Source organism: Lytechinus variegatus, chromosome 4, assembly GCF_018143015.1.
Source record: "Lytechinus variegatus isolate NC3 chromosome 4, Lvar_3.0, whole genome shotgun sequence".
In the NCBI taxonomy this organism is placed as follows: Eukaryota; Metazoa; Echinodermata; class Echinoidea; order Temnopleuroida; family Toxopneustidae; genus Lytechinus; species Lytechinus variegatus.
The window spans coordinates 44,492,990-44,560,978 of NC_054743.1; the positions used below are offsets into that span (position 1 = coordinate 44,492,990).

A 67,989-nucleotide genomic window follows, 5' to 3' on the forward strand; every position below is an offset into this window, starting at 1 on the left:
AACTCCAATGTGACATTGTGAATAACATAATATTTATAACCATCTTTCTGGTCAAAACTCCTACCTTGTGTCTATCAAAATAGGTTCCAATAATATACTCCTAAAAAAAATTAGAAATCTGGCTTTGATCGATAATCCCTCCTCGGTTTTTTTTAGTAAATATTAATGTTTGATTGATACAAATGAATAGAACATTTTAATTATCGTTAAAATGATACTCTATATGATATGATTATGGTTCTTAAGGAGGTGCAGTGCCTTGAAATATGGGACAAGGACAAAATTCAAAAGCTGCAAAATGACATAATATTAAAAGTCGCTGTTCATTTTTTCTTGGTGATAAGTGAGTTTCTCAGTGATTTGTTATGTTTTCATGCACCATAACATCAACATTAACATGGAATCAAACACACCTTTGCAAAAGCAAATACATAACAAACAAACAAATAAACATGCATGGGTATTTTAAAGCACGACTCAACCATGTTAATTCTGCTCGTTTTGCAGCTTTTTAATTCGAACCTCATCCAACACTTTTGAATCCTGCTCTTTTCGTAATGGCATGGTCATAACAAGCATGGTATCATTTTAAAGAGAATTACATGATATTTTGAATGATACCAAAATATGCATTGTATAAAATTGGGAGTTGGGAGAAATTAATAGCCAAACCCAGATTTCCAAACTTTTTTGAGGGGGTTCAGTTCTTTACATGAATTATTTTTGAAAACCCTATATTTTTTTGTTAACACTACTAACCTGTTATAGTAGAAATGTTATACACACTGTTAAAATGTCCGAATTCAACAATGGAGATATGTTCGCACTGTGGACACCTCGACAGTGTGACAGCTCACAGCGTGTTTACGCGGTCGACTATGAATATGTGATTCACACTGCCGACATGCGCAAATTTAACAATGTGAAGGTGATTTCATAATGTGTTCCACACTGTGGCACACACTGTAGGACACTGTGTTCTCTCGAGTGTGTACGGAGTGAAGGTGTGTTGGAGTGCTCACATTTATAAATGTGAAGGTGGTTTTAATTTGTGTTCCACATTGTGAACATACTGTGGCAAACACTATGGGACATTGTGTTCTGTCCAGTAGGGATGTGTGTATGGAGTGAAGGTGTGTTGGAATGCTCAATTGAACAGTGTGAAGGGGATTTCACATTGTGTTCCACACTGTGAGCACATTTGTGAACACACGGTTCGACAGTGTGTTCGGTCCAATAGGGATATGTGTATGGAGTGAAGGTGTGTTAACATGCTCAAATTTAACAATGTAAAGGGGATCTCACATTGTGTTCCACACTGTGAACACACTGTGGACACACTGTTGGACACTGTGTTCTCTCGAGTATGTATGTGTGTATGGAGTGAAGGTGTGTTGGAATGCTCAAATTTAACAATGTGAAGGGTATTTCACATTGTTGTTCCACACTGTGAGTATACTGTGGACACACTGTTGGACAGCGTGTTCTGTTCAATAGGAATACGTGTATGGAGTGAAAGTGTTTTGACATGCTCAAATTTAACAATGTGAAGGGGATTTCACTTTGTGTTCCACACTGTGAACACAATGTGGGGCAATGTGTTTTTTCCAGTAGGATGTGTGTATGGAGTGAAGGTGTGTTGACATATGCTAAAATTTAGCAATGTGAAGGGGATTTCACATTGTGTTCCACACTGTGTGTTCCACACTGTGAACACACTGTGTTTTTTCCAGTAGGGATGTGTGTATGGAGTGAAAGTGTGTTGGAATGCTCAAATTTAACAATGTGAAGGTGATTTCACATTGTATTCCGCACTGTGAAAATACTGTGGCACACATTATGGGACACTGTATTCTCTTCAATAGGGATATGTGTATGTAGTGAAAGTGTGTTGGAATGCTCAAATTTAACAATGTGAAGGTGATTTTACATTGTGTTCCACACTGTGAACACACTGTGGACACACTGTTGGACAGCGTGTTCTAAAATACGTGTATGTAGTGAAAGTGTGTTGACATGCTCAAATTTAAGAATGTGAAGGGGATTCCACATTGTGTACCACACTGTGAACACATTGGACACACTGTTGGACACTGTGTTCTCTTCAATAGGGATATGTGTATGGAGTGAAGGTGTGTTGGAATGCTCAAATTTAACAATGTGAAGGTTAATGTACAATGTGTTCCACACTGTGAACATACTGTGGCATACAATGTGAGACACTGTTTTTTCCAATAGGGATGTGTGTATGGAGTGAATGTGTGTTGACATATGCTCAAATTTATCTATGTGTAGGGGATTTCACATTGTGTACCACACTGTGAACATATTGGACACACTGTTGGACACTGTGTTCTCTTCAATAGGGATATGTGTATGGAGTGAAGGTGTGTTGGAATGCTCAAATTTAACAACGTGAAGGTGAAGTCACATTGTGTTCCACACTGTGAACATACTGTGGCATACAATGTGAGACACTGTGTTTTTTCCAATAGGGATGTGTGTATGGAGTGAATGTGTGTTGACATATGCTCAAATTTATCTATGTGTAGGGGATTTCACATTGTGTACCACACTGTGAACATATTGGACACACTGTTGGACACTGTGTTCTCTTCAATAGGGATATGTGTATGGAGTGAAGGTGTGTTGGAATGCTCAAATTTAACAACGTGAAGGTGAAGTCACATTGTGTTCCACACTGTGAACACACTGTGGCACACACCGTGGGGAACTGTGTTCTGTCCAGTAGGGATGTGTGTATGGAGTGAAGGTGTGTTGACATGCTCAAATTTAAGAATGTGAAGGGGATTCCACATTGCGTTCCACCCTGTGAACACACTGTTGGGCAGCGTGTTCTCTTCAATAGGGATATGTGTATGTACTGAAAAAGTGTTGAAATGCTCAAATTGAACAGTGTGAAGGTGATTTCACATTGTGTTCCACACTGTAAACACACTGTGTTTTTTCCAGTAGGGATATGTGTATGTAGTGAAAGTGTGTTGAAATGCTCAAATATGAAGGTTGATTTACAATGTGTTCCACACTGTGAACATACTGTGGCATACATTGTGAGACACTGTGTTTTTTCCAGTCGGGATGTGTGTATGGCGTGAGGGTGTGCTCATGCTTGAGTGCCTGACCGATACCATGGCTGATTGGTCTATGGCGACTTACCTACCTTATATGGAAGTTCGGAGATTATCTTCATTGCTCTTGCATCAAAGAAATTTATTTTTACAGCATACGTATACGGAATTATAGAGAAATCATATAAATTTTATACAAATTAATGAATACATAAGTGATTCGGTTATCAAATAAATAATCAAACGAATTCATTAATAAGTAGAAAAAGTCTAAAGCAATTTATTTAAAAGTTGAATTAACAAACAAAAATGATTCAAAATTGATACTGTAACTACGTTTTTGTTCATTTGCTTTGTTATATCTGTATATTTGTACTTCATGAACTTTTGTAAATTGACCATTGACGCTTTCAGCATGTGCTGCTGGCCAATTTTTATGTGCATATATACCAATAAATGAATAAATAATTGGTTATATAATCAATATGTTTTTATTGTTCGTTGTAAATGTAAAATAATAAGGCGCGAGATGATTATTTTGTTCGTGGTACATCTTCTCTATTAATGCACACTTCTTGTCTAAGAGGGGGCTATACTTCTCAAAATGGGTTCATTCGAATCATATTTCTGTGGTCGAATCATATTTCTGTGTGATTATGATACGAGTAGAATGAATTTGAAAGGAATACCATTATTTTACAAAGATATGTTGAAGGCATGGCACGAATTGGATAAGTGTAGACATTTTGGAGGGAAAAGTAATCCCATTATTTTTAATAACAAGCGTATATGCCTCAATAATAAGACCTTTTTGATATTGAATTATTTCAGAAAGGTATAGTTAAGGTCTCGGATATAATAGTTGGAGGTCAATTAAGACCAGTCATATTGGTATAATCTAAAATTTTCAGCTGAAAACTTGCTCAAAATTCAAAAGATATTTTCAGTAATAACAGAAGAGTGGATACAAGGTGATTTTATGGAAATGGATACAGACAACTTTGAAATTCAATTGATGATATGTGGGCATGTTCAGAAACTATGTGATATAAAATCTAGACGGATATATGACCACTTCATTGAAAATTTTCAAATTGATTATGTATTTCATGTTACAGATGGGCAATCCGAATATAATTTGGGAATGGGGGAACTGAAAGAAGTATTTCTGAGACTGAAATGTGCAATGCTATGCAATAAACGCAGAGAATTTCAATACAAACAATTAAAAGGGGCTGTGTACATGAAAAGGGAACTTTTTACATTTGGTTTTGAGACAGATAATTTGTGCTCCTTTTGTAAAAAAAAGAAGTTGAGACTTACCAACATTTATTTTTTCATTGTCCTGAAGTTAAGCAATTATAGGAAGAGATGAGTAAAATATTTCAACTGAATGAACTTGGCGCTGACAATTGGAAAACAATTTTCATGGGGATATCTAGAAATACTACAAGGGTAGCTTTAATAAACTGTATTATATTCTTAATCAAGTATATTATTTTTAGTTCAAGAAAACAAGGAATATTGCCAACCGTACAGAAAGTGACACATTTGGTTAAAGAGTTTAGAGACATGGAATATCAAATAGCGTTTAAAAAAGGGAAGCTGGGGATGCACTTAAGGAAATGGGAACAAATCAATGCACACCTTTCTTAATACCATGGATGTATTGGTTGTTTCATGTTATTTCTGTTTTGTGTTGTTTATTTGTTCAAATACAGATAGTTGTACCAGAGCCGGATGCATCGTGTGTGGGTGTACGTGTGTAGATGGATGTGTGAGTTCTATGACTGGGAAGAGGGGGGGGGGAGCTGTGGGTGATGGTGAGTTGAAGTGAGCTTGTGTGAGTGTTTGGGGAGAGAGATGAGGGGGAGGGGGTATGGGGGTTTAGGTGAGTGTGTATAGGAATGTTTTATGATAATAATCTTCCTCTTATTAACCTTTGAAATAATATTTCATCCCTTTTAAAATTTATTTATTTTACAATTATTATGTGCAAAAGAGATTATTTCTATTCTATTCAGGGAAAAAAGTCATCCTTTACAAAGTTTTTTTTTCTTTGTTATTTTGTCGTTTGATATGGGTTTTTTCCTCTGCTTTCACATTGTTATAGAAGAGAAATTTGGCAGTTTAATTTCATTTGTAATCATTAAAAAAATTGTAATCTCATTGATATATTCATTTGTTTGATTGTATACATGCAAAGAATCTTTATTATATGAATTGAGATTGTAAACTTATTGATTTTAAAGAGGAAGAAAATTAAAATATTATTCAAAACAAAAAAAATCGAATGTGAAGGTGGATTTTTAGAACCTATGCTTCTATACATGTATATGTCAAGAAAACTGTTTTTGTCCATCTGATTCTTTTTAATTGGTTTTCAATGAAAATTGATCATCATAATCACCCTTCGCCAGGGATGTACTGATTTTATTTATGATTATGGTCATGGGATTACCAACCCAAAAAGAACACTAAAGCTCAAGATTTACGTCTTTTGTATCTTACCTGATTTACTGATAAGTAAATTATACAAAGCCCATTTGCAAAACATAACATCAACACATTTACGGAATGTGTCGCGATGACATTGTGGAATAAGTTTTATATAAGATATTTCATATTTCATATTTTCACAATCTATATATTCATATTTTTGAATGCGTATTTGCTGAATAATATCTGGTCTGATTTGTTTGTGATTCGATTTTTTTGTATAATAAACAAGACTAAAATGAATATTTTATGATCGTGATAATTTTCATTTCATTATTGAGTTAAGTATTACCATGCAAAACGTTATTTGGTTATCATACAATAGTGTAGCAGTCTGGTGAACGTACATATGATAAATGTGAATGTTGATATTCGGCTTTGCCGAAGAGGTTGTTGAAAGATTTGTCTAACCCTGCGAGCTTTAGGTGTGTATGATATTCATCATCATGCTGAACAAGATATTGAGAAGGAGATTTAGAGTAATGCGTCGGAAGGAAATTGACGTTTAGAATGGAATTAAATTGAATGCAATATAGAGTTATAATAATAAATAATAATAATGGGTATTTTGAGGCGCTAAAAACAAAAAGTACCATAGCGCGTACAAAAGTAGGAAACAATTTAGTATTTGCAATGATTACTACAATATTACTACAATGAGTATGTAAATATAGAATTATAGAAAAATATAGAATTATGAGTATGTAATTGATTAATGAAATTTATTTTATTCAGGTCTCTATAAATGAAATTATAGTAGCTGATAAAACGGTAAAATGAATGTCATTCACAGTAAATATTTTTCATATATTGAAACAAAACAAAAGGAATGTAACACACTGGAATAGAAAAGTCCACTTGTCTGCGGCCTCATTGATAAAAGGCTCTATAGGCATGATAGACGTGAGTTACAATTTATATTGATATTTCTGTTGTGGAATAAGCACATTGAGAAATCTAAAAAAAAAATGCATTGGTCACTGAATCTACGTTAATGAATAACAATTCTATTCATCAAGTGCGGTTATCGGACCAAATACTTGTTTTGCATTTATTCTTTGGCCTCTTCTTGTGAGCCTCTCACCCGATAACGTCGTCGAACTTGGCCTTTGACCGCGGGGGCAAAGTTCTGACATACCACCGATAAAGATGTATATAGCATATTGAGCATGGGCAGGAGCCGAGCATTGGCGTTAAGAAGACTTGTTATTATCGTCTTAATATTCTCTGCCAAACTAAGATTGTACAATTCTGTTGAGTTGGTGTTACAAAATTAAAACCCGATAATTCTTATTTTGCTCTAGATTTCGGGAAGAAGTATAGGTAAGTAGAATTACTTATTAAACTCAAATGCCTTTAGGAAATATGAACTTCTTCCCATGTCTATGTTTAGTGCTAGCAGGTGCATTTTCCTATACATTAAAATGCGATATGAGAAAGTATCGTAAATCCACCATCCATTATACCTACTTGGGTCGATTTTTCAGTTTTGAATGTGTTACTTGACTTTAGTAAAAAGGAAATCCTTGAGAAAAGAATGAAATTCCTGAAAATTCAAATATTATATTATATACAATGAAAATATACCATGGTTGATTTCTTTTCGGGGGGGGGGTGCGCGCTAGTGGCTACCATGATGGGTGAATAGAATGTCATCGTCATCATTATACAATGTAATGGACGCCTATTTTATTTAAATCAACCTCTAAAATGAAACCGACGCAAAAGTAGGCCTATAACTCAGACCAGTTTGCTGTAACCGACATTTCATTTCCATTTGGATCAATAGGTTGACATTCTGATTACACAATAATTGTTAATTGCATAATATGTTGCACCCCTTCATAATTATTATCCAATATCTATCTTATTTATGTATTTCATTTCATTTTTATTTTCACTTGCAGAACTGGGAAAAATGAGAAGCATAACAACGAACGGCGACTACTACAAGCAAATCTTTCAACTCTTCTGTCGAAAATGCAGAAAAACAGAAGTGGATAGAGCCTGGGCAGAACAAGTCTTTCCCAGACTCGTCATTGATAAAATGCAATCGAAAATTCTGAATAAATCTGCCAATACATTTATCTCACTCGGTATAGGTAGCGGAACGGGTGAGTTAATGTATCGGTGTGTTTTGAACACCTAGACTCGTCATTGATAAAATACAATCGAAAATTCTGAATAAATCTGGCAATACATTTTTCTCACTCGGTATAGGTAGCGGAACGGGTGAGTTAATGTATCGGTGTGTTTTGAACACCTAGACTCGTCATTGATAAAATACAATCGAAAATTCTGAATAAATCTGGCAATACATTTTTCTCACTCGGTATAGGTAGCGGAACGGGTGAGTTAATGTATGGTGTATTTTGAACATCTAATCTGTCGAGCCAAGAGCATTAAGAGAGACTCACCCCCCCCCCCATGGTGTTCGTTTTATGCGAACCACCACGTATTTTTCACACGACGCAAAATCTACAAAATTGTATAATTTAGTAAATTTACCTAAAAAATTAAATTCATAAGGAACTGATTATGCTATGATTATGCTTAAATTCAATCAAACTCACGTACCAAAAGTGTCAAGTGCTCTTTTTATGGAGTCTGATCAACCAAAAAAGGGGGGGGGCAAAATATTCTTTTTAGGCATTAATGCATTTCACTATTTTGTTTAAATGTTTCTGATGTATTTCTTACTTTTAGATATTCTACTACCCCTTTAAGAATATTATTTTGTTGTTGCTATTCTATTATATGATTGTTTCTTATATCTCGTCAATATTGTGATTGATTTGAGATTGATTTTATTCACAGATAAAAAAAACCAAATATATATTAAAGACTTTTCGACATTCAAAATTTTTAGAAAAGGAAAATTCTTCCATCATATTTGATCACAATTATCATATAATGATATCAATTCAATCATTACAAGTAACAACAACAATAACAATTCTGTTTGTAGGTGAATTTGAAAGTTCGCTGCTCCGGCAAATCTCGATGCGTTACAAATGCATCCATCATACCGTTGTTGAACCAGCGAAATCTTTCATCCAGCGTTACCAATCTCTTCTTTTAACGGAAGATGGGATCAAAGGTATGGTTCCGAAGTTTTAACTATTTACTACTGCTATCAATACTTTTTTCTACTACTACTGCCTTTACCTGGCTATAACAAACCACTATTACCACAGCAACAACAACTACCATGACTTCTACTACTAGTACTACTAGTACCAGTACTACTACTACATGTACTACTACTACTACTACTACAGTATACTACTACTACTACTATACAACCACCACCAATATACTACTACTACTACTAATAATAATAATAATAATAATACTATATATAGTAGCAATAGTAGAAATACCACTTCTACTTCTTCTTTTCCGTTTTCGTCTTATTTTCCTCATATTCCTCCTCCTCCCCTTTTATTCTTCCCTATTTATTTCCCTCCACAACTTCTTCATCGATATAAATTGCCAAAAAAGATTCGTCGAGTATAATTCTTATATTGTACTATAAAACTCGCCATATGCTTCGGTGTCACAGTTTCACGATGTTACAATTACTTACATTATTGCTTGCTATTTTATTCTATTGTTTACAAGTTTACTTTAATTCCAATATTGGAGGGAAGGGGACAAGAGGAGTGAAAAGAGAAAAAAAATTGAGGTAAAGGGCGAACTATATATACCTTACAATCTTTTCATAATTGTTCAAAATTTCTGGTCAGCAAGGGGGGGGGGGGGTTGATACCCCATTCCCCCCCCCCCCTCTGCAGGGTGCCGCCACTCTCTTTATAAATTCCTCTTATTCTCCCCAGATATTCAATTTGACTGGAAGGAGCAGACGATGCAGACGTTTCAGAAAGATCATGAAGAACAGAAAGGGGGCAAACAGCCGAATAATTTTCATTTCATCATCGCGGTGCATTCATTGTATTACGCCAGTGACATGGAAGACACCATACGATTCTTTCATGGCTTGCTCGATGACGGAGGCGTGTTGATGATAGCCGTCACAACTGGTAAACTATATAAACAATCAAGAAATTGGATTGTTGTTGCATATCATTTAGTTGCAGATAATTGTCGAATATGACATGCATTCATCAATATATACTGACCCCGCCAATAATATTGAAAAGAAGATCTAGAAAATAACCCGAAAATGATATGAGGTGAAAACAACATGAAGGATCCAGTTTCATGATTTCTTTTTTTTAAATCCCAATTTTCCTTAACAAACTTGCGATCAGCCATTCAAATTGAGCTTAAACTGTTATTGCAAATTCGATATTATAAAAAGCCTTTTTTTAATATACCCGGCCAGATAGATAATAAAGAGAATAAAATAAAAAGTATAAATGCCAAACAAAATAGAAATAGGGACAGGCAAATTGACACTTCGCTAGGTCCAAAGTCATACAATACAGGGCTTATAAAAATATTGTCAAGACCAAATCGAATAAGTCGATCATAATTATCATTACTAAAAAAAAAATACTACATACAGGCGTATATTGTATCAAACTTCATTGCCATTGTGCCTATTCTTCGTATTTTGGCGGCTTACATAATGTTTATAGCATTATCGTTTTAATCTTTCCCTCCGCTATATTGATTTTTACGTTTATAGATTTATATTTACTTTCTTTCAGACCAATCCAGCAACACGAAATTCATCAAAAATTTCCCGGTCATTATCGAACACAATCCTCACATCACAGTTGTGAACAGCTCCGACGTTGAACGATCGTTAAAGACCCTTGGTCTCCCGTACGACGTCCATGCGCAGTCATCATCGGCCGACATCAGCTCCGTCTTCGACGAGTCATCTGCCGAGGGCAATCACATACTCGACTTCCTGACGCATACGATCGACTTCCGGAGCACTGCACCTGCGCAGCTCTGTGATGACGTCATCTCTTATTTGAAATCACCGGAATGTTGCCACCTTGCAGATGACGGGACTGTTCAATTTATGAACCCATGGAAAACATTTGTTATCCAGAACGCTAAATGATAACACAAAAATAACATGCCCTACTCATGATTTATCATAAACAAAAATTACTGATTTTTTTAAGCCACCGGGTTTCTTGCTTTCTGCCTAAATATAGGCCTAAATGACCTATTGTGACCTTACCTGTAAAGAACGTCAAATGTTAGACATGATATCCCGACCTTTGACTCAAGTGGCAAACAGCTTCGATGATTTCTTTGATTGTAAACTTTGCGACATTTGGTCATTAATCAGATGATATTGTACAAAAGTTGTTTATTTCTTGCTTTATTTCATTTCTTACGTCTGTTTAGTTCGCCGGTCTATGCAGGGGGTGGAATGTCATGCCCCCCCCGCCGAGCCCATAGCTACCCTATGAGGGCGGATAAAAATTTGCTGGCCCCCTGAATTGTGAAAATAATAACTGTATATCTGAGCTTTGCGGCCAACTCGCTGCCCATTTTCTTCAACATCAGCTTCTGATAAAATTGTCGACTAGAAAGTGATTGTGATGACTTCACATCCAATGACGTGGGTTAGTCATATTATGTAATACTTTTGAACATATACGCTGGATTACATAACATTTTCCATTTTCCGGGCGTACATGAATGAGAAGGTTTCGGGGACTTTGCCAAAGTATGTTGATGTATGTATATTTGTTAACACGCCTCCCACCCCCCATGGAAATTTGTTACCGTAATCGCGTCTGTACGGAAGCGTTGTGGTTTAGTGGTTCTGAGTCTCGCCTTGTAAATAAAGGGTTGTATGTTCGAGTCCAACCGGGAGGCATAGCGTCCTTAATATTCATCACCTAAATGGACGGTACCATGTAGAATGGTGTGTGTGTGTGTGTGTGGGGGGGGCTGACCATGCAAAAAATCACAATCACATGGTAATTTTTACGTTTTTTTGTACACGGGTTCAGAAAAAAGTTGGGGGGGGCTGAAGCCCCCAGCCCCCCCACGGCCCCTGTACATTATGTGCAAGCAAGTGAGAATTCGATGACACCGCCGTAATTGTTAAGCTCTTAATAATTGGAGACGTCGCTCCGTTCAAACCGAATCCTATTCCTATTTGTTTGTCCATCTATCGTTGTATCTATATGACTACACACACAAACGACCTCCCACCCTCACACATACACACACTCCCACACATATATAAACGGATAATGATAACGAATAATTAAAAAAAAAACTTTGAAAACAACTATGTCACATGGTGTGATCACAGTGTGTTCACATGGTAGACTATGTGAAAATATTATTCACACTCATATTAAATTTCAACAGTGTGGAGATATTTTCACACTTTGGACACCTCAACGGTCTGACTGTTCACGGCGTGTTCACACGTTGGATTATATGTGAATATGTGATTCACAGCACTGTCGACATATTCCAATTCAACAGTGTGAAGGTGATTTGACATTGTGTTCCGCACTGTGAACACACTGTGGGACACTGTGTTCTGTCCAGTAGGGATATGTGTATGGAGAGCAGGTGTGTTGAAATGCTCAAATTTAACAATGTGAAGGTGATTTTACATTGTGTTCCGCACTGTGAAAATACTGTGGACACACTGTTGGACAGCCTGTTCTGTTTAGTAGGGATGTGTGTGGAGTGAAGGTGTGTTGACATGCTCAAATTTAAATTTGTATGTGAAGGGGATTCCGGGAAGGGATTTCACATTGTGTTCCACACTGTGAACATACTGTGGCCCACACTGTTGGACAGCATGTTCTGTTCAGTAGAGATATGTGTATGGAGTAAAAGTGTGTTGACATGCTCAAATTGAACAATCTGAAGGTGATTTCACATTGTGTTCCACACTGTGAACACACTCTGGCACACAAAGTGTTTTTTTTTTCAGTAGAACATAGGGATACCTATCAATCGATCCACTGTTATTTCATGATTCATTTATGTCATGCGAATGTTCATGTTCTTGCCAGGTGCATTGACCTCTAGCTTAATTAACAGGAAACGATCCTTTTCAAGTCGGACTCCTTCCATATTGAACTACATGTGGTACATCGAGCATGAATAGCATGCGTGTATGGCACTGATCAGTCAATAATTCAAAAATTTCAAAACGAAGGAATCAGAAAAAAGTATTTTATTATCATTATTTTTTAGCAAAATTCAGATCTATCTAAACTGAGCGGTTAAGAGGATTTTTAACAGTAATCTACAGTGCGTATCAAAAAAAAGTTTACACTTTGAAAAAATCCTGTAAAATTATACATTTGTAATATCCTGAAGATTTTTCCACATTTTAACGTTGGTACAGATCCATTCAAGCAAATGACGATATAACTATCGAAAAATATTTCCGCTTGAGTGAGCACCACTTACTTTTGAAAAGTTAGTAAAAAATGATTTGCGCAAAACGTTGAAATAGCTATGCGAATAAAAGTAAACCTTTATCATGAAGAACACGTCACTTAGCAAGTAAAATTGATTTGAAGATATCTTTGACCTCTTTCAACTTGTTTCCTTGCCCAATACACTTCGAAGAGTGCATTGCACCCGCCCTACTCCCCCTCACACCAAGGCCATCAAGATGATATTTGATTTACACCGAGCTGTGATTTACATAAAATGAATTAGGCTTGATTTTCATTCTGTTAATCATGTTGAGCTTGGGAAAAGAGTGGAGAAACAAGTATTAAAGGAAATAATAAATGTCAACCCACTTTAAATAATAAAAACTTAGTGAAAAAGTACTGGAGATGTCTGATGTAAACTTTTGTTCAGATTCAGTTATGTCCTCAGATCCAGCTGGCACAAAAAGGGTAAAAGTTGTCCTTACAAGTGTTGAAATTTCAATTTGGGTGGCAAATTTGTTTAAAAATGCTTGAATGTATCTGTTTTATCTTAATTGACTAAAAGTGCAAGGGAAATGCAGGAAAAATGTATCGCAGGGTAAGTTTGATTTCGCCCTTTCCCCTTGACACTGCGTGAAAACGAGCATTTCTGCGCAAACAGATTTCTGCGAGCTTTACAAAAATGGACATTGCTCACTCAAGAGTAACATTCTGTCAAAAGTTTTACTTTCATTGGATAGATGAGACCCAAACCCAACATTATATGTGGAAAAATTACCCACATGTTGTATATTTTTTAATTCCCAGAGCTTTTTCAAAGTGTAAACTTTTTTTTGATACGCACTGTATAGAAGAGATTCTGGTGTGCTTATAGTGTTGATTGTTATAGGGTACGTACTCATTAAAATGTGAATAGTTATGCCCGCGAACGATAATCATTTATTTACTTGTTTTCAGATTATTAAAAAAAAAAATAACAATCAAACGAATATCATTATTGTTTTATTATTGAAGGAGAAATGCAACCTAACGTTGAGAATGCATATATGTTCGTGAAGATTCAGTGAAAGTATAGCAGGATACGATGACGTTACATTCCCCTATTTTTATGAGATAATAAAAATATATTTCCAATTTCTTTTCATTAGAAAATGATTTTCCTGTGTAAACAATTTTATCGTCAGATCCCATGGGATAGAATCTTTATTACATGGTATGATGCCATATGGGCAGCTGGGAGTGACGTCACAGGATACCTTATGTATATTGCATTATGCTACACCTTCTTTATGTTAAATTTCAATTCGTCATTTCTCTTTGTATATAGATGTATATCTTTATGATAATTGGAAATCTATGTATTGACGTATTACAAATTTTAACGACATACAGTTATGAATGTTCTTGTTTATGTTATCATTTTATATATTTTTAAAACAAAATATTCATGCCATATGAATGAAGTTTGTTAATGAATTCAATTCGTACAAAAGATTATGCTTCCCTCATTTATCTGAATTGATCAAATATAAGTTGACTCTTGAGTAGACTTTCTCTAATTAATAGGCCTGATTTTTCCTCTTACTTTTGGAGCGTCATGGTCTAGTTGTTATGACTCTCGTCTTTCAATTAGAGGGTCGTGGGTTCGAATCCCAGGCATGGTGTGTGTGTGTGTGTGTGTAAGAAATTAACCCACTGCACTCAGCCCTGGAACCGGAAGGATTTATTCCTTAGATTTTAATTAGCAGCTGGAGCTACAGCCGGTGTAATATACAATAAAGTGCGTCATTCATTAGGCAACTAATCGGCGCCTCATAAATGCTATATTACCATCATTACTTTAACAGTTGAATCAACATTGTGTACAACAAAAAGTATGAATGGACAAAAAAGTCTATGACGACAAAAATTATGTACAAGTTGAGGCTAAAGACATGCAAGACAAAAGAATCAAGTATTAACAATCACATCAGTATGGTCATCATTGCCTATATATTGTACTTTCAGTTGTGGATTTTTTTTCAATAATGTTTACATCCCGGTTTACATATGTACATAAAATATTATATTACATCTATTTTCCCCATGAAAAACTGCGAACAGATTTTAAGAGCACCCTCTCGTCATCTCGCCGTCTTTACGTTATCGGATAAACTTTTTATTGAAACAGATATATATTAACGTAATAAATTCTACGTTTATGTGGCCTAATGTCTGCCTCATTGAGGAGAAAGATCGCCCCCAATATTCCGCTCATTTTTACAAATCACTTTCTTTGAAACTCTCATCCTCGATGGTAGTTCCAGAAAGGTGGGTACATATAGCGTCTTTAATGGAGGCGGTGGCTAGAGGAGACAACTGCCCCATTTGCAATGAGAAGTGTTGTTATTCTTAGTTTGTCAGAAAAGTATTATTATATTTAGTTGTGTTATATTCATGTACATCGTCAATATTCCAATCGCCATGGTTGGAGTAAATTAATAAATAAATACAAATGGTCAGATATTTCCATACCTCTTTCTTTTAAAGGAATTCATGGATACTTCGTATGCATGATTAACATCTGTTAACCTCAATAATCAATCTGTTTCGTCACACTTTGTTATCCTGGAGAAGCTTCATGGAGGTCATTAATCAGTGATTTCACTGCATGACAAATTCAATCTAAGCCAACAAGTTGCTCTGATCTCAGAAGCTTAGCCAAATGTCCTATGCTCATCAACTGGTGAAACAAACCCTTCATGAATGTAGCTAGCTTTCTTGCGTCAGTTTCTGAGAAAGCTTTTGACGTATCAGTTTCGACGTACACAGGGAATGTAAAAAAAAAGACCGACTAAAACAACGTTATTTTAATTATCAACATTTATACGGCATATCCATTGGTTCCATGGGCACTGATCCTCGGCGGGGGGGGGGGGGTCCCTCGAATTTCGGAGTTTTTACAGCAGGCATTGGGTGAGATTCATCTCATCCCCACCCCTGTCCCTCTAGAGCAATGCCATAAAATCGGCCTACATGGTTCCGTACACGCTTTCACTGATCAGTAAAGCCACACTGCAAGTGTTTCATATATATGCACCATCTCAAAGTCGGCTATGAATTGACGTTACGACATAATTCTTGTTCATCATAAGTTGGTATTTCGAGCATTTCGACGTATCCCTCGGTCCTGAGGAATCCCGTGGCGGCCTCCTGTCTGTTTTTATGGGACATTATGGCGGCTCCAACCCCGAGTGACGCAATAAGCGCGACCAGAGCAACTCCAAGGGCAGCTACCGCCAATGTCGTCGAGCTCCTAAAATGCCAGTGATTATCCTGGGCTGATTTCCTGTATGGATCACCCACAGAGGGCCCATAGTGATCCGGTATGATCCGTTTGATTGGGTTAAGACGGTTAGCCGCGTCAGCCGGAGTTCCGGCCGCGTTATTTGCGGCTGACGCTGCGTCGCTTGACTGTTGACTCTCTTCGCTTTCTGCACTGGTCGACGTGGAACTGCCAACTGACGCCCCGTTCTGTGATTGTGCACTCTGACCAGCTGTGCCTGGGTCGGCGGCGTTTTGGTTTAACGGAATTTTGAATTCTTTCACCACCATGCGTAAAGGCCGGTGTGCTGCCAGGGTTGTCCCCATTGACCCTAGATAAAGATGAAAATTTGAATTATGTTATTAAAAAAAAGAACAAGAATACCTAGCAAATGAGAAGTTTGCACCCAATCGGCAAATGAGAAGTTTGCACTCAATCGGATAATGAGAGTATCTGTGACGGCAAGTTTAGAATACTGCAAGGATGGGGGGGGGGGGGTGGAGGAGGAGAAGGGTACATAATCGTCAAGAGATTTCCTTATTTGATGCAGTAGAAATTTTGTTAATCTGTGAGATTGGTGAAATTGAAATAAAGGGAGGCATCAGAGTATAATGCCCCCCATCTGTGCTCTATATTTGTAAATTTTTAATGAAAAAATAAACATACATTATAAAAGAAAATTAATAAATATCCGTATAAACTTCGTTCTATAACTGGTTTATTGTTATGGTTCTTTATGTGTCTATAGTTTTAACCAGCAATTTAAGCAACGAAAAAAAAATTATTGTAGAAATTTCTCAAACTTGTTTGTTTAGAATCTTAACATATTAGTTCATAAACAACTCAATTTTGTACAAATGTATTTTTTTTACTGTGAATGGGGATAGACTAGAAGGCTTATTAGACCTAATGATAATGGTGACATCATAATTCTTCCTACTTCTTTCCCCCTTCTATCCCTAAGGAAAATCATGGGGTGGAGTTGAATGGAGCTGCAATAGTAGACTATTATACAGTGCGTATCAAAAAAAATTTACTCCTATAAAATTATACATTTGCAATATCCTGAAGATTTTTCCACATTCTAACATTGGTAAAGATCCATATAAGCAAATGACGATATAACTGTCGAAAAATATTTCCGCTTGAGTGAGCACCACTTACTTTTGAAAAGTTAGTGAAAAATTATTTGCGAAGAACTTTGAAATAGTTATGCGAAAAAAAGTAGACCTTAATCATGAAGAACACATGGAATTTAGTTAGTAAAATTGATTTGAAGATATCTTTTACCTTTTTTAACTTGCTTCCTTGCCAAAAAACTTCGAAGAGTGCATTGCGCCCCACCCCATTCCCCCACACAATGAGGCGGCCATCGTGACAAAATTTGCTTTACACTGAGCTGTGATTTTCATGAAATGGCCTAGGCTTGATTTTTTTTTGTTAATCCATATCAAGCTTTGAAAAAGTGTGGTGAAACAAGTATTAAATGAAAAATGAAATTTAAACCCACTTTAAGATAAGAAAAATTTGTGAAAATGCTGGAGATGTCTGATATCAATTTTTGTTCAGATTTAGGTATGTCCTCGGATCCAGCTGGCACAAAAAATGTAAAGATTGTGCTAACTAAGTGTTGAAATTTCAATTTGGGTGGCAAAATTGTTTCAAAATGCTTGAATGTATTCGTTTTATTTCAATTGAATAAAATTGCAAGGGAAATGTATGAGAAATGTTTCGCAGGGTAAGTTTGATTTCGCCCTTTCCCCCTTGACACGGCGTTAAAACGAGCATTTCTGCGAAAACAGATTTCTGCGAGTTTTACAAAAATGGGCAGTGCTCACTCAAGGGTAGCATTCTGTAATAACATTCACTTTCATTGGATAGATGAGACCCTAACCCAAGAATAAATGTAAAAAAAATACCCACATGTTGTATATTTTTTAATTCCTGTGGCATTTTCAAAGTGTAAACTTTTTTTTATACGCACTGCAGTGCGACCCCGTTGATGGTCAACTAATAGTGACGGAGCTGCCCCCCCCCCCCCCCCTATCGAATGCATGAAACAACTTGAATAGATCATAGAATTCGATTGCTTTATAAGACTGAAAGAAAAGGAGAGAAAGGAGAGAAATAAAATCAAAACTTACCGATGACGCAAACAAGCAAGAATAAATGCCGCGATGATGCATAAATCTCCATCATATTCTACATGTATATTGGTAAGTCAAAGGTGATTTGGGATCATTTAAGAAGTGTGACTAATTAATGGTCAATGCACAATAATCGTGGGAAAATCCGTTAATCCAACTGGAGCTCGGCGGGACGGAAAAACTATCTACAGAATCATGGTACAATATACTTGCTCGGAGTTTCAGTGAGCAATTTAACAGTATTAGAATTAAGGTGGGAACGAATGGATAATTACCATATCACGAACTTTTGGACATTTTCCGAGTGACAAAAAGTAAAAGAAAACAAAACTTTCAACCTGCTTTGACCATGGTGACCTTTCAGAATACAAATGTCATTGGACGGCTAAATCACTGCCATCTTTGACGCATCCCCTCATTTACCATTATTTCCTCTTATAATTAAGTTGTACATTTCAAAGTTGGCAAGGTATTACGTATTGTGCATTGATGATCAGTTAGCCAAGTTGTACACTTGTTGAGTACAATGGACATGCGTGTCTGTCTGTCCTTCGAGCACTTGTGACATGAGCAATAGGTCTTTAAAGCGGATTGTTAAAAGACAAGTCAACCCAAACAAAAACTTGATATGAATAAAAAGAGTAAAATTCAACGAGCATAGCACTGAAAATTTCATCAAAATCGGATGTAAAATAAGAAAGTTATGGCATTTTAAAGTTTCGCTTCATTACACAAAACAGTTATGCACATCTCGGTCGGTATGCAAATGAGGAACTGATGACATCACTCACTCACTATTTCTTTTGTATTTTATTATTTGAAATATTTTCATTTTCTCATCATTGTCATGTGAAATGAAGTTTCATTCCTCCCTGAACACGTGGAATTCCATATTTTAACATTTTGTGCTTCAGGCAAGGAGGTCCTAATCGTCAAATTTGTAAAATTTGAAATATTGTATATTTCAAACAATAAAAAACAAAAGAAATAGTGAGTGACATCATCGACTCTCTCATTTGGATGTAACTGGCTCGTTCATATATTTTTTTTTGTTAAAAATAAGCGAAACTTTGAAATGTCATAACTTTCTTATTTTACATCCGATTTTGATGAAATTTTCAGCATTGTGCTTGTCTGATTTTTTTATATTTATTCAAATCAACATTTTTCTGAGGTGGACTTGACCTTTAAATATGAGTGTTATTAGAATGAAATGTCTAAACGATCATTATTTTCAAGAGCTTCGAAAGTGATAATCTTGAAAAGATCAGAGCTCGGTGTTATCTACATGTGAATCGTGGATTTTTTTTATATCTAATCAAAAAGTACATTGGCACTTCAAACCATTTTTTTTTTTTGGGGGGGGGGTAGAGTAATGAGGACGTAAGGAACTGGCAGTTGTGTATTAAAAATGAATAATACATTGAACAGTTTTAAAACAGGATCATTCACAAATTCCATTTACAAATCGGTCTCGATCGCTTCAACTCTCACTCTGTCTACACCTTTCTCAACCATTTTTTATCTGATACGCCATAAAAAGTACAAACTTAGGAAAAACATAAAAAGAGAAAACCCTTACAAACTGAAGGGACGCTATTGTTAAATTTGCAATAAGTAGACATACACAGGCAACAAGTTTGAAATCGATTGAGGAAGTGATTAATCAAAGAAACAAACCTGAGGGGTAACTCTAAGCCCCCCCCCCCTACCAAAATAGTGTCGCCCCTTGATGACGTGCGACCCCAAGAGTCTTGTTGAGTATTTATGAAATGAAGGGAAAATATAGAGAGATCGATGAGAAACTATTTCTGGACCACCCCCTCCCCATAAACAATCACCATGTTCACAAAGCTCCTATAACATTGTGGGGGTGATTGAAAGCTATTCTAATAACTTTATGGTCAAAAGAAGTTTTGAGAAAGCAGTGTCTTGTTTCTGTGTTAACTATTAAAGTTCAGCCAGTTCATTTTCCTTTTCATTTACGCTTGTGTTTATGTTGTGGTATAACTAAATGATCAATAATTTTCAGATGTCGGATGCACATGTTACCACTTAAAAGAGACATGAAGGTGTCAATTACGTAGGCCGGTGCCTTTCGAGTACATTTTTTTATGAAAATAATATTGCACTTTATGGACTTTTTTCTACTTTTTTTAATCAGGCTTACATGGCAAGTCGGGAAGCTGTTTGCACGTGACGTCACAAAATTACAATTTGTTAAAATCCACATCTCTCTTTTTCGCCGATCCTTCCTTGTTAATTTCTTTATTTTAAAAGATTCCCGAATTAATAACAATATCAATGATAATAATAATTATAATAATAATGATAAGAACTATCATACAATAAGAGCAATAATTACAATAATAACAATCGTAGTAATGCAAATTATCACAAAGATAAATAATATATTAAGCGCGCAATTTTTGGCCTTTAAATATTTTTTTGGCAGTATTTGTGATTTAAAACATTTGTTGGCTCCCACAGCTTACATATTCGACTATTTATCTCGGATTATTGACAGCTTATACCATGGTCACATTTGCTCTACGGCGGCCGTACGGCGAGTCGAAAACAGCCGTTTCAACATTTTTGTACCAACTACATATAGGTGGTTTGAATTGAAATTAATAAAACGGCTGTTGTCGACTCGCCGTACGGCCGCCGTAGATCAAATGTGACCAAGGTATTATTAATATAGGTGGATATAGACTTTATCTTGCTGGAAGAAAATATAGCAGCATCGATTTATTTTATATTCAACGACATATAATATACAAAACTGGTGATATATACAATTCATTTTTTTACAAGAGTTTTTTTGGGGTGGTGTCATACCAAAGCGATTGAAAAGTCTTCAATAAGTTTAACTGATATAATATTATCAATACATTTAATACGAAAATGAAAGTACTTAGTGAATAGAATATTAGCGCTCCTGATATCAAAGTTGGAAGCACAACAATCTAGACGATAAGAATCATCTCAGTAAAATTAAGGGGTTAGTTTTTTCTTTTCCGCATGAGAAAGTTGCTATCATTTTCAGATACACATTCTCTTTTGCTTTGTGGTTTTCTCATTTATTTTTCCTGAATTGAATTAACGTTTTACCCATCATAATGTAATTATAATAGGCCCATCTATTTTCATAAGCATAGTACCGAAAGTAATAAAATAAAATGAAAGTTCGATTAGAGTTTAATTCAATTTGTTATAATTTTTATTTTATTTTTTTATTTATTCATTTTCCAACACATGGGCTGGATAGCCCTCTTCAGCCTAGCGGCTGTTCTTCTGAGGGGTCCAGATATTAAAAACATACAAAGTAGATAGATTACAAATGAAAAATACTTTACATACGTGAAAAATACATTGTAGCAAACAATAAAATACAAAAACACATAACAAAAATCATCAAATTATTACCATAAAAAAGGGGGATAATAAAAACAGAAAAAAGGAAAATACTGCGGTTTCAATAAATTGCACATAATCGTTAGTTTTTTTTAAATAACTTCTTCCTTTGTTAAACCACATCCAGATTTCACTTCCATATTGTTTTGTGCAGGCTTTACAAAGATCATACACTCATTGTGAAAACGTCTGTTATACTTTCAGTGCGTAATGAAATAATTTGTTAATATTTCCTCGAAATTCAAAGCGAGTTCAATTCCTTTCTATTTGCATTGAGATCATAAAGATTTCATGGGTGAAAGTTCAACTTCTTTAATGATATTTCAACAACCTAGCGCCAGTCACGTAAATTTGAATGTGTGTAAGGGATGCGTTTGGGTTTTTTGGTGACATCATAATAGCTGAGACCCACCCATTTATTTCTCTTTCATTCTTTCTGTCTCTGGTTCTCTTAGTGGCACAAAGAGGCAAAATTAAGGGGTGTGAAGGAGGGGGGGGGGGTGAGGGGAGATGGGTTTTAAACTGTGCACTCTCTCTACTATAAGCGAGCGAGTGGAGCGCTTTTGGCAAGTAATTTGACTCAAAGTTAGACTTTTTAGAAAATTATTTGTTCATGTTTTATTTACAAAATCGATAAAAACAGAGGGGGGGGGGGTAATCCGATTCAGTTAAAAACCGCTTTACAAAGGAGCCCTCCACGAAAAAAAACCCCAATGAATAACAGTACATAAACATGGTGAATGCATAAATAACACAACATAATAAAAAATGAAAACATAAACCATAATTTAAGTGCGGCTGCACATGGTATACTACACCTCCCTTCTAAACTGGGCCAGGTTATATGCAGTTAGAGCATGTTTGTGAAAGGTTTGCAAAGTTTTTGAAATTATTTAGGGACGTAGAGTTTTTTAAGGACTATGATAATTTATTCAATATAACATTTGCAGTGAATGAGAAAGATTTTTTTAAATTTAGATTTAGGGTATGGTATTTGTAGACTTAACTCATAGAGGTGGATAACTTTTGACTACATTTCCATATAATTTATAGTATATCAGAATTTTTGATCTTATACGATTTTCACCCCCCCCCCCAAAAAAAAAAGAAGGAAAGAAAGTGTGTTTTTTTTACGGAGGGGTGTCATAGATCATATATAATTGTGGTTGTATGTAGAAATTTCATATAGAGGGGGCATACAAATTATGAGAAAGTGGGGGGGGGGGGGAGGCGACAAAGTAAGTGAACAGGTTGATTTTTTCATTTCATATATAAAGATCAAAATTAAGGATTTGGTACACGCTTTTATGAGGGAATTTCCCTTTAACAAGTTTTGGTGGGGGTTAACGACGACCGGCACAGAGGAGAGAGAGAAAAAACTCGTGTCTTTATTTGCAAAAAAAAATAGGACACACTATACATGCTATAGCAATTTATTTTGTCTGAAACAACCACATGCGAAGCAAGCAAGATTTACTCTGCATTGGGCTATTATATCTGTTTCTGTTTTATGAAACAACAATTGCATAAAATTAGTAATCTCTCTAAATGTGATTGCGAGAAAAATTGGCACGCCCGTAAGCCATGAAAGCCATAAATATTGGGTAAAAATGCTCCATGAGGGCAATTATGTATCCAACCAACATTGGGCATTTCGTTGGGGCATTTTTATTTATCCAATGTGATGACAATTTTGCTCATTTTAAAATAATTGCTTCCTATTTTTTAACCTTACTGGAAAATATGCTTCCCGCATTAGGTAAAATACTGCCCCAAATTGGTTGGATTCAGAATTAGCCTCGTCATGCTCGTGCTGGTAAAAATTTTGCCCAATATTTTTTACAGTGGACGTATATTTCCCAACAACTATTTCAATGTTCCTATTGTGATATATACAATGTTCATGCGTTTTCTGTGGAGTATATTTTTTACGCAGATAACCTATTTGTTATTGTACTTGACATTGAGAATAATTGTACAGTTTGTGTATAGTATGGATTTAAAGTTTTAATCTGAATCTGAGTACAGGGGCCCGTTGCAGAAAGAGTTACAATCAAACGCAACTCTAAAAATCATGCGTAACTTGATTTTCAACCAATCAACAGCGCGCATTTTGGAATTGCAATTGCTTTGTTTTACTTGCGTTTAAACGCAACACTTTCTGCAACGGACCCCTGATCGGAGTCATTTCTGTGCATCCCTCCCTGGCCTAGCCCCCTCACCCCCCCCCCCACACACACATGTCTACAATCTATCTTACCATTCATTAATTTTACCCAAAAGGATATAGGCCTACGTGTGCCAAAATCGCTTTTGATCAATTCGAACGGATTAACATGTTTAAGGGAAATTCCCTCGACTGTCAAGAGTTTCGAATTAAGTAACCATGGCCTGATCATGGTCCCACAGGATTTGAAACAACATACGTTAAAAAAATGAAGCATTTCACTGCGCTTTTATAGGTTCAGTAACCATAACAATAACGAAACCAATTCCGAACAGATCACGTATATTGTCATTGGAAAAAGCGCAAATCGGATTGCATCCTTTTCCGCATGTTGTGGCGGTGTCTCGAGACTTAAACTTCTAAAATGCAAGAAGGAAATGAAATGGAAAGTCACGTGACAGGTATATGATACGGAAAATACATTCCATTAAAGGAAGGCGATGTGTTTAATGTCAAAACAATAAACTTGAAAGTCAATATGATTATAAGCAGGATTACAAGCAGGCGCGGACCCAGCATTGTCCAATGCGGGGGGGGGGGGGGATCTCAACAACAATTTTCTTCCATCGGCTGATCGAAAAGATGAGCTGAAATTAGATATTAATTAATTCAATAGATTACTTTATTTAATTATTTATTTATTTATTTCATTTATTGAGTAGGGTCGAAAAGATTTTGACAAACAACATTTGCTATCTCTTTAGATCGAAACGAAAATTGCGAGCTGCAAAATACTTATGTATCTCATTAAACAGACAATATATGCACGGGGTGTGGAAGCGGAATTTTTATTTGTCATTAAAAAAATTGCCATTTCTTTTTCGCCCTTTGAATACAATATTTTTCTAATCAATAGGAGCATAACCGATAATCAAACTAACGTTAACATGTCAATACTGAAAACAAAATGAATTTTATTTTCGATATTGACATCTTCAATAAAAAATCAAGAAAAGAAGTATTGAAACTGGAAACTGGAAAAAGTATTTGAAACAATCGCGGATAGGTCGCAACCAGTGGATGTGATTTCAAAAAAAAGGAAATTGCATAAGCCGAGAGTTCGTTACCATCACGGGCGGAAATCTGTCCCCTGAGGTAGGGGGACCAGGGGCTGGAAAATTTGAAAAGCCAAGAAAAAAAGTAATCATCATTTAGTCCTAAAAACATGTATCATTTCAATTGTGAATGATGTATTTTTCTCCATCATAAAATAGTAGGGGGGCATTTGATATTGTGTCACCCTTACTATTTTTGGTAGGGGGACGCGCCCCCCCCCTTGGATTTCTGCCCATGGCTACCATATTTGTGATCTTAACCATCTTTGCATGGCATACGATTTTCAATAAATTCAACCATTATTTTGATACATAACCTAATTACGAACATGGGAACTGAAACTATGAAGAGCCCAATTACACACCGCTTAGTAGACCGGGGCCCGTTGCAGAAAGAGTTGCAATCAATCGCAACTCTAAAAATCATGCGTGACTTGATTTTCAACCAATCAACAGCGCGCATTTGGGACTTGCGATTAATTTTTTGGCTTGCGTTTGAACGCAACTCTTTCTGCAACGGGCCCCCAGACTTTTCAAATCAGTGGCGTTATGAGTAAAATAATCTTGAGAGGGTCAGACATGGCGCAGGGGGCAAATTATTCTTAACACTACGAACGAGCGAAGCGAGAAATGTCTTAACATCTTGAATACAAAATCAAAATTGTGTGAGTTTTTTGCATATTATAAAAATTACATACGTCACCACTTTCATTTCATTTTCTTTCTTTTTGTCCTTATACTTGTGGGGGTTGGGGTCCATTCCAACATCTGTTTGTTCCGAATGGTTGTCTTTGACATTACAAGCAACCGATTGAAATAAAATATACGTTCATGCTAAGCTTTATGTAACCGGGTCCGGAATACTATTAAACCTGATAATGATACTCGAACTGAAATTCCCCCTTTTCTACTTAAAGGCCTATGTAATTAAAGCGATCGAAACATCCTTTGTAAATACCAAGCGTTTCCGCGATATGAAACTTGATCTTAATAGTTCCATTTTACGTCAAAGTATTAATTGATTATCTTTTTTCTATAATGTCTTTCACATCCACGCAGTAGGCATTATACCTGCTTTGCGTTTTTATAATCGTGGTTTTGAAGGAAGCAAAGAGCACTAGCACAACTTATTTCCATATCATACGGATTTTATTTCCACAACTACATTCAAACTTGATTGGAAAAGTGGTCTAGACGAAGTGAAGTGAAAACATATGAGGAGTTCCTCTTCCATCTAAAGTGGATTATAGATCTATGCCAACATGACTACCCCAATGTCAACATTGTATGGAGATACATTTTTAACGACCGGGATGGTTACCGCGATGAATGCAACCGCCGAAACCGTCCTCCACAAGTCAAACTCACTCGCAGTTATCCTCGAGTCTTCCACGCTCGCTCTCATCATGGCGATCGCAATCGTAGCCAATCTGGTCGCCATGGTTACCATCTTCCGTGTCCCGATGCTGAGGAAGAATCCGCATAATATCTTGATCGTCAATCTGACGCTGGACGATCTCGGGGTCGCGTTAACGAGCATGGTGTTTTCAATGATATCTGTATTCGACGACGGCCGTCTCTTGAAGACATATCCTGTCCTGTGCGATGTAAGTGATGATAACGATAGTGATGATGACGATGATGATGACGAAAATGATGATATAGGAATGATGTCGATGATCAGGGTCAAGAATGCATAGTATGATTTGAAGCGGATATTTTTGCTTGTCATTCTTTTTTTAAGTGAAAAGGCACTCCGTGAGTATTTTTGTTGTTGCAAAAGCAGCCTCCCCGATATGGGCAATCTTGGATCTGCCCCAGTACTCCCCCCTTCCCACTCCTTACTGCCATGCCGCCATCGTGATCATGATCATAATGGTGATGGCAATGATAAAGGCGATGATGAGATGGTGACTATTGTATGTGATAATGGTTTCAAAATTTTTTTGGAATGAAAAGAAAAAAAAACATGGTATTGACGATATATGATCCAGATGGTGGTGCTGGTGATTATACAAGTACTAGTAATCGAGAATGTGATGTTGATGATGCGATATGGTGCAACATTTTACAAGTTGTCGGAAATAAAGGAGCAACGATTTTAAGTTAGTGCTTGTGGTGGTGATGAGGATGAATTAAATAATGAACTATCTTTGGAGATGACAATTGACAGTGCGGTGATGATGGATGGTTGCTTGGGGTGATGATGAGGATGGTCAAATGGTAAAATGTGAAATGGCGATAATGAATGGTGGTGGTGATAACAGTGACGTTGATGGAAATAAGTATTAAATGGTGAGCTAGGTCTTGGGGAGGGGGTGACGATGAGAACCGAGATGGCTTGATCGCGATGGTGATGATAATGATGCGAAAGGATTAAGTGGTGCAGGGACTGCGGAACGGTTGGTTGGGGGCCGGGGGTGACCATGCCCAAAAAAAATCACAATCAGGTGGTAATTTTCACGTTTTTCAACACGGTTTTGGAAAAATGGGGGAGCGGCTGAAGCCCACCCAGCGATGAAACTAAAAATACATTAGATGAGGAAGTAGTAAATTAAGAATAAAAACATAAGAAACAAGTTGTAAAAGATCATTAAGAATAAATTGATATAAAATTGCAGGTGTTGCTTTCCTCATTCATTAAAAAGTTAACATTGCAAGTAGGCATGTTTATGGTATTGCTTTCAAATGATTAATGGATTGATTGATAGGGCACGTCTTTATTCAGGAGTATGGGGCTATTGCGGAATCGATTTGTTTTACATTTGTATTGCTGATATCTAGAAATTGGCGGAAATTGATGGTTAAGTTTTTTTAGAGGAGGTAGCCAGGTACCAAAGTTTTAAATAAAGGTTAAATATGATGTAGCATTTGACAAGGCCTCGTAACTTGGCTCTATTTATCGTCAAGCAGTGGCTGTGACGAGACTTGCGGCCGACGAAAAGAAAGAGATAGCGATACGCGAGCGAGCGACTTAATCCTCGCACTCACTCGGGTTTTTGCGAATATTTTGTTTTCCCAGTCGGTAGGTATGTGATATAAATATCGCAACACAGGGCCTTGTTTAAAGGCTATAGATGATGATGAGGAATAACCGCTACGCCGATGGCATGTTGTGATCAAAGTGTTGATATGGACGAAAAGACGATGAACCACAGATATAAAGGTGAAGATGACAATAACGAATGCATAGGTCATGATGGTAATGACGGTGACAATGAAGAAAATAGTGAGGATGACGATGGTTGTGGTGGTGGTGATGATGATAAAATAGTGGGGTGGAGACCCGGGGGGGGGGGCACTTCCATTCACGAGTGGATACCATGCGCGACCATGGGGTCTCAAAAAGCACCCTAAACACGTAATTTCCATATTCTGAAAATGCACGCCTTAACAAGTATTGGCGTGTGAAACCCTACCCTTAACAAGTATTGGAAACAAAACGATACTCTTGGCAAATATTCCCTGAAATGAACCCCTAAACAAGTACAGGGATGTTTTATTGTTACGGGTCCATCGGTCGTCGGCTTTACCTTATTTGGTTAAGTACGACCCCACCTTCTACACCTCGCGCAAATCGGACTCTAAACACGAAGTGTTGGGGCAAAAAGGACATCCTTTATAAAACATTTTAATTTTGTTTTATCATCCCCGCAAATTCGACCCTAAACACGTAATTTTCCTCGCGAAATAGATACCCTTTTCCCACTATTTTTGTGTTTTTGACACCCTTATCACGTTACGTACATAACGTGCCATATCGTGAAAAAGACATCCTTTTTACGTGTTTTTTGGTCGCGCATGGTATCCACTCGTCAATGTAAGTGCCCCCCCCCCGGGGTGGAGATGGTGGTAAGGGGTAGCGAAACGGTTTTGAAGGGGGAGGGGATGAGAAGTGGGGGGCTGACCCATGCAAGAAATATCGGACACCCCCCCCCCCTCTGGCTCTGCAGCATTTGGTGGTGGTGATGATGGTGACGACGATGTTGAATATTCAATAATGGGGGGGGGGGGGTGGTGATGATTATGGGGATGTTGATGCTGACGATAACAATGGTGGTAAATTGCAAATTCGTCCACTCACCACATGGTCTACCTTCATTTAGTCTAATGCCATTCCGTCTTCAACATTCCGTCTAACAACCATTTGGCCTAATAACCATTTGGTCCAATTATCACTTCGTCTAATCACCAGTTTGTCTATTACCATTCGTCTAATAACCAGTTGGTCTGATATTTTTTTTATTTTCATTCATTTTACCCAATTAGCACTTGGTCTAATCAGATCAAATGGTATATGGACTAAATGGCTATATTGGACCAACTGGTTATTAGACAAAATGGTGAGTGGACGAAATCACAACAAGACCATGTGGATACTGGACGAACTGATAGTAGACCGAATGATAGTAGATGAGTTGGCAATTGGACGAATTGGCACTAGACCAAATGAAAATAAACCGCAATAATATGCATGACAGAAAAAGTCATGATGGTGAAGACAATGGTGGTGATGATGATGCTGACGATATCAATCATAAGGTGGTCATGATAGTGATACGATGATTATAAGGTGGGGATGAAAGAAATACAACAGCAAGAGAGCTAGATCATAATGGACAGAAGTTTTCATAAAAGATTTGGGAAACTACAATGAAACAGATTTTATCATTTGAAAGATTAATATTAGCAGTTTGGAAATCAATTCTTTCATATCAATGCAGGAATTGTGAAATACAAACTTGGTTAATGACAAGATAATGTACTTTGAAATTAATCTTCATACTTTTTACTTACAATTTCTTGTATGTAAACTTCCTTATTTTTCTGATTCATTCACTTTTTGTTGAAACTCATGATTACTTCACACACGAAAGATATTTTACTTTGTCATTGTTTTTCCAGTTTAATGGATATTGCACAGTGTTATTCTCCGCTTCCAGTTTTGCCACCATCACCTGCATCGCTATCGACCGCTACCTATCTGTAGTCTGGTCTACGCGCTTCCCGCCAAGCCATCGACGCTCCTGCATTATGGTTGTCGGGATCTGGATTTTCTCTGCATCATACGCAGCTCTGCCATTGGTTCATTTCCTTTCATCTTTCTCCTATCTGGACGGCACGCACCACTGCTCGCCCATCTGGGAGAATTGTTTCTTCTACGTCGTTGGTTTCATGGTCAATTATGTCGTCACAATACCCATAATGTTTCTTTGTTACGTGTTTGTCTTCCGGGTCATTTGGAAGAAACAGGTGAAGTTAAGTGAATACCAGGCAGCAGCCAAGAACCTCACATATAGCCAAGTAAGTTCCAAAAAAGCATCATAAATTTTGACTATTAATCTCCTCCATAAATATTATTTTCCAAAGAACTCTAAAACATGTAATAAAAGTATAAAATGCAACTTCGAATATTAGCCAAAAATGCACATCTGGAATTCTTGTTTGGTTTAAAAAAAATAAATAAAACTAGCAACATGCATTAACAGACCAATGCTAGACTCAAAATATATGAATTGAAATTCCAAATCTTAAAATATTCACATTTGAAGCCTTTCAAGTTCAACTTTGATTGTATCCACTGGAAAATCTAATCTTGGAAAAGGGAATCACGTACTTTTTGGAAGAGACGATTCAATTTTGATGTTTCCTGAAATCTTAACAACACAGAACACAGAAGGTACTTGTGATATGATATAGTTGCTTGCATTTTTTGTTCTTAATTTTTATTCTCTACAGCAATCATTTGATGACACAATTGGTGAATCTGGATCTAAAACGGGCCAGTCTGTTTCCTTTGCACTTGTTCCTCCATCTTCCGGGATGTCCACTTCTTCAGACGAGATCAAGGAAAGGAATGGAGTGGCAAGAATGTCCAAGTCTCTATCAATGCCACAGCTGGATGTTTTGGGGTCTGAAGAATGTTCTTCAGTTGATTTGAAAACATATGACAGATGTACAGGAGATTGCCATCTTAGAGGATACCATAACTGTGAGAGATGCAGATCACTTCTTATCGAACAAATTCGTGGCTGCACTGCAAACCAAGAGAATGGACGTGAAAGACCTGTCCAACGATCAGCAAGCACAGTCGGACCCTCACGGAGAAAGTCCAAGCGAGGTCAATCTCGCGGGCGGAGTTGTTCAACTGACAGACAGCTTTCTACATCCAGGTCATTTGGCAGAACTGACGTTGAGGTCAGAAAACCGAGAAAGGTTTCAAGAAGTCTTGACCGGTCCGGGTCTTTCTTTTCTCTGTCAAGTCTCCGTCGCAAGTCATTTGGGCTGAAACGCAATACAACGGGAAAAGCGACCAAAGAGCAGCGGAAGATGTACAGAAAACGTATGAAGAAACTCACAGCAGACAAACAAGTTGCTCTTACAGGTTTGCATTGTTTTTATTTGACACACCATGAGAAGACAAGTTTGTGCCATGAATGATTATAGATTGAAGAATCATGTGCAGCTGTATGTATTCTTGAAAATGATAAAGATCCAAAAAGTCTTGAACCAATTAATCTGAAGGCTAACATGATGGTACTTTATGGGCAATGACCTGTTTTAACCTACTTGGTACTAGGTTATCTGAGAACTAACACCAATTTCTTGTAGACCAAGTGAATATAAACTCAAAGATGCCATCAACTCAGACACACTGGACAAGTGTCCAGGATATGACCAGAAACTTTTCTCTAGGATCATTTAACAAGATTAGTTCATTCTAAATCCTTTTTTCTTACAGGGTCATTTCTGATTCTATCCAGCCTCATCTGTTGGTTACCTTATGCCATCACACGGTCTTGTTTCTTCCCTGTCGACACCAAACACTGGGTCGAGGTCACCGCCATGTGGATCTCCTTCGTCAATGCTTTCCTTGATCCAGTCATCTACGCTTTCATGAACAGGCGAGTCAAGGCCAAGATAAGGGAGGACTTCAGGGCTATTCGACGGTGCATCAGGTCCTGCGGTCGCAATGATTTAGAGGAAGACGACTCGTAGATATTGCTGATGGCATCATCATCATCAAAAGCAGCTGAAGCCTACATGCCAATCTTCAGACAATCCAAAGTATATTTACCACTGACATTTATGACTTGGAATAAAAAGGTAAAATCATTCAATACTTCATGACCATTAAATGTAGCTAGTAAAACCAAAAAGCCCACAGACCTGGGGCCCTGTTTCATAGAGTTAAAACAATTGCAACTTTGCCATTATGGCGATTACCATGTACACTCTGATCTTGGTTGGTAGTAAAGCTTATTCTCTGCATAGTTGTTTCAAAGGTACATTATTTCAAGACCAGCAATTTATAACACTCAGTTAATGAGAGACCAAACACTTTTGGACACCGTTCTCACTACCTTCCTAAAACTAGTTCAGAAGCAATCTTCACAGAATGCCTACGCTGTGGTTTCGAATTTCGCGCGATAAGTGTCACCCCACTGACAGCGTTCTCATAGCAAAAAGATCACTTTACATGAAGTGATTTTAAAAACCACTTCCGGGTGATCGAATGGGAACGCTAGCAAAGCAATCTTACAAACTGGTTTCCTCAACCGGTTTCCAGTAAACTAGTTTTAGAAAGTGTAGTGAGAACAGGGTCTTGGTCAGTCATTCTACTACATAAGTATGTGCATTATCGTCACACATTTCACTGACATATCGCTTCTCAGTCACAAACCTCTTTTCCACTCACCATCAAGTCTGAATTTGGTCTGAACAAATCTGAAACACATACGAATTGCACTCTGTAGACGAGCACTAAACCTGCATCTTGCCAATGCTCACTCTCACACTCTGTGCAATATACAAATAGCAAATAGGCATGAGTGCGATGGTGCGAGATTTCGCATGAGGTGAAAGAAAGATGCTCTATTCAACTCGGCTAACGCCTCGTTGAATAGAGCTTCTTTCTTTCACCGCATGCGAAATCTCGCACCATCGCACGAATAAGAATATTCGCTATTTGTGTTGTACAACGCCTCGGAATCTAGCGAAAATATGAAAAAAAAAGAGTTTTTCCCTCCAGTAATCTATGAAAAGGGAGCAAAAATATTGAAAGCGAAAAGCAAAATCCCACAAGCGCACATGATCTTGGACAGCATTGCGCATTTAGCCAGCGGGCTGTACGCGCATTGTCACCTTATTCAATGAAATCGCATTGTGACGTCACCTCCTAAAGCCGTGCAATGGTACATTTTGGATGGTACGTCTTGTGTGCAACGGTACGAATGTGTGACATTCAGCCTCCCATTTGATCGCGTACAACAAGCTAAGTAGGCGTTGTACAATGTGCCTTAACGATCACAAGTAGACAACTATGCACTATTCTTGTTATCACAGATTCTATATTTTTCCATTCACCAATACACGTACATATCATATTACAGAATTAGTCATTTTTCCTAATTCACCATCATGCAAATGTATACATGAATGAAATCCACACAGAGAAATGAAAGTTACAGCACACAGGCACTTCTCCACCTTGTGTGAAATGTTCAACCTCTTATATTCTCGATTAGAATAATATTCAAAAACTGGTTAGAACACAGAGAATAAACAATTTTTTTCACTTTTATAAATAGTTTGTTTTACATGACACTTCCTGCACATTTTGAGCATACGCCTGAAGAGAAGAAAAAAAAAGTTTCAGCATGACATAAAATAGAATACATTACAAAGAAAATGATGGACCATGCAAACATTTTTTTTTTAGGTACTGGCTATGGCCATCTATCTACATCATTGTATGCAGCAATATAGAGGTATATTTCATATTACATCAGCTTTTTTCAAAGATAAAGTCTGGTACTGGAAAAAAAACACAGAAAATAAAATGTTCACAGAATTGAACAAATCTTCCACAGAAATACAATAAATAAATTAATGATACATGCATCTGCCAAACTTTTTTTCCCCAGAAAAATGTATAATTACAGAGTAATAACTAAAATTATTGGAAAATGCCTGTTTATAGTGTGGTCCCACATGCTGTATCCTGTGTTAGCTACACCGGGAAAAGCAAATGGTAACAAAATGAATAATTACAAGCAAGCCTGAATTAGTTCAATTGAACATTGTTCTCAATAAGCATTCTGGCATATGACAAATACTTCAGTACTGCTTCCAATCATTTCCTAACAAAATTAGATTTCTATAACAGAACTCAAACTTACGTTTTAAGAGAGGTAAACTTCTGTTACCGGTATATGCACACCTTGTACTTAGACCCTGTAGCTCAAAATTGTATACTCTAGTATACTTTTAAACAATGATGATAGCGATTTTTTAATTTTCACATTTTATTGCTTTAGCAGGTTAATCCAAACAATGCAAGAGGTAAATGTGATTATGAATCCTAATAACATGCAACATTTTCATAATGCTAAATACAATGTTTCTAAGGGCTGCATACTATTACCCCGGCTTTAGCACGGCTACCCTGATCGGCGCATCAAGTATTCAAAGAATTCCTTCTTACCGGGTACCCATGTACAACACCTGGGTGAAGAGTGACAAATGTAGATAAACGCCACGCCAAAAAGATGCAAGTGCCATGGTGGGATAAGAAATCCTGACCTTTTGTTTTGAAGTCTAGATACTTATCCACTGAGCCACAACACCTCTATTTATGTGTACACCCTGTATAGGGACCCTACAGTTTAAAGGTCAAGTCCACCTCAGAAAAATGTTGATTTGAATCAATAGAGAAAAATCAGACAAGCACAATGCTGAAAATTTCATCAAAATCGGATGTAAAATAAGAAAGTTATGACATTTCAAAGTTTCTCTTATTTTCAACAAAATAGTTATACGAACGAGCCAGTTACATCCAAATGAGAGAGTCGATGATGTCATTCACTCACTATTTCTTTTGTTTTTTATTGTTTGAATTATACAATATTTCAATTTTTATGAATTTGACGATTAGGACCTGCTTGCCTGAAGCACAAAATGTTAAAATAATGGAATTCCACCTGTTCAGGGAGGAATGAAACTTCATTTCACATGACAATGGCGAGAAAATAAAAATATTTCATATAATAAAATACAAAAGAAATAGTGAGTGAGTGATGTCATCAACTCTCTCATTTGGATGTAACTGGCTCGTTCATATAACTGTTTTGCTGAAAATAAGCGAAACTTTAAAATGCTATAACTTTCTTATTTTACATCCGATTTTGATGAAATTTTCTGTGTTATGCTTGTTGAATTTTTCTCTTTTTATTCAAATCAAGTTTTAGTTGGGGTGGACTTGTCCTTTAAAGTAATGTATTTTTCAAGTTTGTGTTGAAGAGGTTGTTTGAACAAGGCAAAGAACACTTGTCAAGTTTTCTGTAGTATCTCTCTTTTGGTGCATTTGATATTTTGCCAGAGATGTCAACACATACATGTAAATATAAAATTTATAATTAATCATGGCAGAAACACTTACAGAATGTAATTCTTTTTTAAACAGCCTGATACAGGTCATTTTATCTTTTTATATACTTAGTTCACCTGTGTTGTTGATGTAACAACGTGCCAAAATCTATATGTTTATCATTCTCATCAATAATGAAATTTTCTCTGTGAATATCACAAAAAAATCTAATTTATATGTTGTAAAAACAGTGAGCAGGTCTTACTATAGCTAATTTATTGCAAATAGAATTAGAACATCTTGTATGAAATGAACATATTGTATCTCCTTTAATGAAATGTATATATGCACTGTACATGGACAGAGCAAGATATTAACTCAAAGATATCAATTGTCATGCTTTTGTGCTGCAGCTTAAAGCTCCCACTCAGCTTTACAACTGCATGGTAACAGGTCCATGTAAGTTAAATGGCTGACTTGCCCAATCGGTTTATATATGTCACCTTTGTGGAAATTTTGCAGAAATGTCAAACTTGCAATTGGGAAGCACCATAGATAGTGGATACTGAATACTCCCCAGAGTGGAGAATGTGCAGATCCTGTTGGCAAAGTCCAAATCTAATCTGTTAAATACTGCTTTCCGAAATTAATACACTATGATTACTGTAATATTGCTTGAAATAAAAAGAAATAGATGGATATCAACGGATAACTTGTGTCCACTTTGTTCTTTGAGTCTATCTTTAATCTTTATCATTGTGTCCATCAATGAGCATACACTACACATTCACTTATCCACACATCCAATTTAACCTATAGAAAAAGAATTGATTTTTCCTAGATCTACAAAGATATTTATCTCCTATCCCTCCACAAATTGGCAACATTTCAAAAATAAATACAGACTTTTCAAGTTCACAAAAATTGAAATGGATATGAAATAGTGTCAAATAAATGATGATAGCAAAGTTTCAGTAAAAAAACATTGCCAATTTACATTTTTAATACTAATCTTTTTTGTGTGTGGGTTTACTTGTTTATGCTGCAAGGCTGGTTTAGAAATTGAAATAACTGGCTTAAACAGCTTTTATTATTAAAGGAACCAGACAACATTCAGCACTGGAAATGTATTTTTCTTATTAGATTTGATTTGTGATGGTATTATGGATTTAGAGAAACTGTAAAATGTATATTTTTTCTTTATAGGTGCAAATGAGGAAGTTTGTATCAATATCTCTTCATTGTTGTTTTTTCTGTCATGAAGCTCTGTTCTTATAATAGAAGTTGGAACCTCGGGTGAAGTGCGATCTTATTTCTATTTAGGAATAAGGAGAGAGTAATTTCAGATGGATGTTTTGTTGTTTTTGGTACCGAGTCAATGAACTAGATTGCGTGTCAGAGCAGTGCCCACTTGAAATCGGTGCCAAGAAAAAATCAGAGAATAGTATGAAATTCACAGGAAAAATATTAAGATAATAATTTGTTAACATGGTTTGTTACTAAGGTGCCCAAATATGGAACTCTATTGAAATGAAAATTCCCCCTTGTATCACTTTATATTCCTTTAAAACACATCTTAAAAACATACTCATTCCCCCCATTCCTGGTTATTGTTGTTAACAATGCCTGCATCATTCCCCACTCAATCAGTCCCTTAGCCCGACTTGAGTTTAGGTTATCTTTTAAGTTATTTTTCTTATTGTTCAATTTTTTCTAAGTTTTTCTTTTAGTCCCCCTATTGGTTTTTAATTATATTTTGGTTTCATTATCATATAGTATTTTGTTTCTTTTACCAATATTGTATGTTTTTACGATTTAAGTCATGATTTTGTGAATTTGTCATTACCTTGTTTGACTGTACGTTTCATTTTTGTGTGTATGGATCCCTATGAAAAACGGCATTTGCTGATAGGGTGTTCCATCCCACAAGTGGTAAATAAATAAAAATAAAATAAAACATTACCACGCGATATGAAAAAAAGATAAAACATAAGATAAGATAAAAGTAACATTAACATGATGAATTAAATAAACTTAAAATCAAAGACTTCTGAAATATAATCAGAACCGGTATATTAAGTTTTACTTGAAGGCACTGACCCAAACATTTAAATACAACCATAAAGCATCTAGAAATATATATTATCATAACATTTTATAATCAAACAGATTAATCCTCAAGTACCATCAATATCACCATTAATAACAAGAATATAATAATAACCAAAATTATATGTTCCTTCCCCTACAAAATTGCCTCAATCAATAATAAACATGATTATAAGATTCAAAATAAAGAAAAAATTCTGTACGAGATCAACTGAATCAATTTTGGAAGAGGTCTAAAGAATGACCTTACGCTTTCTTGTCTCTGATGTAATGGCCGAAGGTCAGGTCATAGTTCTTGAACTCAGAGTACTGGCGATCTTGGCGGGTGTAGCGGTCAAGGAAAGTCTCCTTCAAGGCTCCATGGCTTGACCGGCATGCTGCTTGCTGTGGGGTCAGAGAGGGAGAGGGAGAGGAGGGGGGGGGGCAAAGTATAAAGAAATGTGATTTGAATATATAGATGAGGAAAAGGAGAGACAGGAAGAGAGGCAGAGAGGAGTATGGGAGGGGGAGAGATGCACAGAGGAAAACAGAACAAAACAACACAAATGGCAGAGAAAAGAGACAAAAATAAAGAGCGAAAGGCATACAAACAGAGATAGAAAAATGAGTGATGAGAGGGGAGAAATAGAGAGAGATGGGGTGGATAGAAGAAACAAAGCAGAGATGGATGGATGGATATAGCAAGTAGGATATAGAGAGAGAAAGATGGAGAGAGAAAGGAAGAGACAGAGAGTGACAGGAAGGAAGCAAACAAAAAAGCAAAGAATTAAGAGAGGGAGAGAGAAAGTGATGAGCATGTTAAATGATCAGAGAGCGATTCTAAAATCTAATTCTTCAAAATAATCATCCTAATATTTCATGTAATACAATATGAGACCTACACAATTCAATGACCCCTGGTATTGTTTATATTTTCAAAGAATTTGATTTGACTTTTCATCTGACTTCCCATTTGACATAAAAAGTCTTTAACATTAAAAAAGATAAATACACTTTCAGATGGCTATAGAAAGTACTTAATAGTGGAATTTATATTTATTGATACAAATCGATATGCAAAATCGCCACTTAGAAGCCGACACCATTAATCCTTCCTGTCATATTTTGTTCTCTCCAAGGTAGATAAAAAAAAGCCAAGAAGTGAAACTATAAAGAAACCACAGGGTAGTAATAAGGTCATTTATACTTTAATATTAAATGTATTATCTAGTAGTGGGCAGTGGTGTAATTGGTGAACAATTTAGAATGGGCAATATGGTGTATGTGTGGAGAAAAATGACCTTTAAAAATTAAATTCAGATGTTTTGACTTCCCATTTGACAAAGGACGTTTTACAACATTAAACAGATAAATACCCTTTCAGACGGCTATAGAAAGTACTTAATAGGAATGATTAGTGGAATTAATATCTTGTTGATAAAAATCACAACACAAAATCGCCACTTAGAAGCTGACACCAAGCTGACTGGGCAATATGGTGTATGTGAGGATAATAATTACCTTTCAAAAATGAAATTCAGAAGTTTTGATAAGTTTTTATGATATTCAACAAATAGTATTCACCCTTTTTTCATTTCATTTCCTTTACCCCTTATATTCCCCCTTGTTTATTTTTCTTGATCATGGTATTTTTGTCTTTTTTTTTCAGGGGGGGGGGGTGCTCTGATTCCTTTATTATGTAAGCCAGTGGTAGTGAGAGAGGAGTTCCTTTGGATATTAATTGTAACTTATTTGTCAGCTTGAATGAAAATGGCTACATAATATATTGATGGTTTATTTTCCATCAAAAATTGTTTCAGAAACCTGCTGATTATTATTTCATTAAAATTCATCCATAAATGAGAAAAAAGCAATGAGCTGCCTGACCCTAAGATTTCCTTACTTTTATCTACTATACTCATATAAAAAAAAAAAATAAATAAATAAAGATAACTAAAATTGGCTGATGGCATCATCTATATCGTAAGTGGACACTCGTGCCTGGCCAATAATAAAACTGAAAAGTTCATTATGGAACAACAATGATTAAAATACAAAGTCTGCAAAAGACAGAACTAAAACAATCTCACGTTGCCAGCAGAAATCATTCACACTGCCAAGAGAATGACATAAAGACCATGAATAAAATGAAAAGAAGAAAATACATATCACTTATTACAATGAAGACTTATTTGATTACTAAACCTTCAATCAGGGCAAAAGAATGAAGTGGAAATTTCTTTCTTTCTTTATTCAGTGATATAGTGACAAATAAATTTCATTTCACTGACTATCTGGCAAAAATCAGTGCTTACTGCAACATCATTCACATTAATACCCAGGTAATAATTACCTCATTAGTGAAGAGCGTCATAACAAATTTCCCAGGCCTGAAGGTAGTGAGAATACGCTCAACGAGGCTACTATACTCCTCCTGCAAAAAGAAAAATAAATAAATAAAAACAATGTATCCTAATTGTCTTAAAAGTGGCATCAAATAATAATAATAACAACAATAATAATAACAATAATAAAAATAATAATAATGTGCAACATTTATATGCACTAAATACAAATGTTTCTAAGCGCTGCATAGTATTGTCTCAGCTTTAGCACGGCTACCCTAATTGGATGCTCGAGCATTCAAGGAATTCCTTCCTCACGGGTACCCATTTTCTACACCTGGGTGGAGAGTGGCGAATGGAGTGCTGTGATTTGATCCTGAACTTTGTGGTTCAAAGTCCAGAGACTTATCCACTGTGTCCCAATACCTCTACATTAATTACATTTAACAACTGACAAGTCAATGAAGGAAGTAAGCATATTTTTAAACTTGCATGGCTTGGGTTCTACACAAGGATAATCATGCTATTGAAGTGCCATGATTTATTGCCTAATCTGTCAAAGTTTTCACGATGAGAAAACAATCAAGCAGTTAATCATATGGAAAAACACTTAGGATCGTTTAGGGACCCCTGGCTATAAAGACATAGTGGTATATATACGGTAAACCATGGTTTAGTTAAATCTGGCTTAATTTATAACACTTTGTTATGGAGTTCTAGGTGTCAACCCATTCATCAATTAAAAGTCATTCTTATCCTGCTGCAAAAAACTGTAAAAAATAAATAAACTGAGTCATGAACAGGAAAATACATGTACAAAATATCTTATTAAATTTTAATGGAATCTTTGGTATAATATATTAGACAAAAATATGGAACAAATATGAAGTCTAGCATTACATAGAGGTGTGGTTTGAAATTCTAGTTTAGACGACGTTTTAACCTAGGTTTAATTACAGGAATACCATCCATAAAGTTTGGATTCTCGTGAACAGTTTTAGCCTTATAACTTGTACTACAGGTAGCTATCAAAACAATCCAACTGCTCATACATGTTATCACTGTTCTTCTTATCTCCACTGGGTAGTTTTTACATACTGGGGCCAGTTTCATAAACCTTGTTATAACAGCAACTTTGCAATGACAGTTAAAAGCTACTGAAATGCTTCTATCAGGGTCCAGTATCACAGAGGTTAGCGATAGATTGTACGCTTGATTTTCACTACTAATTGTACATTGTAGTCAATGTAAACAATCATAGAAAAATGTTATACAATCACTGCTAAGCTTTGTGTTATGGTCCCATGGTTGGCTGATAGTAAATTTGTTATGGAAAAGGTGTCAGGTGGGTGTTTCATGAAGCTGTTAGTAAGTTACGAGCGACTTTACGAAGGACTGGTGATCAATTCTTAGGAACTCAATCACCACCTCTGAAATTTCAATGCACATGATTAACTGCAAGATATGATCACCAGTCATTCGTAAAGTCGCTTGTTACTTACAATCAGCTCAGGTTTCACTGTTTAATAGGAGAGAAAATGATTTACCATGGAAGCATTGGTCTCAAAGCTGACATAGGAGAATTCCTTTTCTGGTGTAACATGGATAGTGACATAGCCATCCTGAGAAAGACAAAATAAAAAATATATAAATATAAGTGACGAGCCTAACAACTGCATGGATTACATTGATAATCCCAAAAGATTAAATATACAAATTTAAATAAATTTCTCAATATTACATAAAAAGTAGGGACAGTGATTTTCTATCTGCCCAGTAAATTGAATCGAAAGGACCATTTTGTTTCTTTCTTACTTTTCACATGAAATTTCAGAAACAAATAAAGACCAATGTCTCTATTAAAAGATGCTTGCTTTGGGGTAAAATATGATGCAAAAAGAATTTTTTGTGAGTACATATTAACAGAAAATTGCATCAAAGTACAAACAAAATGAGGAATTAAAATTTACATTTAAAGTGTAGATTTAATTAACTGTGTCTCTATATATTATGGATACATGACATCCTTCTTGCTTTATCTAGAGTATTACAAAAATAGGAAACAGGAGCATTTCATGAAAAGTTTAGTCAGTGAATTTCCCTGACAGATGTTATAAGCTACCGTACTTCAGATCGTTGCATCTGATTGGCTGAACTAGTCAATGAAAATCACTGATTTAATTCTTCATGAAAAGCTTCCCTGACATCTCCACAAGATAATACTCATCTATTCAAATTATGATTTCCAAAGGGAAGTCCAGGAAAGCAAGGGGTTAAAATCACGAAAAGCATATTTTGTTCTGAGCAAATTGGTAAAAATTCATTTTTCCACTTGAATATTTGTTTAACTTCCTGCAGGCCCCACATTACAGGGTTTATGACCTCAATCAAGAGGATCTTGTAAAATTAATAAAGCTGGGAAATGTGCTCAGATTGACTATTATATTCTTTGTGTGAATTTCCATTTTTTAAGAAAACAAAGTCTCTCTTGAATCAAATTAAATTTACTTTTTGATATTGTACATGTATAGTCCGCTGCCCTGAATTTTATCAGCCAAAATATCAGAAATCCATTTAATTACTTCTTAAAATCAAAACTTTGAATTTATTGAATGTAGATTTGAACTAAAGTGAAACCAAAAACAGGAACTCACCAAACACACTGAATAAAAATATCATATGAACATTCGGCCATTCTATCAAAACTCTATCAAGACTACAATATTCAATAGGTTAACCCATTGCCCACTGGAAATGGACTGTCTTTGTACAAAGCCAACAGGAATCACAGAATTCAGAACTAAACAGGTTAACCCATTGCCTACTGGAACCAGGTTCCTGATCGGAATCAGAGCCTTCAGAGGGGTGTTTCACAAAGCCAATGCACATGTAACTCAACGTGTAATCTGATTGATGTGTATGTGGTAATGTGCATCCCATGCACATTATCAGGTGGGTGTTTCATAAAGCTGTCTGTAGGAGCAACTGTAAGAATGACTGGTGAACCTTTCTTACGCTCAAAATAGTCACCAATTAACATTTATTGGTCAATATCATTAACCACAAGAAACGATCACCAATCATTCTTGAAGTCACTCTTAACTTGTGATCAGCTTTATGATATGGCCCCCTGGCAATTGCTTGCGGTGATACGTTACAGACCACACACAACTGCAACTTTAGGGTCACACTGAAATCTTTGTAAAGCACCCCTTCCCCCGGAGTCAAATGGATGAAAACAACAAGACAATATGATTAACAAACAGTAAAGATCAGAGACCCGTCATAAGAGTTGCCATTGATTGATCCAATCGATCACAACTATGAACGGCCAGCAACATCAACATCTAAAATGTATTCTTATTCAAAATATTCAAGATATGATGTATATTAATACATTCATCATTCTCTTGTAAATTCAGTGTGATTCTCTGTGTTTACCAAGGAGATTGTGCAGATTTCCTGCAGAAAAAATTATGGTATGGATGGATTTTATAGAGTTGAGATTGATTGGATTGATCACAACTCTTTGTAAGACGGAAGCCAAATGTGCTAGAGAGGTGACACTGATTTTGTATCCTGCACAAAGAAACTAACTTCCTTTCATTGGTAATTCTGTCAATCTTTGTTTTTGAGGAATCAACAAAGCACTAGGGTTTGCCAGATGATACTCACATTTTGTAGCAGTCCATTCATTGAGTAGCCGCATGGATCAAACACAAAGCCGTCAATCATACAATCTGGTAAAAGATCAGCTATTCCACTGTCCTGTGTTATAAAACAAAAATGGGCAAAAATTATATGTCATGAGTATGGTATAGGCTGAACTCTTTAGCCCGTATTCTGAAGTCAGGTTTAAGTCAGACCACGGTCTAACTCTGTGCTTAAATTATGGGGAGCCAAAAATTCTGTTTATATTGTATATTTCTTTTGGTTACTGTTTTACTTCCTTTTGGTTTTAAAAAGAAGAAAAATACTTCAATTATCATTCCGAGCAATTACGAACAATTTGGGTGTCACATGAGTTAGTAAATTGAATGTGTAATTGTTAGTGATTTGTGCCCCCAATTGGCTCTCTATAGTTAAACTATAACTCTAAACCAGGGTTTAATTTAAACCCGAGTTCAGAATAAGGGCCTTTGTGTTGTATTTCCCCCTCAAATTCTGGGATGTAATGACAGCAAACATGTAGCTTTAGCCATGTACCCTATTTTACAATACGATACAACGATTGGGACACGCTGCATCAAAATTCCTATTATGGTAGCTTTACCATTCTATTGAAACTTCTAGAATATTGTGATTGACTGTTGAGCATTGTAACCATGGATATCTACCATAATAATTAATGCAACAGGAGCCTAGAAAAAGATAGTCTATTTCATTCTGCCTTTCATGTATTAAGTTAATTCAATAAACCATAAAATAACACAAGGCAAAAGCGATTTTGTGTCTCGCCCAGGTATGAAAATAACAAGAAATATCGTGATTCGTGAGGGCATGCAACAGAATTGTATCAAAACTTCATTGTAATATAACTAAGATGGAATAACACTTGCCTTAAGAGCCTTGCACGTAAATTTTAATGTTGACCTGAAAATTATTCTTTGACCTTATCATGTGACCTCCGACTGCAGCATAACATGCAGGTCCCCCAAGTCAATCTACCATCCAAGTTTGGTTGAAAAGCACCTTACGGTTGCGGAGTAAGGTAAGGTTGACCTGAAAATGACCTTTGACCTTATCGTGTGACCTCCGACTACAGCATAACATGCAGGTCCCCCAAGTCCATCTACCATCCAAGTTTGGTTGAAAAGCACCTTACGGTTGCGGAGTTAGGTAAGGTTGACCTGAAAATGACCTTTGACCTTATCATGTGACCTCCGACTGCAGCATAACATGCAGGTCCCCCAAGTCCATCTACCATCCAAGTTTGGTTGAAAAGCACCATACGGTTGCTGAGTTAGGTAAGGTTGACCTGAAAATGACCTTTGACCTTATTGTGTGACCTCCAACTGCAGCATAACATGCAGGTCCCCCAAGTCCATCCACCATCCAAGTTTGGTTGAAAAGTGACTTACGGTTGCAGAGTTAGGTGTCATAAGAGAGTCTTCAATGTAAACTTTAACGTTGACCTGAAAATGACCTTTGACCTTACCATGTGACCTCCGACTACAGCCTAACATGCAGGTCCCCAAGTCCATCTACCACCCAAGTTTGGTTGAAAAGCGACCTACGGTTGCGGAGTTAGGTGTCTTCAGAGAGTCTTGCATGTAAACTTTAACGTTGACCTGAAAATGACCTTTGACCTTACCATGTGACCTCTAACTGCAGCATAACATGCAGGTCCCCCAAGTCCATCTACCATCCAAGTTTAATTGAAAAGCGACTTACGGTTGTGGAGTTATGTGTCATTAGATTTGTGATGGACGGACGGACGACAGACATTTGGATCCCTAAGTCTCGCCTTCACCTCTGGTGGGCGAGACAAAAACTGTACAAAGAAATCTGTTAAATCAATCTCTTAGGTCCACAGATATCTGCCTAAGGAGAAATTCACCTCTATTTGAAGCACCAGCACCACTTTAGATGAATATTTTATGAACCAAATATTAATATGACAAGGTGTGAGAAAGAAGTACACAACTTTAGGGGAAATTAGACCATCTTGGCATTAGACTAAATGTCATATTTTGAGAATGAGACCAAATGAGGGTTGCATCAAATGGCGATTGGACCAAGTTGATCGTGGACAAAGTAGGTATGGCAATGATGATGTAAAAGATGATCTGAGAATTAGACCATCTGCTAGTAGACCAAGTGAATTCAGATCTCATAAAAAGCTTGCTCATTTGAATAGATTCAATCTTACCTTAGTGACTGCTTCTGACTTGCGTCCCTTGGTGTTCTGGAAGTGGGCCATGATTTCATCATCTAGCTCGGTCATGAGGATGTAATGTAATGGTCAAGGATATTGACCACTGACCCTTTTCTATCAGAACAATACATGTACAGTCAATCCTATTGTTACATAGAATCCCAAAGAGAGTGTTTAGAGCAAAATTTAGAAGTTTTGGAGCTTCATTTAAAGATCAAAAGCCAAATTCTGATTTTATGCATAAATTAGCATAGTTAAAGATAAATGCCAGTAGTTGCAGTAAACACCGATTTCATGAGAAAGTCTGTAAAACCAGGCTTAATTGTCAGTATATCATCGAGGATCCAGATCTGGTACAGTTACATAAACTGAACTTTGTGAAATCTTGAAATCTACGCTGAAAAATGTTCACACTGAAGATCACCAACACAGATAGGCACATGTGGGACAGTGTATTATTATTGCTGGAATAAAGACCCGACGGAAGTGACCGAATCCGCTCTTATTTTGCTTATTTCTCAGCGATTACACAATTTCTTCCAGAATCCATTGGCACATATTTTTTATTCATACAAACAGACACTTGGGTGGTTATTATATTAGATTCTGTAAAAAGTCATTTTGAGATCGTTACCAATATTGGCATTTATCTTTAATCAGGCCATAATAAAACAAATTACTATAATTACATGTAATGTTGTACAATTTGGTACATCACTGTGTAAATAAAGTTGATTGTGACATGCATATCAGGGGAGAGGTGTTCTTAGGCTATTGCAATTTAAAATAAAAAGCTACTAAAGGCTGAAGCCTGCCTATTTTAACTTGAGTTTAGTGCATGGTACCATTCCAATTTACAGTTCTTATATGGAGGAAATAATGAGCGTATTTGATTGAATTTTGTGATTTCAAATGAAATCTATTTTGATTGATAGCCCAATATAAATCACTTCAAAAGAATAGGGAATGGGCTATAAATTTGTTGGTGGATTTCTGTTATCTGAATCACTAAACTTTGTCAGATGTTTGCTCAGAGGACCTTTTAGTTAAGAGGAATGCAAACAGTTCTGAGAGACTGTGAGATATCAAAAAATTGAAATAAAATTTTCACAAAGAATAGACAGTTGGGAAAAAAATCCTACAGCCGAAACATTTCTTTTCCCGACTAGAATTTTAAATGATACTCAAGTATACTTCGCATTATCATCCATGAGTGCTTTCGACAAGAATAAAAGAAAATTTGTCATTAAAAAAATTCCGAAGGATATTTCCAGAGTCTGATCAGGTTGTTCAATACTGGAGTTGTCCAATGTGTAAAGATACCTGAAAAATAAATATGATAATAGAGAATGTCTTATTATTGGTTGACATGTTTGATTTTCTGAAAAACAAATTTTGGAACAGTATTGCATGGTTTACAGGTATTGTTTACAAATATGAGGTAGAGTAGATTAAAACTGTAAGTCTTTCATCTTACATTGCATGGGAGTTAAATGGGGTGTTTGAGTGAAAACGAGATTGGTATTTTGAGAAAGACTTGCGAGAGCTACTATGGTGAGCGCGATGTGTGGTGTGAAGCTGATGGAAAGGAAGAAGACTGAGCTTTTGATGAAGTTATTGGAAGAGACGGATCAGATGTTGAATACAAAGGCGTACATTGGTATGGGCATGTGTTCAGGAGGGATATTAAATGTTTTGAGATGTGCGCTTGAGTTTGAGGTGGCTGGTCAGAGGGGAAGGGGTGAGGGAGACCGAAGCAGATATAGAAGAAGCAACTGTTCGAGCTTGGTGTTTCAGCCATGTTTAGCAGCCTTTTTTTAAGCTCTCAACACCAACAATGTACTTGAAATCCCCCAATGTAACAAACAATTTGAATTTCTTTCATAAAGAGAACAAACAATGAATAAAATTGTCGAGTGAAAAATCGAAATAGATGTACCCAAAACTTTAACAAGTGGAATGCCTCTGGCCGTCTCACCTGCATCACGCGGTTCAATATAGCAGCAGTGCTGACTTTGAATACTACTCTAACTCGCACAAGATGTTCAGTGATACATGGTTACTCTTATGTCCACTTTTTATGAACTAGACCAATAAAATTACAGAGATATGATGGTTATTCAACAAAAAACCCCAACATGGCCAAAGTTCATTGACCTTACATGACCTTTGACCTTGATCATGTGACCTGAAACTCGAACAGGATGTTCAGTGATACTTGATTACTCTTATGTACAAGTTTCATGAATCAGATCCATAAACTTTTAAAGTTATGATGGTAATTCAACAGATACACCCAATTTGGCCAAAGTTCATTGACCTTTGACCTTGGTCATGTGACCTGAAACGCGCACAGGATGTTCAGTGATACTTGATTACTCTAATGTCAAGTTTAATGAACTAGACCAATAAACTTTCAAAGTTATGATGGTAATTCAACAGATACCCCCCGATTCGACCAAAGTTCATTGACCCTAAATGACCTTTGACTTTAATCATGAGACCTGAAACTTGCACAAAATTTTCAGTGATGCTTGATTACTATTATGTCCAAGTTTCATGAATCAGATCCATAAACTTTCAAAGTTAAGATGGGAATTCAACAGATATCCCCAATTCGGCCAAAATTCATTGACCCTAAATGACCTTTGACCTTGGTCATGTGACATGAAACTCTAATAGGATGTTCAGTAATACTTGATTAACCTTATGGCCAAGTTTTATTAACTAGGTCCATATACTTTCTAAGTTATGACATCATTTAAAAAACTTAACCTCAGGTTAAGATTTGATGTTGACGCCGCCGCCGCCGTCGGAAAAGCGGCGCCTATAGTCTCACTTTGCTTCGCAGGTGAGACAAAAACAAATAACTCTTTCAAGAAATAAAAAGTTGATTGGGCATAAAAAGACATTAATCTTTTTGTTTGTTTTGTTTTGCTTTTAGCTTTTTTTTTTTTTGGGGGGGGTCCTTTTTGACAAAACAGGTGCAAATGGTGAACCATAGAGGTAACATGGGTTAACATTTTCTTTCCAGAAAACATAAACTTTTTTTCCTCCCAGAAATCTTTATTTTCAAGTCTAGTCTGTTGTTACGGGCTGACTCCACTCTAACAAAGGACACAAAACAAAGTATCAGGCCAATACTAAAACCACACTCACTAACTGAAACCTTTTATCAATGTATATCATGAGATAAATAGTGAGTAGGCATGAGTGAGAGATTTGGCATAAGGTGAAAGAAAGATGCTCAATCCAACGAGACATAGCCGAGTTGGATAGAGTGTCTCTTTCGCTGAATGTGGAATGTTGCATCGTTGTGCAGATGAGATTATGCAGTATTTGTATTGTACAATGCCTCGCAAGTTAGCGAAAATATGAATAATCAATATTTTTCCTATGTTAATTTATGAAAGTAAGAATAACTGAAAGCCAATAGTAAGGTTCTACTTACCAACAATCCCCATTCATCCTCCCCAAGACATAGGCAGCGCCACCTGCAAGAGGAAAGAAACATAAAAAAAATCCATATCTTATTGTTCGAAATAGAGGTCTCAAATGGAAATACTCAGAAAATTTTGCCCAATTGATCATGGGCTCAGCTGCCACTGCGCAGTGTGCGATTGACGTAGCTCTATACAGATATTATCAAACAATCAATAACTATGATATAACTGGCTGTCATAATCACCCGGGCCAGGTCTCACAAAGAGTTATGATTGATTCAATCTAATCATCCTAAACTATGATGAATGTAATACATGTAATACAGAGATTAATACAGCAATTGGTCAATTCTTCTTTGAATGATTTCAATGTATCCGCTCATTTTTCTCTCAAATCACCCTTAACTGTTTCTAAAAAGTAAATAAGATAGCTTTGTTCACCATTCACGAGTTAGGAAAGAGCATGACAAACATTCATTATAAGGAAAATTTCGACATTTTTTACTTTCGATAATTTGGCACAGAGTTAAACCATGGTCAAAGTTAAACCTGACTTCAGAATACAGGGCCCTGTATTCATTGTAGATGTTGCTGATAGCTTTCCATAGTTATGATTGAGCATATTAATCGCAAGTACATGGATTGGGAACTTACGATCAAAAATTGAATCGAGGTACTTGACCTCATCCTCAAAGCTCTTATAGAGGGAGTGCTGAAGATCCGGTCGCATGAAATTCTTCCTGGAGTAAAATATATCCTGATGAAACAGAAGAAAAAAAAGGGCAGTTGGCAATCGGAATCCTACTTTGTCTACATCTAGTTTGCCTGTACATAATGATTTGATCTCCATCATAATCATCATCAACACAATCACTAACACTATCAGTATCATCATCACCAGCATCATCATCATCATCACCACCATCACTATCACCATCATCATCATTATCATCATCATCATTATCATCATCACTATCACCATCATCAACATCATCATCACCATCACCATCATCATCACCATCATCATCACTATCATCATCACCATCATCTCCATCAATATCACCATCATCTCCATCACTATCACCATCATCATCATCACCATCATAATCATAACCATCACTATCATCATCATCATTATTATCATCATCATCATCATCACTATCATCATCACCATCATCACCACCATCATCTTCATCATGATAATCCTCATTTTCATCATCGTTCATCATATTCATCATTTTTATTTACTTACAACTACTTTGAAGTTGCAGTATTTTTCAGCCAAGGTAATAAGAGGCTCAAGACTAGCTAGAATGGTGGTCATGCCGCAAGTCTTTAGGATCAAGCGTCTCTTGCTGATGAAAAGGCTACTTTCACTGAGAAAATACAATTAGAATAATATAGACAGGGGGTAATCATTTGAGTGTTCATCTGGACATGATGCATCTTTAATATCTTCACAGTACTTTTTTCATATTTCATTGTACAGTATGTAGTAGTTTTCCAAACGTCTTTTCAAATAAATTCTTTGTGTACAACAATGTTTGAAGTACAAATCTCTACATACAGTGGACATTTAAATGCACAACTCATGCCATTTAAGCCCATTTTCAAAATGTTTTGATACCCCCCCCCCCCCCAGTGCACTGTCATTTCTGAATTCATTAATATGAATGTGCATGCCTAAAAACAGTTGAGATACACAATAGAAGATGTAGAATTAAATCGTAATTTCTTGGATGAACTTCGTGACTTTACAAGAAAAAATAATTAGGAATGGATACCAAATCAAACTAAAATACCTGTAAATTATAACATAAAGATGGCTAGAAACACTAAAAATGCTTTTTGTGCTTATAGAAACACTAAAAAGTAAAAACTAATTTTTTTTTACATGTAGCAAACATAATACATATCAGTTGAATTGTTCATCTCCAGCAGGGGTAAAAATATGTATGATATGTGAGAGTAACGCACCAGTAGCTGTGCTATATGAATTGACCTCTTAAAACTTAGTAGCTTACTTGTGCATCAAATCAAATCGAAATAGAATATTTAATGTATCAAGTTTAATAATCAAGAATTAGTGATTCTTCATTGAATTTGGACAACTAGAGCCAACTGTGAAAAATTGTTTCTTTTCCCATTTTCTTGGCAATTCCCTCTGAAGGCCTCTCTTTAAGAGGAGATTACATATAAAATATGCTTGAGTGCTCACATTTACTGTATTTCTGTTCAACGTAAATGCTTGTGCACTCATACATATTTCTATACAATATAATGCTTACCTGCTCACATCTCACAGGATCATTTATACCATGGTCACATTTACGCTACGGTGGCCGTATGGTGAGTAGAAAACAGCAGTTTTAACATTTTTTGTACCAGCTATATATAGGTGGTTTGAATAAAAATGATTAACCTGCTGTTTTCGGCTGATCGAGGTATCAGTATACATGTATGGCACTAGTTAGACAGTGTTCCATTCAACCAATTCACAATCATCGAACAATATTTGAATATCAGGGTGTCTGAAGGGTGACACAACATTCTATCCTGCGACAATAGCTCCCAGCTTCATTTCGTCTAGGATGAGGGTTATTAACAAGTTATGTTGCAATCAGGTTTTAATATATATGAGGATTAGGGGTTTTGTAGATTGAGGGTAGGTATCAAAATACAGGGTTGAAGTTCTAATAGTTATTCAATTAGAGCCTGGAATTGATAGCCGACCAACCGCTGCCGGGTCAGTTGTCATGGAATCGTCTGGAGAGAAACCCTTTACAATGGACCCAGATTCTACTATTCTATTCTGAATAAAGTAAAAGGAATTTGGAACTCAGCAATACCATTCCCGTATATTAAGTACTGTATATAAGCATAAAGTTTATAAAAAAACACCTAAAAACTACACCATACCATTCTGAAAATGTATTTAGAAAGAACATGTACATCGTATGCTTTAATAATAATTTATAATAATCTGCTTTTATATAGCGCATAATAAATGTATCAGAACAATGTTACTACATGTAAGTGCTTTACAGATATATTATCACCCCCGTCATCGGTTCCTGGCGTGCCTGCACACAATGTACATGTATGCACTTTCTCCACTCCCTGGAGAGCATTCCAACATTATGCGTCACCGCCAAGCAGCAACGATGACAGTGTTCTCTCCGTTTCAAACAATAAGTCCAGATGATCAGATTTATTTCTAATTGTTATTTACATGAAGTTCAGATATCATGTAAGCAAAGTTTTGGGAAGAAAACCTCATTCAATTTGTTGCCATGGTAACCAAATTCAGCCTTGCAGATGTTAACTGATAGCTCAAAAAAATCCTGAAAACCCAGGCCGGGGGTCCAGGGCCCCGCCCAGGGCCCCTGGCGGGGTCAAGGGCGAAGCCCCCTGAAGCTGGAACGTTTTCTTATTCTTTAGAGGGCTGAAATCATTAATCTACAGTAGTACATAACAAATAATCAATGACATAATAAACTTCATATCATAGGCAAGAAAGGTGCTAAAAAAAAAAAAATCATGTAACCCGTACTCATTACGGTACGGTTAACCTGCTGTGGGTTAATATGCTGCGGCCAATGGGTGCGACTCGGGACGGGTGTATGTAGCAGCTGGGGTCCCTTTTTCACTCACTGTACTCATCAACAAGACAATCCTATACTATTGAAAATCCATAAATCACAATTTCTATCAAAATGATGGATAGTTCACACATATGAATTGATGAATACGCACCAGAGAACACATATTTCATGGTAGCAAATAGGTTTTCAGCTGAAAATACAGGAAAATTTGCAGTTTTCATTTTGTGGTAGTGAGTGTAGCAGCTACATGTTTTTTCTGCTTTTTGGCTGATCCAGACTTTGTCATGTTCTTCCTTTTGAGGGTTTTTGGCAGCATGACCAAGTTTCTAAGTTCTGCTGCTTTCGTTTGGACCGATTTCTTTGCAGCTTGTTCTGGTGGTACGTCAGAGCCTGGCTTGGTCTTGGAGGCCTTCTTGAATTTTGACCAGGAGGTCTGCAAGTGATAACATAATGCAGTATCTACTGGAGAATGGAGCACATTGGGTCGGTGAAAGAGTTCCAAGCTGGATTTTCCCTCAGACTGCAGATGGAACTTCACTGTCTGAACAGCACTGAAAGTTTTTATCTCTAGTCGGTTAGTCTTTTGGTTTATGTAATTGTTCATAAGGCTAAAGTGCTGCTCTACTACAGGCGCTGTGATGATGGACAAGCATGCCTTGACTACTTTCCCCAACATGGGATACCCATCTACAACAGCAGCCCACCAGTGATCTGCACGAACTGCCTTTTCATCAACAAAAGCAGGTGGCAACATAGGATCACTATTAATCCTTAACACTTCATGTATGTATGCATCCTTGTCTTCGTCACTTGATATCACTGTAGGAAAGTGATGAACTAACTTCTTCATTGTGTTTGTACATTCAGATCTGCCAGAGCACACAGCGATTGGATCAACAGCAGCTAACCTCTGCAGTGTTACATTCACCAAGGGAAGTTTATTCACCAAGTACTTTCCACTGTCAATATAGGCTGTTTGAAGTTTTTCCAGAAATTGAGACTTTGAGTGCTTTTTCTTAGCAAGAAGCTTCTTAGCCTTTGATCCCATGTACATGTTGCTCAAATCTTCCAAGTTCTCCTTTGCATCAATCTGTAACGATTTGATTTGTTGTGCTGTGATGTTCTTGATCTTTTCAGTCTTCACAAAACATGCCAAAAAGTGGGTGGCTAACTCCATATGCTCCTCGTGTGCTCTGTGCACCATTGGTGCTCTCTGTTCGAAAGTTATGATGAAAGATTTGAACATGGGAAGTAGGGACAGATACAAGTGGATATGGATGAAAGTATCTATTCTTGTGTAGAAGATCCGTTCAACGATGCGTTTTTTCCTCTTTCTTCCATCTTCTGTGAGGTTTTTTTCCCTACAGACTTTGATAATTTTGGAAAGCTTGCTCAGGTTACTTGTAGAAACACCTTCCAGAATCTCATCGAGGACAGATTGGTAGACTTCTCTCTCATTCCGGGCAACCATGCTGAATACGTAACAGTCAAGGCATCTAGCATTTCCTCACTGGGTTGTAAGACATCAAGAACTTACAGCCATCTGTGTGGTACTCTTTGTTTTGGGATGTGGAAGCTGCATTGAAGAATGTTACAGATTTCCTCTAAGTATTGCCGTAGATCAGTAGAAAACTTGAACTCGGTGTGCAAGTCATCAACCAGTCTCTCTACAACATTGTTGAAGTGACTGCAAAACCTACGGGAGGCATTGTGTATATGATGACATACATCACCATCGATGTCAAGCAAATGGTTGGCATGATGTTGACGCAGGAGGGTTTCAAACCCTCCTTTTTTCCCTCTCATGTAGTTTGCGGAATCACATAGCACAGAAATCAAATAGGACAGAGGAATGTTGTCATCTTTCAACAGTTTTACTATTGAATCACTTATAGTTTTGGCACTGACAATGGTAAGAGTCAATGAACTGTAGTGCTGAACAATTGTCTCTCCTTTTTCTGGGGAGAAATAGGCTACCATAACACTTCGAACTTTCTTGTTATTATTACTTGTTGCTTCATCAAGATTCAAGGAAAAGCAGTTGGTCTGCATCTGATAGACAAGATGCTTCCGGGCAACAGCCCCAATGCCATGGACCATTTTATATGTAGCGGAAGCCCTCCCCAGTTGTACACCATCAAGGGCCATTTTGTCCTGGGACATTTCTTTGGCATAGGCAACAAGATGTGGAGCGTCGCTCAACTTGTACTTGTGTTCCGCCATGAAGGCTAAAGTCCGTCCTTCAGCATGTGATATCCTATCTTTCAGGTGCACAAAGGGTTTGGGAGTCTTGCTGTAAAGGAATAAATAAGAAATTCAATCAGCAAAAACACAAGAATATAATACATGATAACTTCAAAATTAAAATAATATAAATCTTCATAATATTAATGCACATGTATGTGCACTACCATACTATAATTTTTATTTAAATCCGAGCTAAGGTCAATTCAAAATGCTATCATCACATGATGGTAATTCACGATTGAATCTGAATGCTAATGACAATCTGTTAGTGATTATTGTCAATTTGTTAGTATAAATGAAAAATCTAAAAAAGCAAAATTCCTCATTGAATATCAAACTAAATTGTTTATAAAGATCAATGTAACAGGGTGGGATGAATTTGGAATTATGATTAAAAAAAAAAAAACAATGGAGAAATTTTAACTTTGGCCTCTGTCATACAGATTACAGTAATTTCATAACATGATGGTTTAAAAGATGAAAATGTACTCTAACTCAAGAGAAAAAAAAGACATCACGCACATCCAGTGGCAGTCGTAGCAAGTGAAGGCGCTCCACATACAGCATCCATAAACCAGGCGGTGAAGTACATGATGATGTAGAAGTGGGCCGTTTCAGGAGTAGCAACTTCTGAGGTATTAGTAAAAATAATCCAAACATGTTGATGGGTTTATCCAGTTAAATAAATAACAGCATTGTCATGCTAAACATACAAAAACTTTTTATCATGCAAACAAAAAAATAAAGAAAGTAAACAATTAAGTACAAAAACATTTTCTCATGAAAAAAAATCTGGAAAAAATTAATTTTAGAAAGACAGTAAAAAATTATACTCACGTTTGCTTACAAGTTTCAGTGGCAGGATGAACATTGGGAGGTGCCCCATACGGTATCCCTGAACCAAGTGATGAGCATGAGGTACTGGGTGCTGCGGCTGCAGTTTCTGGTGTGGGGACAGCACATTCTTTCTGAGCTGCAGCCTGATTAAAATGAGTTGAGTTTGAGCGTACAGAGAAAAATTAATTTCCTATTACTAAGTACACAGCAAATCTGAGTTTCTTCAACTATAATACATGTACTGACAAATGTATGAGATGGCAGATTTAGTATTTATGTGGCTAATAAAAGAAGTTCTAAATTTGTGATAGCCTCAGAAAAACAGGTATGTAAGGCACTAAACTGTAAAAAGGCTCTTGATAAGCATGTGCCATCAGCTGAACCCATAATATATAAACATATTTATATGAACGAGAATATGTTAAAAAAAAAATAATGATATAAAACAGTAAGAGGGGGAAAACTGTACGAAAAATGCTTACAATACTTGAAGTATATGACTAATCACCATACAATAAAGACCAGATTTAAAAGAAGTTATGCAATTTAACTTGTGAATGTTGGACCAACCTGAAAAACAGAGGGCAACAGTTGAGCTCCCTTTCTTGCTCCACGCCATTGTCTGTGGCCTTTTGATGTTGCATGACCTCTCAGTGCTTTGAATCCTGCACGAAAGATAGATCACTTATAGGTGTAAGTTATACCGTATAACATTTTTGTTGGAACTTCGTAACGAATACATGTAGGCCGAACATTACACATCATTCTGAAACAGTGGAACCAAAAGAAAGTCTAGGGTCGAGAGTCTACTATGCCTCCATGGCCTCAGTCTATCGGCGACTTAATTTTTAAAGTTAATGATAATCTACAACTCGCTTGGACTCTAGGCTCTAGCTACTAATGTCCACGAAACATATAATTTTTGTGCTTGTTCTCTATGGGAACAAACACAAATAATGAAGAAAAAAAATCAAAGCCTAAAAAGGCCAAGTTATACCAATTACAGTCTACGAAGTCTAACGACTCTAGCCTCTACTCTTGAATTTGATACATGTTATTTAGCTCTAACTTAATACATTTGAATCCAAAGAAAACTGGGGAAAATAAGTGAATCACTGTCTTAAAAAAAATCAGTTTTGCACGACTTTACAAAAATTAAGTTTTGCATGATTTTACAGGGATTTTAAAAATTCACTTTAAATTTCAAAGCCGAAAGAACACCCACCTGATGCACCGTAATTGATCTGCTTTCCATTACACCACATGCAAATCGCCTTGCCCGACTGCCTTATCTTTCTGATGTATTCTGATAGGTAATCCCCATTCTCATCTTTGATCTCGAGCCAGGACCATCGCCATTTGTTTTTTACTCCTTCTTCTAAATCTCTGACACATCCTTCTTCTTCTCTCTCGATGATTTCAGACATTTGTAAATGGTGACTGGAAATCAGGGTCGAAATGCAGTCCACGCCGATTAGCTGAAATCCCGCGGCAGACAACCAATCACTCACGCAGCAGCAGGCAATTGCAGCCACACCGGGCCGTGCTTCGAGCGGTTCTACCGGGCGATCGCCCGACTGGGATAGCGCTGACACCCGTATCCCTGCAGGGTATAGGGCGGCGTTTGCAACTGCTACAATGTATTGCTCGCGCGTACCGTGCAAGTACAGTACCAGCTAAACTTCATGCTGCGCACAACGCTAATAATTTTCCGTCTGCGCAAATTGGCCATCCAAAATTGAAATTGCGCTCTCCGTAGCGAACTCCGTGACAAGATTTGGAGGGGAAATTTTTACGGATTTCACTTTGACAATCGATTTTTTTTCCGAAATATTTTTCAGCAAAGGAAAAAATCCTGAATTCCTGAAAAATCCGGAAAATTAGCAACTCTGCAAATTAATAAATAATAATTTTACAATTTGAGTTTTAAATAAAGGATGATAAAAACAGTAAAATCATGGGCCTGAAATCGCAAAAAGATTTTGAAAATTGGTTGAACCCATGGTTTATGCAGATTTTGTATAAGTTACACTTAACTTCCCATGCAATAAATGTCCAATACTACTGATGCCCGATTTTGTTACACTGTGCCAAATTAATGCCTGTTGCCATGGTGAAGCACACTATTTTATTCAAAGGTGCACTGTTTTGAAGAGTGGACTCATGAATAAAATAGTGGATGATGGGGTTCCTATTGTAATAATATCACAAACATTGTATGCTTGACACAGCAAAAAAAAACCTCACAAAAACACCATCGAGTTACATTCATAAATATAAATATCGGCGTGCAGGAAAAGGGCCCAATATTTGAAGCATTCTACTTTAGGGCTGGGGGTGGGATTACTCCAATTTCAACGAACATGTACAGGCCGTACATGAAACAAATATTTATTGATATCAATTGCTGTTATCATTGGCATACTTGTCATCAAAATAAGAATGATCATTACCTTAGTAACAAATTCAACATTTACAATATAATAGGGCTGCATTTGTGCAACTTCAAGTGCGAGAATTACAAACATATAAATCAAAATATTTCAACAGAAATATTCTCTCCTGTCCATTGACATTATTCCCCATAGCTTACTGAACCTAACCTATAAAATGTGTCACTTATGACAACATGCCGGCCGGCAAAGATTATATTAACTGTGATCTTACAGAAGTGTAGGCCTCAAATATCTTTTTTTCAAGCTCACCTCAATACATAGGCATGCTGCTCATCTCGCTCTGAAAAGCTGACGATCTCACACTGCACTTTGACAAGCATTTCAGCAATCTCATCTCTGAAAAGCAAAGGCAAATTAGATGTAGACTGAATTAGATATTGAGTGCTGCTGCTAACTACAACAACTACTAAGTACTTCCACTACAACTACATAATGGCAGGCTTATTATAAACGGCCGTGTTAGAGGCACACCACTTACAGGACTCTTTATAACAAGCCCAATGGCCGTACTTTGATGAAGATGTTGATGGTAATGCCATGATGATGATGATGAAGATGACGACGATGATGAAGATAATGATAAATCTGACAATAATTTGTATAAAATAACTAATCAAAATATTGAAACAAAAACTACCATAATAACAATATCATTTATTTTCTACAACAGCTCTAAGCAACACTAGGGTCCATATTTTGAAGTCGGGTTTAACTTAAAGCTTTAAAGTTGTGGTTTAAGTATGGGAAGCCAAAAGTATCAACATTTTTATCAGGTTGTAGGCCTTTGTTTCCTATGTTAACTGCATTCTTTCATGATTCATCGATGGTGAAGACAATAATATATTATACTTCCTAGACAATAATCAATGATTTGAGAGCCAAATGAGCTGAAGTATGATATCTCTACTGTTAGTGATTTATGTAACAATTGGCTATCCATACTTAAACCACAACTTTAAACCAGAGTTTAAGTTAAACCTGCTATCAGAATACGGGCCTAGGAGGCTAGCTAAATTGCTAACCCATATTGCTGGCCAAAATTTTCAAAATTCTTAGGGGCTGCCCTCTACATCTTCTGCACAATAGCTTCATGTATTAAAACACACTCTAGTTTGTACTGTTGTAGTGGTGAGAAGTGAACGGAACAGAGACATAAAAACTTTGGTCTAATATTAAACTGTATACCCGACGAACATGTATGATGACAAAAATTATGTTCATACCTTGGAATGACTCGGAGGTCATCTGGCAACTTAGGCTTTTTAACCTCTCCATTTTCCAGGGTGATGGTGTCAAACCATAGTTCTAGAAGCTTCTCTGTGCCTTCGTAGTGTGTCAGCTTACTGCCCTCATTGTTGACCTTATCACTGCCCTGATCCATGTTTGCATGGTCAAAGGAGCCACCAGCCTTTCAGTGGATTCTGCTCCCGTCTACATGAAAATCTTGGACACAATTCAAAATTCAAATTATTTACTTTTACTGTCTGTAAAAACACAGAATTTCGCCTCTGCTGGCCCCTAATCATTCATCACACAATCACAGACAAAAAGAAAAGTATTAAACATATCAGATACAAATAAAAAAGCATAATCTTTGCATAAATAATCGACACAATATATAATCAACTTCTTATAGCCCTCTCTGACCCACGACAGAGGCACATGGCAACAATTCAGTGAACTGAATCTGCTGCTCTGAGCCCCTACAGTGGTTAAATAGGCCAGAGAATGCTGAAAGTTTGATTACATGTACACATATAATTCTAAGGTAAGAATGGAAGTAAGGAATTGAACAATTTTTCAAGACAATCATACATAAATGATTAAATAATGCATGTAAAAGAAATTACTGAAAATACTGATTTTGGTTTAAAATACATGTATGGTATGCATTCCATGACCATGGCACCTTCATGTACATTAGCTTTTTGAAGATCTGTTATTATATTGACCATATTTGGACTTATATATGTTGAAAAACAATGTAAGCCTTCTGACTGTATAGCTTTTAAGTGAAAGTTCTTGATATTGATATTTTGTCCCTACACATGGACAGCGAAGTTGGCCCAGTTGAGATAGGGTAAAACGAACAAACTGTTCCTTCAGAAAAATGAAAATCCCTCATAATCCACTCCTTCTTTTTTAAAGGTCAAATCCACCCAGACAAAATGTAGATTCAAATAAAGAGAAAAATCCAACAACAATAACCCTGAAAATTTCATTAAAATCGGATGTAAAATAAGAAAGTTATATTTTGATGTGTCGCTTAATTTCACAAAACGGTTATTATTCACGTCCTGGTTGGTATACAAATATGACGTCACCCAATCAGTACTTCTTAGAGTATAATGGTCCCCCCTTCTGATCTTGGCTGTCGTTCGCGCGATCGCGCAGAAATTCCAAGTATTTTCAATGCTGCTTTTGCCCTTTCTTTAATTCTTGCTTTTTCTTTTACTTTCCTTTCTTCCCTTCTTTTCTATCTTAGGGCCTATTTGTCTTTTTTTTTACTTCTTTCTTCCTGTCAAGTGTCATTTTGTTCATCCATCATTCCTTTCTTTCTTTGAGTTTTGTTCTTTCATTCATAATTCTTCTTTCTTTCTTACTCTCCCTCTTTCTATCTTTTTGAATGAAGAAAACTTGTTGACGTGTAACACTAACAAATTAACATTTACTATTTAGTTTTATTATTTTCTTTTCCTTCTTTCCTTCCTTTCTTTTCCTCCTTCCTTTGGCTTCATTTCTTTCTTCCATTTTTCCTTCCTATCTAAATTATCTTCTTTATTTTTTCTTCATTCTTTCGATTTTTATTCTTCCACGAGTAAAATTGTAAAAACTGTGTTAAGAAGCGGGAATTTGAGTTAGCTCCCTGATTTAAGTTAGCTCCTGATCCAACGCTTCCCTGCGGCGGCGCAACGAAGGGCTATGCCGACACGAACCGGTTTATCGCTCGCGCTCCCGGTACCAGGCGTTCGCGAGCGACCATAGACAGTACCGGTAAGTAGACACAGTTCAGCAACAGCGGTGCGGCAGCGTTTGTGATTTAAACAAAAGTACATAACAGTCTTGAAATTTCTCACCATTGAAAGTAAAGGTAAGCTATTATCGGCAAATAGGTAATCCTGGGTTTTAGGGGCGTAAAATATCTGTATACATTACCGGCCTCTAACTTCAGCCACAGCATCCCAGCATAGTATGGACGACTAAAAGGGCAAATATTCAAATATGATTGAGCTGTTTTCATCAATTTTGTCTCGCAGGTAGCTGGATGAGTGGATCTTTTCTTGAAACTTTGGCATTAGGGCAATCAAGTTTCACTGACCGAGTTGAAAGTCACATGATCAAGGTCAAAGGTCATTTGGGGTGAAAATTTTAACAAAAATTATTGTATTTTCCCCAAGAAATTTGACTACTACCTTTAATATCAGCTTATTGCTGGTAGCCTGAACAAGGTTAAAGGTCATCTTAATTCGAAGGGAATTGGCTTGAAGGGGGGGGGGTACTTCCAAAAACCCTACATTTGAGTGGAGAGAGGATCAAATTGGCATAATATACTACCGAATTGTACCTACTGGGTTTTAGGATATATAAACTATGTTTTGGCTGGGGGTGGGTATAACCCTATGATTTAATTGGAGAGGGGGTGAAATTGGACTATATATATATATATACTACCGTATCGTACCTACTGGGTTTTAGGGGTATAAATCATGTTTTGGCTTGAAGGGGGGGTGTACTTCCAATAAACCCTACATTTAATTGGAGAGGGAATGAAATTGGCCTATATATATTCCTATATTGTACCTACTGGGTTTTAGGGGTATAAACTATTTTTGTGCTTCAGGGGGGAGGTATACTTCCAAGAACCCTACATTATAGTGGAAAGGAGATCAAATTGGCCTATATATATTGCACCTACTGGGTTTTAGGGGTATAAACTATTTGTTGGCTTGAAGGGGGGGGGTACTTCCACGAACCCTACATTTGAGTGGAAAGGGATCAAATTGGCATATATATATACTACTGTATTGTACCTACTGGGTTTTAGGGGTATAAACTACTTTTGGCGGGGGGGGGTATAAATCCTATATTTGATTGGAGAGGGGATGAAATTGGTCTATATATATACTACTGTATCGTACCTGCTGGGTTTTAGGGGTATAAATCATGTTTTGGCTTGAAGGGGGGGTGTACTTCCAATAAACCCTACATTTAATTGGAGGGAATGAAATTGGAATATATATATTCCTATAATGTACCTACTAGGTTTTAGGGTATAAACTATTTTGTGCTTCAGGGGGGAGGTATACTTCCAAGAACCCTACATTGAGTGGAAAGGAGATCAAATTGGCATATATATACTACTGTATTGTACCTACTGGGTTTTAGGGTATAAACTACTTTTTGGCGGCGGGGGGGGGGTATAAATCCTATACTTAATTGGAGAGGGGATGAAATTGGCCTATATATATTCCTATAATGTACCTACTGGGTTTTAGGGTATAAACTATTTGTTGGCTTGAAGGGGGGGGGGTACTTCCACGAACCCTACATTTGAGTGGAAAGGGGATCAAATTGGCATATTAATACTACTGTATTGTAACTACTGGGTTTTAGGGTTATAAACTACTTTTTGGCGGGGGGGGGGTATAAATCCTATATTTAATTGGAGAGGGGATGAAACTGGTCTATATATATACTACCGTATCGTACCTACTGGTTTTAGGGTATAAATCATGTTTTGGCTTAAAGGGGGGGGGGTGTACTTCCAATAAACCCTACATTTGAGTGGAAAGGAGATCAAATTGGCCTATATATATTGCACCTACTGGGTTTTAGGGGTATAAATTATGTTTTGGCTTGAAGGGGGGGGGGGGTAACTACCACGAACCCTACATTTGAGTGGAAAGGGATCAAATTGGCATATATATACTACTGTATAGTACCTACTGGGTTTTAGGGGTATAAACTACTTTTTGGCGGGGGGGGGTATAAATCCTATATTTAATTGGAGAGGGAATGAAATTGGCCTATATAATATATATCTATATACTACCGTATTGTACCTACTGGGTTTTAGGGGTATAAACTATGTTTTTGGCTGGGGGTGGGTATAAAACCTATATTTAATTGGAAAGGGGATCAAATTGGCCTATATATATTGCACCTACTGGGTTTTAGGGGTATAAACTATTTTTTGGCGGGGGGGGGTATAAATCCTATATTTAATTGGAGAGGGGATGAAATTGGTCTATATATATACTACCGTATCGTACCTACTGGGTTTTAGGGGTATAAATCATGTTTTGGCTTGAAGGGGGGGGGGGTGTACTTCCAATAAACCCTACATTTAATTGGAGAGGGAATGAAATTGGCCTATATATATTCCTATATTGTACCTACTGGGTTTTAGGGGTATAAACTATTTTTGTGCTTCAGGGGGGGTATACTTCCAAGAACCCACAAATAGTTGAAAGGAGATCAAATTGGCCTATATATAATTGCACCTACTGGATTTTAGGTTAAACTATTAGTTGGCTTGAAGGGGGGGGGGGAACTACCACGAACCCTACATTTGAGTGGAAAGGGGATCAAATTGGCATAATAACTACTGTATTGTACCTACTGGGTTTTAGGGGTATAAACTACTTTTTGGCGGGGGGGGGGGGTATAAATCCTATATTAAATTGGAGAGGGGATGAAATGGTCTCTATATATTCCTGTATCGTACCTACTGGGTTTTAGGGGTATAAATTATTTTTGGCTTGAGGGGGGGGGTACTTCCAGAACCCTACATTTGAGTAGAGAGGGGTAAAAATGACATAATATATATACTACCGTATTGTACCTACTGGTTTTAGGGGTATAAACTATTTTTTGGCTTGAAGGGGGGGGGTACTTCCAAGATACCTACATTTGATTGGAGAGGGGGTGAAATTGGCTGGGGGGCACAAATTTGTTCAACCATATTTTCCCCGATCGGTAAAGGGGTAGTTCTAATTGACACTTCTTGTATTTGCTTTATTCTTGTAACCTTATAATCTCATACGCCCCATTCAAACGTTGTGAGCGCAAAAACGCGAGTAAAATATTTTAATCGCCTGATCGAAAGGGACCTGTTAAGACTGTTTGCAGATAGCCATGAAGACGATGCATATTTCAACGATGGAAAACGCGAACGAGCAGCGCAAGCTGAAAATGTTTTACATTTCGAACTAAACAAATTTATATTCTAAGCACTTTTTTAATCATAAAGTTAAGCACCATTTGAAGCACTGTGTAGGGAAATTCTGAAGTGGATATGGATTGCACTCTATAAATGATGCGAGATCAAAGAGCGAGCTGACATTATTTATTATGTAGACCTAGGGCCTGAACATTTTATGGACATTGCGCAACCAGGGGCGGATCCAGCCTTCGCCAATAGGGGGGGGCGGAATTTTTTTCAGCCAAATTTTCCCTGATCGGCTGCTCGAAGTTAATTTTTGTTTGTTTCTTGTGAGGGGTAGTCTGTTATATACATATATATATGTTATATATACATAAATCTGTTATATACATATATATATATATATATATAATATATATAAATTGCTCTGCTCGGCATTGAGCACTTTTTGGAATCCTCAACCAATCCCATACCAGTGTATATATATATATATATATGTATGTATATACATACATATAGCGTAGTGACTTAGTGACTGTTATTACTATATATTCATATAATATCATAAGCCTTATTAAGTGCGAGCAGAAATTTTTTATATGCGCTTTGATCTGATAAAAAAAATTCTGTCAACGGCAGCTTCTTATCCAAGAGGACGTTACAAATTTCCACTATCAAATAATGCGAGCGCGAAGCGCGAACTGAAAAAAAATCGAGATTTTAATCTCAAAATTTGACACTCTATATTCATATTTTGTAAATCATGAAAAGGATGAGTAATTTGAATTTTTCCTATATTAATAATGCGAGCGCAAAGCGCGAGCAGATTTTTTTTCTTCTATTTTTGATATGCATTCTGATCTCATATAAAATATGTTAAAGGCTGCTTATTAGCCATGAAGATGTTACATTTTAACTATCAAATAATGCAAGCGCGAAGCGCGAGCTGATAATTTCGACATTCTACCTGAAGAATGGAAATTCTAAGCACCTTTTGTAATCGTAAAACGGATAAGTATATTACTAAACAAATGATGCCAGCGCGAAGCGTGAGTAGAACAATTCTGGACACTCTATTCGTGTTTTGTAAATCATAAAAAGGATGAGTATTTGGAAAGTTTCCAACATTAATAATGCGAGCGCAAAGCGCGAACAGACAGTTTTTGATATTGTGATCTGAAACTGGATAATGATTTATATAGAGAACCTGCGTATCTGAATTTCAGATTTCGTGTTTCAGATTTCGACCTAGAATTTGGGTATTCTAAATACCTTTCTTATGAAAATCAATAGAGCAAGCAAAGTGCGAGCTAAAAATATATGATGTTCTGATCTGACAAAAGGGTCAAGTTTAACTCTGTATTTCAAGCACTTTGTAGGAAGGATATGGATCACAGTTTAAAAAAAGCTGATATATTTCATTTTTTTTAGTTTGGCATAGGACCGGGACATTCTACAAGGACATTATGTCATAAGAAAATGATGACTATCTTCCTTTTTTCTCTTCCTAAACATTAAAGCGCAAAATCTAATATTATGGCCTGAAAACTGAACATTATTTTAAAGCACTTTCTAAATTATGAATAAGATGCGTGAGTTAATATCTTTCAACAATCAATGTGAGAGAAAATCACAAGCCGAAATTTCTTATAAACTGTCATCAAATTGGGATTTTTTAAGTAGTTTGTTTTAAAATTAATATTGAGATATACATAACTCACCAATCATAATGCCAGCATGCAGCGCTAGCCGATACGTTTTGACAATCTGACTGAATAGGGATCTTACGTTTTGATAACTTTATGGAGTACAGGAAAATAATAGGTACCTGAAAAATTAAATTTTGTGAGCGCATCGCAAGCAAAAAATAATATTCAGACCATAAAACAAGAAATTTTTACAGAGCACGTTTTAAAAATAAATTTGTGAAATTTCCAAGCTGAGATATGTTTTGTATATTGACTTCAAAATTCGATATTTTAAGCTCCATATTGCGCAAGATATGTAAATATACTCAAAGGCAAAGCAAGTGCGAAACGCGAGCGAAAATTTTATATCCCTACATGAAAGATTTTTAAATTATTTTCCAGGTCTTCCTCTCTTCTTGTTTTATTCACTCGTCTTCCTCATCTTATGTTTCTCTTTTTTTCTCCTCTCTTTTCCCTTTTCTTACTATTTTTTCTTTCTCCCCCCTTTTTTGCTCCACCAATAGGGGGGGGGCGGACCCCTCGGCCCCCCCTGGATCCGCTTCTGACAAATAAAATTTTGCGAGCGCGCAGAAGACAAAACATAAATTTTTGCAGAGCACTTTTTAAAAATCAAGTTGTAAATCAAACAAAATAATGAAAATTCAATTTCCGAGCTGAAATATGTTTTATATATTGACTTCAAATTTTGATACTTAGGCTCCGTATTAAGCAAGATATATAGAAATCACCTAAAAGTCAATGCGAACGCGAAGCGCGATCAAAAATTTTATACTGTATGGTGACATGAAATATTTTAAACATTATTTTCCAAGTCTTCCCCTCATCATTTTATTCACCCGTCTTCCTCCTCTTATGTTTCTCCTTTTTTGTCCTCTCCTTTTCCTTCTTTTTCTTTTTTTTTTCTTTCTTTCCCTTTTTTTTGGTTTTGCTCCGTCAATAGGGGGGGGGGGGGGGACGGGCCCCTCGCCCCCCTCCCCTGGATCCGCCTATGCTTTGCGCAACCATGTGAAAATGATGACTGTCTTCCTATTCCTCTTTCTCAGCGCGAGATGAAACTTGTCGATTTCCAATTCTTCAAAAGGGGCAAATTTGATTATTCGGAATTCATCAAAATGTTATTATGTATTATTCTAATAAGAGCAGAAGTTTGTTGATATTAAGTTTTTTTTTCATTTTTGTACTTTTATATTTATCGATAGGATGCATGCGTTAATATAGATTTAACAATTAATGCGAGTGCAAATCGCGAGCCGGACTTTTTTACTGTCATGCGGGGGGGGGGGGGGGGTAGGGGCACAGTGTCTACCACTTTTTGAAGCATTGAAAAGGTGCCCTTTTTACGCAATAAAAATGTCCCTTCATAAACGTGTACTATGCCCCTTTCACCTTAGGAGGAGCCTGAAAAAAACTTTCTCGTGTAAGTGCCCTATTTTTTTAAAGTGCCATATCTCTTTCATAATATTATGAAGGGATTAATCGAATTAATAAATATCGTCGTATCGTCTGCGAACTGTGTTATTTTCATCTCTCTGGTAAGCATAAACAATATCCTGAAACATCTATACCTCTGATTTCATTACTTTCTTTAATACAAATTGCACAAAATCTCTGAAAACAAAATAAACCTCTATACTGATAATGGACACCCTTGTCTTACACCCTTTATAAAAATGAAATGATTCTGATAACCAACCATATGCATTGTATAGTACTCTACCTTGAGCATGTTTATGTAACATCTTAGTTCAATTTATAA

General features: G+C 36.6%; 5 protein-coding genes and 1 long non-coding RNA gene across 7 annotated transcripts; 3 read left to right on the top strand and 3 right to left on the bottom strand.

Annotated features, from left to right (window-relative positions):
* The first annotated feature begins 6,560 nt into the window (after positions 1 to 6,560).
* Positions 6,561 to 11,469, top strand: LOC121412706 (histamine N-methyltransferase-like). The gene is made up of 5 exons (XM_041605482.1): positions 6,561 to 6,911; positions 7,496 to 7,938; positions 8,557 to 8,688; positions 9,428 to 9,631; positions 10,265 to 11,469. The coding sequence occupies exons 3-5, from the start codon at positions 8,592 to 8,594 to the stop codon at positions 10,627 to 10,629; spliced, it is 666 nt and encodes a 221-aa protein (XP_041461416.1). The 5' UTR covers positions 6,561 to 6,911; positions 7,496 to 7,938; positions 8,557 to 8,591; the 3' UTR covers positions 10,630 to 11,469.
* A 2,473-nt stretch (positions 11,470 to 13,942) lies between these two features.
* On the bottom strand, positions 13,943 to 18,710 carry LOC121412707. Its single transcript, XM_041605483.1, has 2 exons — positions 18,389 to 18,710; positions 13,943 to 16,575 (listed from the first exon to the last, which is right to left on the bottom strand). Exons 1-2 carry the CDS (start codon positions 18,441 to 18,443, stop codon positions 16,034 to 16,036), a joined length of 597 nt encoding a protein of 198 aa, XP_041461417.1. The 5' UTR covers positions 18,444 to 18,710; the 3' UTR covers positions 13,943 to 16,033.
* A 6,882-nt stretch (positions 18,711 to 25,592) lies between these two features.
* Positions 25,593 to 32,887, top strand: LOC121414159 (histamine H1 receptor-like). The gene is made up of 4 exons (XM_041607232.1): positions 25,593 to 26,697; positions 29,996 to 30,394; positions 30,830 to 31,475; positions 31,833 to 32,887. Exons 1-4 carry the CDS (start codon positions 26,353 to 26,355, stop codon positions 32,087 to 32,089), a joined length of 1,647 nt encoding a protein of 548 aa, XP_041463166.1. The 5' UTR covers positions 25,593 to 26,352; the 3' UTR covers positions 32,090 to 32,887.
* A 731-nt stretch (positions 32,888 to 33,618) lies between these two features.
* On the top strand, positions 33,619 to 35,750 carry LOC121414162. The gene is made up of 2 exons (XR_005969808.1): positions 33,619 to 34,764; positions 35,365 to 35,750. It is a non-coding gene; the product is annotated as an uncharacterized LOC121414162 (long non-coding RNA).
* A 1,803-nt stretch (positions 35,751 to 37,553) lies between these two features.
* LOC121414160 (S-adenosylmethionine decarboxylase proenzyme-like) lies at positions 37,554 to 59,827 on the bottom strand. The gene is made up of 11 exons (XM_041607233.1): positions 59,582 to 59,827; positions 58,608 to 58,694; positions 50,466 to 50,589; positions 49,868 to 49,970; positions 49,222 to 49,264; positions 47,039 to 47,093; positions 45,765 to 45,845; positions 43,568 to 43,660; positions 41,440 to 41,514; positions 39,901 to 39,981; positions 37,554 to 37,952 (listed from the first exon to the last, which is right to left on the bottom strand). Exons 1-11 carry the CDS (start codon positions 59,737 to 59,739, stop codon positions 37,815 to 37,817), a joined length of 1,038 nt encoding a protein of 345 aa, XP_041463167.1. The 5' UTR covers positions 59,740 to 59,827; the 3' UTR covers positions 37,554 to 37,814.
* Positions 55,039 to 57,340, bottom strand: LOC121414161. 2 transcript variants are annotated; one of them, XM_041607235.1, is made up of 4 exons: positions 57,128 to 57,340; positions 56,473 to 56,567; positions 55,903 to 56,045; positions 55,039 to 55,692 (listed from the first exon to the last, which is right to left on the bottom strand). In XM_041607235.1, exons 1-4 carry the CDS (start codon positions 57,327 to 57,329, stop codon positions 55,680 to 55,682), a joined length of 453 nt encoding a protein of 150 aa, XP_041463169.1. In that variant the 5' UTR covers positions 57,330 to 57,340; the 3' UTR covers positions 55,039 to 55,679. The 2 variants fall into 2 exon arrangements, with proteins under 2 accessions (XP_041463169.1, XP_041463168.1); XM_041607234.1 differs by having other exon boundaries at positions 55,039 to 55,695.
* Positions 59,828 to 67,989: the final 8,162 nt, after the last annotated feature.

Coding starts and splice junctions, on each gene's coding strand:
- LOC121412706 (XM_041605482.1), top strand. CDS start 8,592: ATGCGTTACAAATGCATCCATCATACCGTTGTTGAACCAGCGAAATCT. Junction 8,689..9,427: donor AACGGAAGATGGGATCAAAG/GTATGGTTCCGA, acceptor TATTCTCCCCAG/ATATTCAATTTGACTGGAAG. Junction 9,632..10,264: donor GATGATAGCCGTCACAACTG/GTAAACTATATA, acceptor ACTTTCTTTCAG/ACCAATCCAGCAACACGAAA.
- LOC121412707 (XM_041605483.1), bottom strand. CDS start 18,443: ATGATGGAGATTTATGCATCATCGCGGCATTTATTCTTGCTTGTTTGC. Junction 16,576..18,388: donor CTTGCTTGTTTGCGTCATCG/GTAAGTTTTGAT, acceptor ATCTTTATCTAG/GGTCAATGGGGACAACCCTG.
- LOC121414159 (XM_041607232.1), top strand. CDS start 26,353: ATGACTACCCCAATGTCAACATTGTATGGAGATACATTTTTAACGACC. Junction 26,698..29,995: donor CATATCCTGTCCTGTGCGAT/GTAAGTGATGAT, acceptor TTGTTTTTCCAG/TTTAATGGATATTGCACAGT. Junction 31,476..31,832: donor CAAACAAGTTGCTCTTACAG/GTTTGCATTGTT, acceptor TTTTTCTTACAG/GGTCATTTCTGATTCTATCC.
- LOC121414161 (XM_041607234.1), bottom strand. CDS start 57,329: ATGTCTGAAATCATCGAGAGAGAAGAAGAAGGATGTGTCAGAGATTTA. Junction 56,568..57,127: donor GATCAATTACGGTGCATCAG/GTGGGTGTTCTT, acceptor TCTTTCGTGCAG/GATTCAAAGCACTGAGAGGT. Junction 56,046..56,472: donor TGTTGCCCTCTGTTTTTCAG/GTTGGTCCAACA, acceptor CATTTTAATCAG/GCTGCAGCTCAGAAAGAATG.
- LOC121414160 (XM_041607233.1), bottom strand. CDS start 59,739: ATGGATCAGGGCAGTGATAAGGTCAACAATGAGGGCAGTAAGCTGACA. Junction 50,590..58,607: donor CAGCATGCCTATGTATTGAG/GTGAGCTTGAAA, acceptor GTATTTTCTCAG/TGAAAGTAGCCTTTTCATCA. Junction 43,661..45,764: donor AGTCAGAAGCAGTCACTAAG/GTAAGATTGAAT, acceptor TTTATAACACAG/GACAGTGGAATAGCTGATCT.